Source organism: Cynocephalus volans, chromosome 1, assembly GCF_027409185.1.
Source record: "Cynocephalus volans isolate mCynVol1 chromosome 1, mCynVol1.pri, whole genome shotgun sequence".
NCBI lineage: Eukaryota > Metazoa > Chordata > Mammalia > Dermoptera > Cynocephalidae > Cynocephalus > Cynocephalus volans.
The window spans coordinates 70,214,027-70,286,115 of record NC_084460.1 but is presented as its reverse complement, the minus strand read 5'-3'; positions in this window follow the sequence as shown (position 1 = coordinate 70,286,115).

Here is a 72,089-nt window from a genome sequence, read left to right as displayed (position 1 = left end):
GATGGCCAAGCAGGGCGGAGCTGCCCGCACCTGGGAAAATGGAGGCAGCACCGTGGCAGTGAGTGGCCTGGTGGTGCAGGCGGGAGCCGCGTGGGCATCCACCCCCCGAACAGAGCTGTGCCAGGGATCACTCACAGTGCTGTGCCAGGTCGGGCGCTCGCTCTGTCTCTGGTTTGTTGCCTTCCGTGTTCTCGGCGCTGCCGCCTCGGGCTGTTCAGTCGCGGCGCCGCTCGGGCGCTCCCAGGAATCTTCTTTAATGCCAGCCTGAAACCTCGAATCCTGAATAGGGCAGCTGGCCGCCTTCAGTGCGGCCCCAGCCTCCGGGATCCTGGCTGCATCCACAGCAGCCCTGGCGCCGTGTTCCCTGTTTCAAGACTCACTTTTGCAGCTAAGAATCAGTTCTTTTCCTGCTCCACACTTCAAAGCTGTTGCCTGTAAATGAGGGAGCCTCTCCTGCCGGGGGCAAAGTGGCGTTGAGCCCCCACGACCGGCCAGCAGCAGCAGTCCTCCCTTAAGAGATGGCCAGAGGAAGGTCCACAGGTGTCCCGGCTGCCTGAGGCCCAGTGGCCACCTTTTCCACCTCAGCTACTCCGCGCCAGCCGCCGCAGCCGCCGCCATCTTGAAACCCTTGTGGGGTTTTTAAAGGCAAAAACTACATCCCGTTGGTACATGGGCTTGTCCAGGTGCTCACAAGCTAGGGAGCTAGGTTACAAAGGGCAAGAATGAGCCGTTTGAGCAGTCAAGCATACAAGTTTTCATTGTGTATGGTTCCTGTTCCCATGTAATATTTCACTGTGTATGGCTCCTGTTTCTATGCAATGGCTTTTGTATCTATGAGAAGGTCAACGGTTTCTCATGCAGAAGGGGGTGGGGGTAGTTTGCAGGTCAGACGGGGGCAAAATGGAGTTACTTAGGTTAAGCAAGTAATTCTACAGGAGCATAAAGCATATGTTATGAGGGTGTAGGGAACTCTATTTCACTTTTTATTCCTCCCACCTTATTTTCTTCCCCCTTTCCTCCTCCACCTCCCCCCAACTGCTCCTCAACATCTTAGAATGTAAGAAATAATAATATTAATAAATAATTTTTTTAAAAAATATTTGTATTCTCATATTCCTATCATTATATTCTTTCAAAGATATCATCCATCTATGTGGACATTGAGGGACAATGATTTTAATTCATTTGCCATGAGTCACTCACATGGTAAGTTTGTCTGGGCCTCAAAATATGGTTCCATTTTATCGCTGGCACTTTTTCTATCAAATAAAAGCTCTGTTTTCTCTTTTTGTTCCCATATTTCAAGACAAATAATTTATCTATGTCAATGAAATCCCAAAGTTTGTTAGACAGGAAAAATTAATTTTCAGTTATATAAAAATTAAAAATGTGTTTACTGTATATAAATATTATTAAACAGAGAGTAATGCCTTATTAAATTCCTTAAGGCTGTGAAGCATATTGATGATCAAGTTATTTTTTATGAGAATTAATACATTTAAAAACATATAGCAATACAAAAAATCCTTCTGAATTCCAATCAGTCAGCCAATCAATCAATAAGTATTTATTAGAACATATGCTATGGGCTCTCAACGTTGGGTCTTGCTAGGGACTTAAAAGAGGTGTTAGAATTGATTCCTTCCTTGAGACTGTTATTTTTTACATTCTGTTTGTGCTTAGAAAATGCTCATTCTGCCTCAAGAAAAAATAATTTAAAAAAAAATTTTAAGGATATGTAACTATTGATCCACTTAGAATTTATTACAAGATATTCTATTATAATCCGTATGATTTAAGATTGTAATTTAATACAATTGCTTAAACTTGTATTCACAAATGTGTAAAATAGTTTGTAAATTTCATATAAAACTACACATACATCCACCCAAGTTGTTTACTTAAAGGGTGTGATGTTCATGAAAAATCTCACACAAGAAAGTTCATAGTAGCACTGTTCACAAAGGCCAAAAACTGTAAACAACCTAAATGTCCATCATCAGGAGAATTTGATAGAAAAACTGTGGTCAATTTATACTATGGAATACTAGTCAAAAAAAAAAAAAAAAAAAGAACCAACTGCTGATACACACAACAGCATGAGCGATACTCACAGAAAGTAAAAGAGGCCAAATCAAAAGAGGCCAAACACACAAAAATATGTATGTTCTGTCATCTTATTTATAAAAAGCAAAATAGGTAAAACCAAGCTATCATGATGCAAGTCAGAAAGGGTTGATCTGAGGAGTTTATATTAAATGTAAATTATATGTCAAAAATAATATAATATTGTCTGAATGATCAAATAGATGAATTAACTTAATGGAGTCAGATTTATCTATTATGGCTTATGCATGCTGAGTCCTGTGTAAGATCCGTTTTCCTACCTGCGCACCATAACACTATTATCTTCTACTCTCTTCTAATAGCTTTAAAAATGTATTCAGGAAAGAAAATTTCTTATATTTGTATTTTCTTAATATAAGGCTTTTGTTGTTATAATCGCAGGATGGCAGCTGTACTTTTTACTGGTCATCATATCACCGTCGGATGGCAGCTGTACTTTTTACTGGTCATCATATCACCGTCTCAGCACTGACAAATAGAATGCATGAAAACTTTATCCTGGTGATGATTTGTCTTTTTATTTGTAAAGGGAGGATACTTCTAGGCACTTTAGTCTAAATCTCTGGTTAAAACTATGTGACATGGCTAGTCCTACAAGAGAGGTGACTAGTGAGACTGGGAGATGAAGTATTCATAGATAGATACATGGATGGCTTGAAAAAGTTGAGGTTCTGAAAGAAAGAGAAAAGAGGAACTAGATATTCAGTGAGCAACTTGCAGATGATCAGTCACGTTTCGATATTCAAAGCAAATATATTAATTAACTATTTTCAACTGAAATGATGATTTTTAAATTTCTACATTTATATAACTAATATATAATAGCATATTATATGATATATTACACAAATGTATATAATATTTATTTTTGACCCCCTGAAATGACTGATCATATGTTGTTGCTGTTTTCTTTCTCAGTTCTAACTTTCTAAATTGTTGGAATCCTGAGTATATTGTAATATTGGGTGAGATGAGTATACAACTTACCACCTTTTATCATTGATTCATGCACTGTTTATTTTCCAGATAAAACTTGGAATCATTCTGTTAAGATGTAATCCCCCATACTTCTTATTTTTTTGTCTATCCATTTACATATCCATCCGTTCATGCATTGACATGTTTAAATATATATGTTTGAATTACATTTTAATAAGAATTATAAGAATCTTCACATTTATACTACATTGTTAGCTGTATAAAGAACTAATTATTATTTGCATTATTAAAATATAATTTAGTAACTGTCGATAAAACCTTGAATATTTTCATATGTACAGTTTTAATATGTTTTCTTAATGTTATTAGAGTTTTTATATTCTTCTCACTACTATTCTAAGAGAGAATAAAAAAGTAGATCCTCATAACAACATATTATTGCTAGTGTATAATAAAGTTAATGATTATTACATCTTTACTTTTTATTGCATACTATTAATAAATTAACTTATTTTAAGTTCTTCATCAATATCCTTGTTTTGTAAGTTAATAAATATCATATTTAAATTATGATAAATTTATCTCTAATTTTTCTCTTTTAATTTGTCAATATAGAATGTAGTTGATTTTTGTGTCCCTTTACCAATTCCTCCTTTGCCTCCCTCCGTTTCCCTCTCCCCCCATAAACATCATATCTGTTCACTTGTCTTAACAAGTTCAAGGTATTCCTGTCATTGTTGTGTCTTCCCCACCCATTAATTTGTTTGTATGTTTATTTATTTTTATTAGCTCCCAGAAATAAGTGAGAACATGCAGTATTTCTCTTTCTGTGCATGGCTTATTTCACTCAATATAATTTTCTCTATGTACATCCATGTTGCTGTGAATGGGAGTATTTAATGTTTTTTATATAGCACAATAGTATTCCATTGTGTAGATATACCACATTTTCCTTATCCACTCATCTGATGATGGGCATTTAGGCTAGTTCCAACACTTGGCTATTGTAAATAGAGCTGCAGTAAAAATGGGAGTACAGTTATACCTACAGTGTGATGATTTCCATTCCTCTGGGTATATACCCAGCAGTGGAATAGCTAGGTTGTATGGTAGATCTTTATTAATTACTTGAGGAACCTCCTTACCATTTTCCATAAAGGGTGTACCATTTTGCAGTCCTACCAACAGTGTAAGAGTGTTCCTTTTTCTCCACAACCTTGTCAGCATTTATCATTCTCAGTCTTTTGGATATTAGCCATCCTAACTGGAGTGAAATAGTACCTCAAAGTGGTTTTGATTTGTATTTCCCAAATGCTGAGTAATGCTGAGTATTTTTTCATGAGTCTGATGGCCATTCATATATCTTCCTTTTAGAAATGCCTATTCAGCTCCTTTGTCCATTTTATAATTGGGTTACTTGTTTTTTGGTTTTGTTTGTTTGTTTGTTTTGTTTTTCTGTTTGTGATCCTTGTATATTCTGGATATTTATCTTTTGTCAGATGTATATTTTGGAAATATTTTCACCCACTCTGTTGGTAGTCTTCTCTCTCTATTAATTGTTTCTTTTACTGTGCAGAAGCTTTTTAGTAAGATATAAACCCATTTGTTTATTTTTCCTTTGGTTGCCTGTGCTTTTGGGATCCTATTCATAAAGTCTGTGCCTAATCCTACTTCCTGAAGTGTTTTCCCTATGTTTTCTTTAAGGTATTTTATTGTTTCAGAATATATATTTAATTCTTTAACCCATTTTGAGTTGATTTTGTATATGGCAAGAGGTATGTGCCTAGTTTCATTCTCCTATACATGAATGTCCAATTTTCCCAGCACCATTTACTGAAGAGACAGTCTCTTCCCCAGTGTGTAGTCTTGGTGGGTGGCTTTGTCAAAGATAAGATTGCTGTAGGTGTATGGGTTGATTTCTGGATTCTCTACTCTGTCCCATTTCGTCTGTGTGTCTGTTTTTATGCCAGTACCATGCTGTTTTGGTTACTATGGCTTTGTAGCATACTTTAAAATCAGGTAGTGTTATGCCTCCAGCTTTATTTTTTTTGCTCAGGATTGCTTTGGCTGTTCATGGTCTTTTGTTATTCCATATGAATGTTACAGTAGTTTTTACCATTTCTGAAAAAATGTCATTGAAATTTCTATGGGGATTGAATTGAATCTGTAGATCACTTTAGGAAGTATGAACATTTTCACAATTTTTTTTCTTCCAATCCAAGAGTATGGGATATATTTTTATCTTCTTGGGTCCTCTTTAATTGCTCTCAACAGTGGTTTGTGTTTCTCATTGTAGAGATTTTTCACATCCTTAGTTAACTATATACCTAGGTATTTTATTCTTTTGGTGACTATTGTAAATGGGCTAGCTTTCTTCATTTCCTTTTCTACTAGTTCATTGCTGGAGTATAGAAATGCTACTGACTTTCTCATGTTGATTTTGTATCCCGCAACTTTGCTGAAATCATTTATCAACTCTAAAAATTTTTTTGTAGAGCCTTTAGGCTGTTCTATATATAGGATCATATCATCTGCAAACAAGGAAAGTTTGACTTCATCTTTTCCAATCTGGATGCCCTTTATTTTATTTTCTTCCCTGATTGCCATGGCTAGTACTTCCAACACTGTGTTGAATAGGAGTGGTGACAGTGGCCATCCTTGTCTTGTTCTTGTTTTTAAAGAAAAAGCCTTCGGCTTTTCCCCATTCAGGATGATATTGGTGGTCAATTTGTCATACATGGCTTTAACTGTGTTAAGATACTTTCCTTTTATACACAATTTATAGAGTCTTTATCATGGACTAGTGTTGAATTTTGTCAAATGCTTTTTCAGTGTCTATACACATGATCATATGCTTTTTGTCTTTGATTTTGTTGATGTGGTGTATCATATTTATTGGTTTGTGTATGTTGAACCAACCTTGCCTCCCTGGGATGAGTCGCACTTGATCATGTTGTATAATTTCATGTATGTGTTGCTGTTTTCTATTTCCTCATATTTTATTGAGAATTTTTGCACCTATGTTCATCAAAAATATTGGCCTGTAGTTTTCTTTTTTTGTTGTATCTTTGTCTTGTTTTGGTATTAGGGTGCTGTTTGCCTCATAGAATGTTTGGGATAATGGCCTCTGTTTCAGTTTTGGGGAATATTTTGTAGAGAATTGGTATTAGTTCGTCTTTAAATTTTTGGTAGGATTCTGCAGTGAAGCCATCCAGTCCTGGTCTTTTCTTTGCTGGGAGAGTGCTGAGTACAGCTTTTATCTCTTTCCTTGTTATTCATCTGTTCAAAGTTTCTATGTCTTCTTGGCTCAGTCTTTGTAGTTTGTGGGTGTCCAGAAATTTATCCATTTTTCCAGATATTCAAATTTTTTGATATATAGTTTATAGTGTTCTCTGATGATTCCTTGTATTTCTGAAATATCAGTTGTAATATAACATTTTTCATTTCTGATTTCTTTTATTTGTGTCTCCTCTCTACTTTTTAAATTAGCCTTGCTAATGACTTGTCAATTTTGTTTATCTTATCAAAAAACTAACTTTTTGTTTCATTGATCTTTTGTATCATTTGGGGGGGTTCTATTTCATTTAGTTCTACTCTCATCTTAATTACTTATTTCTATCTATTATCTTTGAGTTTGGATCATTCTCATTTTTCTAGTTCTTTAAGGTAAAGTGTAAGGTTGTTTACTTGCCACCTTTCCTTTCTTCTGAAGGAAACATTTATTTATTTATTTATTTATTTATTTTTGTCGTTTTTTTTTCGTGATGGACACTCAGCCAGTGAGTGCACCAGTCATTCCTATATAGGATCCGAACCTGCGGCGGGAGCGTCGCCGCGCTCCCAGCGCCACACTCTACTGAGTGCGCCATGGGCTCGGCCCTGAAGGAAGCATTTATTGTGAAAAATTTCCCCCTTACTACTGCTTTTGTGGTACCCCACTGGTTTTGGTATGATGTGTCACTATTTTCATTAGCTTCAATAAATTTTTTGATTTCCTGTTTCTTTTGGACCCATATGTCATTAAGTAGAATGTGGTTTAATTTCCATTTATTTGTATAGTTTCCAGAGTTTCATTTGTTATTGATTTATAGTTTTAATCCATTGTGGTCTGAAAAAATACATGGAATCATCCAATTTTTTCAAATTTGTTGAAACTTGATTTGTAACCTAATATGTGGTCTATCCTGGCCTTCTATTGATTTTTGTTTGGATATTTTAAATACCTTTTGTTCCTTTCTTTCTGATTTACTGTTTGTCTTCTGTGTTTGTTGGTTTCTTGGGATGGTAGATAAACTATTTTTCTCTTTATTTCTATTTTTTTTCTATTTCTAAGCTTATTTCCTTAGCTAATAATTTAAAACAATCCATGTTATAGTGGGAATTGTCATAATTATTTATTCTTAACTTCAGTGAAAATACTTCTTTATTTTACATTGAATTTAGCTTCAAAAATAAGATGTTTTTCAGGTTAAGTGAAATATCTTCCTATATCTAATATATGCTATAGTATTTAAAAATTAGAAACCATAATTACATAAACTATGGAGGCCTTTAAAAATTATTCAGAATTTTTTGATAGGTGTTATAATAGCAATTTTCTAATGAGAAATCTTTGTAGAAATAGAGCCTGTCTGATTGGGTGAATATGAGTTTTAGAGTTAGATAAAAAGAAATTTAAATAAAATAATAGCTAAATGTTTAGTTGAAACACTTTTTTTTCATTTTACTTAGGCAACATTTTCTAAATATTTTGATATCATGATTTTATGACTAATTAAAATGAACTATTGTTAATATTTTCTTGTCTTGGAGCAGATTATACATTATGTGAATTAGCTGTTCCTTTAACATTCAAGAGTAGTTATTAGCAAAACCATTGGACATGGATTAGAAGGCTTTGGGAGAAAATTTAAAGTAGGAAGACAATATGTTAAGTGAAATAAGCAAAGCACAGAAGGAAAATGCCACATAATCTCACTTATATGTGGAATCTAAAAATGTTAAATTCATAGAAGCAGAGAGTAGAATGGTGGTTACCAGTGCTGACCAAAATTAAGACTATCAAGCAGAATTAATTTTTTAAAGTTTATTGGGAGTGTTGAGAATACAAATTGTGTCATATTTTTACTAGTTTTTGTTTGTTTTATAGCAGAAATATATTTAGTTAGCTAGAGACATGGAGGAACTTTGATCAAAGGACTTAACATCACAGACCCGACAGCCTGAGTGAGAAAGCCCACTTACATGATGGGTCTTAACCCATTACACCCTTTTGAGATATCAACATCTGGTCTCGGAGGGAGCATCTGCGAGGCCATGACAAGGAGATAATCAGTCCATGCCAGACCTCAAAGTATGAAGAAACATAGACAAAAGCCCCAAATTTCTGCATCTGTCAGATGTGGCAGGTTGCTGGCCAGCCGCTCAGATCGTTGGTCCAGTGGACAGAATGGATGGGAACTGACACTTCTTGGTGTGCTAGTCTCACACAGAGGTGGAAGCCAGTCTTGTTGAAACCCACAGGACCTTCAGCCCAAAAGGGTAAAGACTTTTGAGGGCTTCCTCTGATGCAACGAGAAGGGACCCAGGTATATGCTGCTCCCAATCCACATTCTCAAGGATCATCAATTACCCACCATGAGATGTATCCAGTTCCTGGTGGATGTGAGTCAGGAAAGGACCTCATGTGGTAGACATAAGATCCCTGACCTGTTCCTAACAGGATAAAATATATGAGTTGCGTGCAGTGTGCCCTGAAGGGATTATTTAGTTTAAGTTAGAAGTAGGCTAGGACATAAAGTAATTAAAAGTGGAAGTGTGTAATGTGTGATATGTGTGATCAGTAAACCATGCGATTTGAACATCTAACTAACATCTTGGTCTCGAGTGGTCCTTACCTACCAATAAGGGTCTGTGCATGGTAGGGAGCCAAATGTGAGGATCAACCGGGTAACACGATCCAACAAAGAGTCAGAAGTTCTCTGAAGTCTGTTGCAAATTAGGAAGGTGTTGTAGATAGAAAAGGTTGAAGACAGCAGAAACTCAGAACAAGAAGTGGACTGGTCATTTCATAGTGACTTTCCTTTTAAGGTGGAGACAGGGAGACAGACAATAGGAAAATAACTCATCAGTTGACTTCATGTTACTTCAGGCTGTCTCTTTTGTGTAAGGATTAAAGCAGAGGGAACTTCATTATCATGCCTATTGAAGATTTAAACTGGCCTGTTGGGGAATTTGGCTGTTATCTCTCATTCCTGATTTCTCAGAAAGTCAGACCTCAAATTAGTTTAGGACTGGTGACTTGAAACTTAGCAAGGGTGACTCCATTTTGATTTGTAGTCTGGTCTTTTGGAGCCTAGTACAGGAGCTTAGTCCAAAACAATGGCCTCCTATAATTTTTATTTAATACCAGGTACAAGTGGGTTGTTACAAAACCCATGTCCAGTTGCTTGCTCCAAACAAAAACCGTTGGTCAGCTTGCCAAAATCTGTTATCAAACTGAAGTCTGGCTCCCTGCCCAAACAAAAACAAATGACCTGAAAGTCAAATGTTGGTGGAAGAGGAAGTCAGCTTTTATTCAAGAATACTGGTGACCTGAGGAGAGATGTTAGGCTAACCCATCTCTCCAGTAAACCTGAAGGAGAATGGCCAGACTAAACCCATCTCAAAGACTTAGATTTACTGAGGGGGTTGTAAAGAGGGTGAGTTGTGGGAATGGCATGTGGAAAATGGAAAGCAGGAGGGAGGGGACATGTAAGAAGCCATGTGCAAATTCTCCCCAAGGTTCTTTCTGGCTTCTGTTCTCATCTTTGATGTTAGGGTTCTGCAGGATACTGATTTGCTTCAGGGTGGAATCAGCATATCTTCATTGATGCTTTCCTTGGTTTCTCAGGGTCTGGATAGTATGTGTCTTGTGGCAAGTTTTCAGCTCTAGGCTGACTGGAGAACAACTTTATATTTATGTAAATAATGTCATCTTGCCCAGTAACCAAGTTTCAAAATATCAAATAACCACAGGAAAAGAGGGAACTCAGAGAAATGCATGCCAAGAAAAAAACTGTGCCCTTTTTTTATTTTCCTGAAGTCCATACAGTTTAGGTCCCATCAAAGCTTCAGTTCTGCTCACTCCACTAGAGTGGGGAGGTAGAGACTGGGGATATATTGGTCAAAGGCTACAAAATTTGCTAGACAGTAGGAGTATAAAATGGTGACTACAGTTAATTACAATGTATTGTATACTTGAAAATTGGTAAGGGTGTCTCACCACAAAAAAATGGTTAATATGTACAGTGATGCATATGTTAATTAGCTCGATCTAGCCATTCATCAATGTGTGTGTGTGTGTGTGTATGTATGTATATATATATATCACAACATCGTGTTGTACACCAAAAACACGTACAATTTTTATTTATGAATGTAAAATAATAAATGAATAAAAAAGTTCCAAAGAAATAATGTACACCATGGGTTTTTGTCTATTTAAATAAATAAAATACTAAAAAATAAATGGAATAAGTATGCAATCAAGAGTAATAAGGTATAAACTTTACAACAAGTTGGAGGAGGTTAGACCTACAGAAGAGAAGAGGAGTAGTGACTAAAAAAGGAAAAATATAAGGATGCTGGGCCGTCAAAATGAAGGCAAGAGATGTTGCGGGCAATGGTCAGCTGTTCTGAGTGCTGGTAAGAAGTGAAATGCAATGAGATTTAAGAGAAAAATTGACCCAGGGCTATGATTATTCATCTGTAATGATGTTCTTCACAGCACTGTGTGTAATAGCAAGAAAGAAAAAAAGTGTGTTTTCTACAGTATGATCTTGATTACGTGAGTTATATTATACCTTGTGGTATATATACACAATGAAATAGTACTCAGCTATTAAAAAGTATGAAATTCTACCATTTGCATCAACGTGGATGAGCCTGGAGAGAATTACTCTAAATGGAACAAACCAGGTACAGAAAGAGAAATACCACATGTTCTCACTCACAACCAGGAGCCGAATCCATAAAGAAACAAGTGAGCAATAAGGAGAAATGCAGAGAAAGACAGAAAGGAACAACAATCACAGTAATACGTTGAACTTTTAGAAAACTAGAGGTGGAAAAGGGGAGGGGGATAAGGAGGGGGGCTAGAGGAATTGGTCAACAGACACAAAGAATGATTGTGTATTGTAATGATGAATAAGCTAACTATCCTGATCTAACAACCACACGCATACACAATTATTGAAAATCAATGTTGGACACCACATGTATGTATAATAAAAAAAATACACTGATATTAAAAATTACATTGTAGCCAAATACTTAGTAATAGGAAAAGAAGTCCACAAAACATTTTTAGGTGAACATAATAAGATTACCTAAAGAATGTATTCAGAATTATGAGAGATTTCTAATTTTGTCACTTTGCTTGTATGTCTAAAGTATCTATGATGATCACATTTAACTTGAGCAACAGAAAAAACACAATGCAGTTCTTGTCATAGAGAAGGGGCCTCATGACTGTAATGAATGCCATCTTCCTGGAGTAGTGACAGCAGGCGAGGAGGAAAGAGAAGGAAAAAGAAAGGCAGTGAGAGCCACGGTGATGCTGGGGCTCTGCCATGGAAGCGAGAAAGTGACCAGAGGGAGACGCAAAGTTGAGGAAGGATTTTCTTGCTTAAATAAAAGTGTCTTGACTGGTTTATAAAACAATGGAAAGTTTCGAGGTGACAGATAAAGGTTGAATATAACAATGTGAAGGAATGAACTCTACCATATTCTATGAGGACTCCCCAGGGAAACAGAGCAGATAGAATCTGTCTGTCGGTTTAATCCATCTGTAGAGAGATACATATTCATCATAGGAATTGGCTCAGAGGCTGAGAAGGCCCACAATCTACCCTCCGCAACCTGGAGGCTCAGGAAAGCCAGTGGTGTAAGTCCCAGTCCAAGTCCGAAGGCCCAGCCAGGAGCGCCAGTGTCCAAGGGCAGGAGGTGAATGTCCCAGCTGAAGAAGACAGAGAGCATTTGCCCTCACTCTACTTTTTTGATCTAATCAGGCCCTCAAGAGATTGCCTGATGCCCTCCCACATTGCTGAGGGTGGGTCTGCTTTGCTCAGTCTCCTGATTTATATGCTCATATCCAGAAACTCCCTCGCACAAGCACCCAATAATGTTTTACTAGCTATCTGAGCATTCCGTAGCCCAGTAAAGCTGATATACAAGATTAACCGTCACACATATTATTCCCAATAGTGAGCTGGACTTCAAAATACAGCTGCAAATTAGTCTTAAGGAAAAATTCATTTTTCTATTGCAGTAGGAGAGGATACAGGTAGATGAAGGAAATACACATGTTATTAGGAAGAAAGGTTGTTCTATCTAATGGATTCTATCCTTTCTTTTAAGTAAAAGGTCAACGTCATCTTCTAAGGGTGAGTGGAGGTCAGGTGGTCAGAGGTATGGGGAGAAGAGACCATTTGGAATAGGATTTTTGAGGAATAGGAGAATGTGTTGACCTGAGAAGCAGAGTGGGATTGCATTGTTTTGGTGCTGAGGGTCCTTGGGCTGGTGATCAAAAAGTTATAATGAAACAATCTGCCTGATAGGTTAGTCTTCTATGTCAGTGATCTGCTGCTAGGACCCAGGCTCCAAAGAAAGAGAATAATTGGGTTCAGGTGTTACATTTTTAGATGGGATCCTCTAATACCATGCAGAGTTGCTGTTCAATCGATAGAAAGTTTCGGTTACATACTATGTGTGATTAGCTTCTAGAGATATGTAGTATAGCACTGTGCCTATAGTTACCAATATTGTACTCTGAACTTAAAAAAATTAAGAGAGTAGGTTTCATGTTAAGTGTTCTTACCACAATAGTAAAAAAAGAAATTTAAATGAGATAATGCTTACTGAATGCTTATATCACTGCCAGGCATCTCAATAATACATGAGTTAACAGTTCAGGAATGATTTTTATTCCTGAACCAGGGTTCACACACCCATACATGTACACATATCCCCTAGAAATAAATGTTTTTATACTAATAAAATAATATTTCTATATGCTTATATTTATAAAGTATCAATTCTAATGATATTTTCAAACTTAGCATCTGACCGAGCTTAGTATCCATTATTCCAAATCCCTATTTCTCCTGTTATAAAATTTGTTTATTGTTATTTTGTGTATTTTCACTTTGTCCACATTTTCTTAATCCTATTTTTAGAAATGTATACATCATTAGTTTTTCCAATAATTTTAATTGTTCGATTTAGCTGATAATTTTCTCCTGCTTTCAAAAATTTATTTATTTTGACTTCAGTCTTGTTTTTTCCATCTTGTTTTATTTTTGTTTGTTGGTTTTAACTTAAGTTCTTGTAATGGATCCTTTTGAATAAATCCTTACTTTAATTTTTGATATTTTATCTATTGATATGTTTCTTCATTTAATGATTGAAATTATTTAAGTATGTGGTATTATGTCTGAGTTCTTTTTGATACTATCTCCTAAGACTAGATACCCACTATTAATAAAGATTTTTATTTGTATCATTCATTTCTTAATTGACAATGTTTGTTTCTGGGAGTATTATGTTAAAAAGTTGTATACATGCATGCCCATCGTGTCCAATAGAAACAAGTACATGCATTAGAACTATGTAACTCTCAAGACTTAACCAAAGATAATTTCTTTTTTTTTTAATTCAATGAAGGTCATTTCTACTTATACTTTTGGTTATGTCTTTGTATGCTTTTAAGCACCTCATGAATTGATGGAGACAGAAGCCAGATGACACCAAGTTACAGAGTAAGTTTATAGTTCTATTTCAATTTTTTTGTGTGTGTGTGTGTATCTAAATAGACATTATAATGAAAATCATATAGTATATATCAGGAAAATCTACACAAAATTAATGCTATCTAGAAGTTTGCAATGCTGGTCTTTAAATTAAGGGTTAACTCAAATAGTAACTCAACATAGTTATTTTTTCCACCATGTTCCTGAAGGTGGCTATTTCTACTTCCTAGTTGTAAATTAAGTTTCACATAAAACCCATTCAGACAAGTTGGTTGCACTGGACCTCTCCCTCCCCACTCCCACCCCTTCAACAATTTTGTGATCAAGCAATTTTTAGGCTCTATTATTACCTTGATTTTGACACATTATTAAATTTAGAATGAGAAGAAACCAACTAGCATCAGAGAATAACACTTCTTTTGCAATTTTTTTTCTGAATAATTGCTTTTGGAGGCTATACTTGTAAAAGTTGGTTGACTCTACATCTTACACATCAAATACTAAACTATGGTATAATTTTACAACTTTTTTTAATTAACAGGTTTTAATGTTACCCTTCAACACCTCTTCTTTATTTTTTATAATTTACCATCTATTAGAATTGCATGCAGGGGCCTGTATATGATGAGAGTGTTAGCTTTTGCATGTGGCATTCCATTTGTGGGTGCGTTAATGAAATGTGGGCAGTTCAAGTTTAAAAGAAAACTGATTCTGTTTTTATGTTTAGATTCCAATAACGATATTAAAGTGAAATGTCAGAAACATTTTCTGAAAGATGTTGATTATTGTTACTTTCTAAAATTCTTTCCATTTCTTAGTTTTAAAAAATTAAGTGGGAGTGGAGTAGTGTGGAATGTGGGATAATAGTCCAACAACATAGTTTTAAATTAGAAGATTTAAGTTTGCAAGATCGGTTAATTCCTTGCTTTAAAACAAAACAAAGTATTTTGTGATAATAAATTTGGCTTAGTATTGAAATAAAACCAAATGTTAAAAAGCAAAGCAAATTCATCTTAGACAAGTATTGGTAATGGTCTGATTAAAAGTTATTCAAGTAAGGTATTTTCCTGTGAACAAATAATGAGATGTATTTAATTCCAACATCAATCCTGTGAAACCACAAATTTCACCTCCTTTGAGACTAAGTGATTTCTGCTACCTATTTGTATTTTTGCTGATACGGCAAATCCATGCTACTAAGTACCCCTTATGATTTGGGGAATGGTTTTGATGACTTTGTTATAGAGCTCCTTGTCCTATTTATAACAGAGACCCTTCTAAATTGTACCTTGACTAAACTAAATTAGCTACTTAAAATTCTCTAAAAAGACCTTCTCGCCAGTAAGACTGCATTGCTATATGTCACAGAAATGAAATGAGCCAATTCAAATAAAAATGCTGGCCACAGCAAGCAGGTGCAGTGATGTGCTGCCCACAGAGTCAGCATAACAGAGAGACAACCTCCAGAATCTGTTCAGAACAACTTGGATGTACTGTACCTGCAGAAACAAGGATGCAAGGGCAGATTCTTCAAGAAAAAGAAACACTGCAAGCCTGTACCACCCAGGTTGAAATTCAATGCAACTCAGAAAGTATCACAATAATATTGTTCATATTTTATAAAATTAGGTGGTTTAGAATTTTAATATCTCAGTAAAACCTTAAGAGTATATTATATCCAAAAAGATAAAATAAATTATGCATGTTAATAAAGTGCTTAAAATAGTACTTATGAAACTCATGATAACGTGGCTCTTGCCAAAATCAAGGAGGCCATGTGAACATGAAAGATTCAACGTTGCAGTGAAGCAATAGCTATACATTTTCTAATTCTAAATGGTGTGTATGACGGTGTACATAGTGTCATAATTGTAAGGGTGTGGTGAAAAATGCAGTGGAAAGTGTATTCGTCCAATTCTGATGCTTATAACAAAATACCTGGAACTGGTAATTTGCAAGAAAACAAAGTTTTTATTTCCAATTTCAGAGGCTGGGAAGTCCAAAGTCCAGGGAATCCATCTGGTGAAGGCCTTGTTGGTGGTGACAGTGGCCCAAGGGTCTTACATGGCAGATAATTGTGGAGCATAGAGAGAGAGAGAGCTCCTCATGTGTTCTCCTTTTAAAACCCTCAGAACCACACCCATGATCACCATTAATCCATTCACAATGGCAGGGTCCTCATGATCTAATCACCTCTTCAAGGCCCCACCTTTCAATTACTATAACAGGATTTCCCACTCTCAACAACTACAATGCAGATTAAGCTTCAGTGACTTTGGAGGGAGTCAGTCAATCCACTGCAGAAAGTATTTATCTACCATTACCCATCAGTATACAAGGCATGCCTGATCTCAGAATACCTCACATGAAGATAGATTTTCTCTTAAATCAACATTTCTGAGTGCTTATTTTGTGATAGGAGTTGTGGTAAGTATTTTACAGGTATAAAGCTCATTAGTCCTCATGAAAATCTTGCAAAGTAGTTATTATAATCCATTTTTCACAGATGAGAAAAAAATGAGTTCCAGAGTGGTTAGTTGAACACATAAAAACAGCCACACAGCTTGTAAATGGAGAAGCTAGAAATATGTGTATATATTACATACAATATATATGTACACATATAATATATATCATATGTAATAACATAAACAATATGTATATATTACATATAACATGTGTACATTATGTATATTATCATATACATATAATTATATACATATTATATATGTACACATAAAATATATAATATATACACATATTACTAGCTTCTCCATTTACTATATATATGCATATATATTCCTAGCTTTATATATATAAATATATATTTTATATTTTATATATATGTAAATATATATATATTTTGCTTCTAGAATCTAAATTCCTTAGCACTTGTCTATAATACCACCATAATAGATTTCCCATGCTCTTCTCAGAGAAAATTAGAACCTGCAAAGAGAGTGTCACAGGGGCCAGTTTTCGTGTTAGTCCATTTCAGAGGAAAATACAAACACACACACATCATGCTCCTTTGGAGAAAAACAAATTTAACAAAATTAGACATCTAATGAAATAAGATACTATAAAAACCAGTTATGTTCACTGAACAGGGTGGGTTTGATGCCCAACAAGAAATGAGTGTGTTAGGATTCTTAGTTACAAAAAAACATGACCCACTCTAACTAAATTAAACAGAAGAGAAATATATGAAAGCACAATAAAAACCTGCAAGAGAATTGCAGGACACATTGATAAGCAAAAAAACCCCAAAATCTGCAGGAGGGTAAGAACTAGGCTTGGGCAGGCCACATGGACAGGAGGAACAAGCATAATTCATGCTCCTGAGGTATATACTACAGTACTCACTTGACCTTGATATCTCTAGTGCTGGGCACAGTCGATGCAAAATTTGAGCAGTGGAATATACTTCTGGGAACTCTGTCACTACCATTTTGAAAAACTAAAAGACTCTTTACTTGATTTACCCCCTCATCAAAGGATATCATTTGTAGTATCTCTTCTCTTATGTCACTCCCTTCCAGGCAAAAATCTCGTGCGGGTGCATCTACATTCTGAGCCTTATTACATAACTGTGTTTTAGCTTTAAGCAACTTTCTTGCTTCTACTTTGGCAAAGCAGAATGTATAAAGTGGGATACTGCCCAGATAAATTCTACCAATGATGATATCACTATAGCACATCACTCTTAAAAGATATTCTGATATGTTATATTCCAATAAGGTTCTCTAAAGCCAGTCATTACAATAGATTGGCTAGCATTTTTAACCAGCCATTTTGTAGAAAGATATTTTGTCAGCTATCACATCAGAGCCACTGGGTAAGGAGAAATATTTTTCTTACTTGTTCCAATTTCTGATATAGAATTGCTTGATTTTTCTACCTTCAACACCCAAATTAATAGCTTCATAAATATTACTATTTTTTTCTAGTTAAATACAAGTGACTGTGCTTTTTTAAATGGCTGTGAAATTAAGTAGACATGCAAATTCTTTCAAGGATAAAATAATCAAAAAATGCATTTTAAAAAACAACTGTCTATAGACAAGGTAGAGGATCAAAATGCAGAAGAAATCATAGGAAATTATAATCTCCTAAAACATCCACAACTAAAGGAATAAGAATTGTGAGTTTCAGCTCCCCTGACTATGACTGTAATGAATGGCAGTTGGACAATGCGGCCTTGCTGGCTCAAGTTTCCAGAAACCAGTGTTTAGGGAGAGAAAGGCCTCTATAATCAAATGACAACTAGATTATGCTTGCAGAGGGAAGACCCCAGAAGTTTTAAAACAGAGAACAAAATCTTAAAGATCTATAACAGACAATATAAGTTTTTTGATTTTAAGTGGACTTTACTTCCAATCCTTGTGCACTTTGTACAATATGCTTGAAGTGTTAGAGGACAGACTATAAAGCTGTCAGAAAGAGAGGCTAACTTCCTCTCTGCCCAAGTTCTTAGCTGCAAATCACACAAAGCTGAAACTTCCAAATGTCTTAAACAAACAAAAACAGCTGTAAAGCCACATATAAAGAGAAGAGATATTAGCAGCTGCATATCACAGGGTAAAAAGTTTGCAGTATCACTCTAGACAGGTGAACTACCCACTAAAATAACAACAACAAAAGTGTTAGAAGAAAACATAGAATGTAGAATATGTAATATATTATTGACAATGTACACTGCTGGGTTTCAACCATTACTAAACATTCAAGAAAATAGGAAAGTGTGACCCATATTCAGGAAAAGAGAGCCACCAGTGAAAACTGACTCTAAGGAGATTATGATCTAGGATTTAGAAAATAAAACTCAAAGACAAAAATTATACACACATGCATGCACGCACGCATGCACACACACACACACACACATTTAAAGGAAAATATGTCCAAAAAGTTAAAGGAAAATATTGTATTAATAAATAAACAAGACATAGTTCTCAACAGAGGTATGGAGATAAAAACTACTATAACTGATATGAAAACTAAATGGATGAGATCAGTAGTAAATCAGAAATAAAAGAAAACGTAATTACCAAACTTGAAGATATATCAGTAGAAATTACCCAATGCATTAAAAAGAGAAAAAAAATGCGTATGTGTATATGTGTGTGTGTGTGTAGTGGATTGAATTATATTCCCTTAAAACTCACTGAAGCTTTAATTGTGTCCCCCAAGTTTTATGTCTTAGAAAATGTCTTGGCCCCACTGTGACTGTTAAGAGGGTGGGAAATTCTGTTATGGTAATTGAAAGGTGGAGCCTTGAAGAGGTGATTAGATTGTGGGACCATGCAGTAGTGAATGGATTAAAAATGGTGGTCATGGGGCGTGGTTCTGAGGGCTTTAAAAGATAGGAGAGTCTGTCTTGCTCTCTCTTTCTATGCTCTCTCTGTTTCCACCATCTTGCAATGTGAGACCCTTGGGTCATTGTCACCACTACCTGATATGTTGCTTGGACTTTGGACTTCCCAGCCTCGGAAACGGTGAGCAATAAATTTTATTTTCTTTGTTAAATACCCAGTTCTGTGTATTTTGTTATAAGCAACAGAAACAGACTAATACAATGTGTGTGCATGTGTGGTGTATATTTATGTGTGTGTTGGGGGTGTGTACTATTAAAGAACCTTAGAGATGTTTGGAACAGTATTTAAAAGTCTCACCTATGTACTGGAAATTCCAGAAGGAAATAAAAATTAATAGAAAGAGCCAGAGAAAATCTTAGAAGAATAATAGCTAAAACTTCCTAAATTGTATGAAAAGTATTAATTTATAATTCAAGAAATTTATTAAAACCAAACCCAGAAATACTCAAAGAAATTACTCCTAGGCACATCAAAGTCAAACGTAAAAAGAAAATCTTCAAAGCAGCTAGAGAAAAATAACATGTTACACAGAAGATGGCAATGATAATAATGACTGACATTTCACCAGAAGCTCTGGAAGCCAATAACTCATTCAAAGGGCTAAAGAAAAAGAACAACAGCAAAAAACTCTCCAAGAGAAATTTTATATCCAGTTAAATTTTGCTTTCAAAATAGTCCATTTTTACATGAAGAAAAACTGAGAAAAATTCTGTTAAACAGACCTGTAAAATAATAACTACTAAGGGAAATTTTCTAAGTTGAAGAGAAATGACTTCTTGAAGAAATATGAAGAGCATTGAAAATGTTAAAAATATTAGTCAGTAGATAATACTCTGTCTCCCTCATTCTTTTCTTCTCTTTCTATATGTGTATATACATCATACACAGATACAATGTACATATTATATACTATATATAATATATACATATAAACATATGCATGTATACACACAATATACACGCATACATGCATATATGTATTCTTTCTCTCTTAATTTCTTTGAAAGCTATATGAATGTTTAAAACAAAAATGTATAACACTGTATTGATGATGTTACAAATGTAAAGGCAAATAATGTAGATATACTGTATATCACAATAGTGTTAAAGATGGGAGAAAATAAAAATTATGGTGTTGCAAATTTTCTATAGTTTATCTAATGTAATTGCACATTATATTAAAAATATTTTATATGCATATATATATATACACACACATCTCTTAATTTCTACAAGAAACACGAAATATGGCAGTGATATATAATTTGAAAGGTGATCAAATGATTAAAACAAAGTGCTAACATAACAGGATAGGAGAACCAAACAAACAGAAACGGGTAGAGGAATATTCAACAAATAGTAAAATGGAAGAATCTAAATGAAACCATATCGATAATTGTATTAAATAAAAATTGAGTAAACCCTCTGATCAAAAGTCAGGGATTGTCAGACTGAATAAAAAAAGCAAGCGACAGTTTTATGCTGTCCAAAATAAATGAACTTTAAATACAACACAAATAAATTTAAAGTAAAACAGGAAGTAAATGAAAGTTGTGTGAATATCAGACAATATAGACTTCAAGACAAATGTTGTTAGAGAAAAAAACAAAAGTTCATAGTGATAAATTAGCTAATACATCAGGAAGATAACTGTAAATGTACATATGACTAATAATAGATATTCATATTATTTTGATTATAAGATGGAAAAAAGTAAAAAATTATCTAGATATTATAAAAAATATAAAACAGATATTTGATGTGAATTAAAAAAAAATCAGGAAACGTAGTCTAACCAACAAGTGAATCTGGAAAAACTGGAACAATTTGAAATGCATATGGAAAAAATAAACATCAACCCCTGTCTCGTACATATTCCAAAATTAACTTAAATGGGTTACAGACTCTATTAGTTTTCTACGGTTGCCATAACAAATTACTACAAATTGGGTGGTTTACAACAGAAATTTATTCTCACAGTTCAAGAGGACACAAGTCCAAAATCAAGGTGTCAAGAGGTCTGGCTCTATCTGATGGTTCTGAGGAAGAACCATCCAATTCCTGTCTCATAGCTCCTGGTGGTTGCCTGCAGTCCTTGGCATCCCTTGGCTTGTTAATGCAGTACGACAAATTTTGCCTCCATCTTCAGGTTGTCTTCTCTGTGTCTATGTGCCCTTTTCTATCTCTTATAGGAACACCGATTGAATTTAGGGCCCGTCCTTATTCAATAAGATCTTATATTGATCTTTACCTTAATTGTATCTGCAAAAACTCTCTTTCCCAGGTAGGCCACATTCTGAAGTTCTAGGCATACATGAAGTTTAAGGGAACACTATATAAATATCAGACTCAAATCTATGAAACTTGTAAAATAAGAGATGGAATAAAATCTTTTTGACCCTGGGGTAGGCAGAGTTCTCTTAGAGATATACAAGGTAACAGCCATAAAAGTAAAAACAGAGAAACTGAAAATTATGAAAATTAAACACTATTGATCTTTGCAACATAGTATTAAAAAAAAAAAAAAAAAAGAAAGGCAAGCCACAACAGGAAGAAAATAGTAACAATATACATTTCTAAAATGTACTTGAATCCGGAATATGTTAAGAATTCTTCCAACTCAATAATAAGAGGGCAAACATCCCAATTTTAATGAAGGGCAAAAAAATTTGAACAGACATTTTACAAAAAAAGATATGCAATTGGAGTATGGATACATATAAAGTTCTTCAATTTTCTTAATTATCAGAAAAATGCAAATTATAATCACAACATAATGCTATACCAAAGTGGCTAAAATTAGAAAGCCTGAAAATAGCAAATGTTGCTGAGGATGTGGAGGAACTGGGCCTATAATACTCTTTGGATAAGAATCTAAAATAGTGCAAACAATGTGTAATATTATCTGAGAGTTTCTTAAAGTGTTAAATTTATATCTACTCTATGACCCAGCCATTCTATTTCTAGATATTTAGCAGTGATAAATTGAATAACATTGAATAGGTAAGTGGATAAACAATGTGAGGTATATCCCAGTGGAATACCACTCAGCAACAAAATGAACCAAGTAATTTGCAACAACACAGATAACTTCAGATTCATTTTACTTTGTAAAAAAAGCCAGATCATACTTCTATACGATTCTGTTCATACCACATTCTAGAAGATGAAATCTAATCTACAGTGCCACAAAGCAGGTCAATGGTTTCCCAGGGCTGTGGCTGTAGGAATGGACTGCAGAGATGCACTAGGGAACTTCGGAGGGTAAGGGAAAAGTTCTGTGTCTTAATTCTGTTGGTGATTTCACAGCTTTGGATTTTACAGGTTAAACTGAAGCATTTTACAGCATGGTATTATACCTAAAAATATAGTTAGCTAAATGAATGTGTTTTATTTATACCAGGGGATATGTGATTCTACAAGAATCTTTTTCTTACTTTTAATTTCTAATACTTGTATGCAAAGGTAAACATTCCAGAGTAAATAAATGAGCACTTGTATTGAATTCCCGCTTTTTTCCTTACCATTTTGTATTTATACTAAAATCAACAATGAGCTATTATGAATTCTAATCATTTTTTATTATGATCTTTAGAGTCAGGAATGTGTCCTGTGTTCAGCAATAGTTTCTGACATATATAAATGGCTTCCTACTAAATATTTAGAAGTAAGAAAATAGATTTTTTTTAATCTTCAAAATATATGCACCACATAGTAATTTGGAATTTGGCTTGTTGTTTGTCAGATTATATGTTTTAAGCTGAATGTAAAAATTTGCCTTGTTTGTATGTACTTTTTTCTTTTTCTTTTTGTACCATCTTTCTTTATTTTTCCTCTTACACAAAGAAAATGTTATTTTTTTCTCCTGTGTTAATATGATGTCTCTTCAAAGACTGAAATGGATGTCAGTGGCTTAGTACAAATAAGGCTGAAAATATAATGTACATTTATTTATTCTTTGTTTTAATATAAAAAAGCAATACTTTCATTTCATAGAATATTTACTATTATATTTTAGGTTGCATAATCAGCTGGTAGTAACCAATTATATGCTATTTGCTCGTAGTGAATCTTTGTACTTTTCATGATAAAATAATCAAGTTGCATTTACATTTGCCTTATTGCAGAAACATTGAAGCCCTGAATTAGATATATTTTTTAAAACTATCAAGGATGGGACTTTGTATCTGTTGTAACATTGTAGACTCATGGATTTTTTTGTTTGTTTGTTTGAGATAATGAATTAGAAATTGGAATATGTCATCTCTAAATAACCAGGGCCCTTCCAAGGCTAAATAACACCATAGGAGCAGGCTTCTCTCGAGGAGGCAGTGGCAGGAAGTCACTGTTAACCTAACATTTTTTGGAGGCAGTAAGAAGGTTGATCTTAAGTGTTCACATACACACATATGCAAAAAATTAGCTTGATTGTGGTAATCGTTTCACAGTGTTTATTTATATTAAAACATCGACTTATACACCTTAAATGTATACAATTTACTTGTCAAACCTCAATAAAAATGAAAAAACAAATAACGCTGAGGGACAAAAAAAAAAAAAACACGGGAAAAAAAGCGTCACACTTTTTTAATGCAGTTAATGAAACCTGGTTTACCGTTCTTGCACCAGGTGATCGAGTTCTTTCTGTCAAACTCTAACAACTCACAGGTGAGGAAACTAAGGTCTGGTGACTTTAAATAACCTATGAAAGGATACATTGACAGGGTCCAGGGAAGACTCAAAATTTCATGAGGTTCATTTTAGTGGTGGTTCTTTGTAATACAAAACATAATTTGTTGTTTCTAAATTTTTCTTTAATTTTCATTAAAAAGAAAAAACACGGTGGTACTGGGGCTTGGTCTAAGACCTGGAGGGAAGCACCCACAGACCAGCAGCCACCAAGGTGAGCTGAGACCCACGTGGCACTGGGGCTCAGTCTAAGGCCCCAGGGGGAGGGGAAGTACCCACAGCCCAGCAGCCATCAGAGTGAGCCAAGACCTGCATGGCACCAGGGCTCAGTCTAAGTGGCAAAGGGAAGTGCACACAGCCCAGCAGCCACCGAGGTGAGCTGAGACCTGCATGGCACCACCAGGTCGCAGTCTAAGGCCCTGGGGGAAAGGGAAGTGCACAAAGCCCAGCAGCTGCTGAGGTGAGCCCAGACAAGCACAGCACCAGGGGCTCTGTCTACAACTGAGGAAAGCTGGAACAGGAGCCAAGGTGGTGTAACACAGTCACCGCCACTCCTTCTGTCACCACAAGTTCAGTTCACCACCACAGTGGCAGCCAAAGCCACTCTAAATGCAACTTGCCACTCACTTGACTACATTGATATAAGAAGTCACCAGTAGAGCCTGCAAACACAGGAGGAAATCTTAATCCTCATAGCCAACCCCAGAGTAACAGAAGAAGCAAGTCCTCTACCAGATGACCAAACATCAACGAAAAAATACTGGAACTAAAAATGAACAAGAAGGCATGACACCACCAAAGGAATACAGTAATGCTCAAATTCCAGATACCATAGAACAGGGAATCTTTGAAATGTCTGAAAAGGAATTCCAAGCAATGGTCTTAAGAAAGCAGGAAGACATAAAAAAAAAGACTCAATTAGATAACACAGGAAGCAAGAAAAAATATCCAGAATATGAAGGAGGAAATTTGCAAAGAGATTAATCCCTTAAAAAAGAGTGTAGCAGAACTCCTAGAAATGAAAGATTCACTCAATGAAATCAAAAACACAGCAGAGAGTTTGAGCAGCAGACTACAGGAAGCAGAAGAAAGAATTTCAGATCTTGAAGATGGTCTTTTCAAAACGACCTAGGCAGACAAAAAGAGGAAAAAAAGAATTTAAAATAATGAAGAAAATCTAAGAGAGATAGCAAACAACCTCAAGTGCTCTAACATCCGGATTGTGGGTATTCCAGAAGAGGAGAAGAAAGGAAAAGGTATTGAAAACTTATTCAAGGAAATAGTAACAGAAAACTTCTCAGGTATAGGGAGAGATGCAGACATTCAGATGTAGGAAGCTCAAAGTCCTCAAACAGATTCAATCCAAAAATATCCTCTCTAAGACACATTATAGACAAATTTGCAAAGCTCAAAGACAAAGAGAGAATTCTAAAAGCAGCAAGAGAAAAGCATCAAGACACATACAAGGTAACCCCCATCAGAATAACAGCAGATTTCTCAACTGAAACTATATTTACCAGAAGAAAGTGAAATGATATATTCAAAACACTAAAAGAAAAAAATTGCCAGCCATGAATTCTTTACCCAGCAAGGCGCTCCTTCAGAAATAAGGGAGAAATAGTGTATTTCCCAGACAAACAAAAATTGTGGGAGTTCACCACCACACAACCATCCCTGCAAGAGATTTTCATTGCAGTCCTACATCTGGAATCTGAATGATGATGACCTCTATCACAGATACCCAAGAAAGAGCAAAACCTGCCATTAAAACAAAAACGCCACTGAGAAAGAGTAATAAGCTAAATCATGCCACCTCAAATTTCCAACTGTCACTGAAGAAGAATGATAAAAGGGGAAGTAATGATCAAAAGATATTTAAGACATCTAAACAAAAAGCAGTTAAATGACAGGAATTAAACAATATGTGTCAATAACTATGCTAAATGTGAATGGATTAAATTCCCCATTCAGAAAGCACAGATTGACTTATTGGATTTAAAAGCTAGACCCAACTATATGCTGTCTTCAAGAGACTAATCTCACCTCTAAAGACACACACAGACTAAAAGTGAAGGGATGGAAAAAGATATACCATGCAAATCAAAACCCAAAACAAGCAGGAGTAGCTATTCTTATGTAGGATAAAATAGACTTTAAACCAAAAATCATAAAAGGAGACAAAGAAGGCCACTATATAAGGATAACAGGATCTATCCAAGACATAACAATCATTAACATGTATGCACATAATACTTGAGCACCAAGATATATAAAGCAAACACTCAGACCTAAAGAAATAAATAAGCCCTGATACATAACAGTGGGTGACCTGAACACCCATCCCTCAGTATGGGACAGATCTTCCAGGCAACAAATCAACAAATAGACACAGGATTTCATCTACACCTTAGACCAACTGGACCTGGCAGATATATATAGGACATTTCACCCAACAACTAAAGAATATATTTTCTTCTCATCAACACATGGAACATTCTCCATGATAGACCACATATTAAGTCACAATCTAGTCTTAGCAAATTTTTAAAAATTCAAATCATTCCAAGCACCTTTTCAGACCACAATGTACTAACACTAAAAATCAATAACAAGCCAAAACCCTGGAAACTATACAAATACATTGAAACTAAACAATAGGCTCCCAAATGACCTATGGGTCCAAGAAGGAATTAAACAGGAAATAAAAACATTTCTTGAAACCAAAGAAAATAAAGATACATCATAAAAAAACCTGTGAGATACTGCAAAAGCAATACTAATGAGAACATTATTGCAACAAGTACTTACATCAAAAGAATGGAAAGACTTCAAATAAACGACCTAACACTATACCTCAAATAACTTGAAAAACAACAACAATCAATCCTAAAGGTAGTAAATGTAAAGAAATAATTAATACCAGAGCAAAACTAAATGTAATAGGGACCCAAGAAATGAAAGAAACATCAAAGAACAAAAAGTTCATTTTTTGAGAAGGTAAATAAAAAAATAAAATAGATAAACCATTAGCTAGGTTAACAAAAAAAAAAGAAGAAGAAGAAGAAGAGAGAAGACCCAAATAACAAAAAATCAAAAAAGAAAGGAAGACATTACAACTGATACCACAGAAATACAAAGAATCATTAGAGAGTATTATAAACAAATGTATAACAACAATATGAAAACCTGGAAGGTATGGATAAGTTTCTGGACACATACAAACTACCCAGACTGGACCAAGAAGAAATAAAAACCTGAACATACCAATAACAAGAAATGAGATTGAAGCAGTAATCAGCAATCTTCCAACAATGAAAAGCCCAGGTTTGGATGGCTTTACAGCTGAATCCTACCAAATCTTTTAAGAGGAATTAATGACAATTCTCCTCAAACTATTCCAAAAAATGGAAACGGAAGCCATTCTTCCAATCTCACTCTATGAGTCCAACATAACTCTGCTACCAAAACCAGATAAAGACACAACAAAAAAAGAAAATTACAGGCCGATATCCTTGATGAACATAGATGCAAAAATCCTCAGCCCAATATTAGCAATCAGAATACAGCAACACATCAAAAAATTATACACCATGATCAAGCAGGATTCATCCCAGGGATGCAAGGATGGTTTAATATATGAAAGTCAATAAATGTGATACATCACATCAATAAACTCAAGGTCAAAAGAATATGATTATCTCAATAGACACTGAAAAAGCATTTGACAAAATTCAACATCCCTTCATGATAAAGACTCAACAAATTAGGTATAGAGGGAAAGTATTTCAACACAATAAAAGCCATCTATGACAAGCCCACCACCAGTATCATTCTGACTAGGGAAAAACTGAAGGATTTTCCCTTAAGAACAGGAAGAAAAGGATGCCCACTCTCACCACTTCTATTTAACATAGTACTGGAGCCAGAGCAATCAGGTAAGAGCAATCAGGTAAGAGAAAGAAATAAAGGGCATCCAGATTGGAAAAGATGAAGTCAAACTGTCCCTATTTGCAGATGACATGATATTATATAGAGAAAAACCTCAAGACTCTATGAAAAAACTCCTAGAGCTGGTTAATAATTTCAGTAATGTTGCTGGATACAAAGTAAATGTCCCCAAACAGTTGCATTTATATTCTGTAATGAGCTAATAGAAAGAGAAATCAAGAAAGTAAACCCATTTACAACAGTCACAAAAAAATATTAAAATGCCTAGGAATCAATTTAACCAAAGTGAAATATCTCTACAGTGAGAACTACAAACCACTATTGAAAGAAATTAAAGAAGACAGAAAAAGATGGAAAGACATTCCATGCTCTTGGATTGGAAGAACTAACATTGTGAAAATGTCTATACTACCCAAAGTGATCTACAGATTCAATGCAATCCCCATCAAAATACCAGTGAAATTCTGCACAGAAATGGAAAAAAACCATCTCAACATTCATATGGAACAACAACAGACCCTGAATAGCCAAAGCAATCCTGAGTAAAATAATAAAGCCAGAGGCATAATACTACCTGACTTCACATTATATTACAAAGCTATAGTAACCAAAACAGCATGGTATTGTCATAAAAAATAGACACTTTGATCAGTGGAGCAGAATAAAGAACCCAGAAATCACCCTTCAGGCTTTCAGCCTTCTGATATTTGACAAAGGCAACAAAAATATACATTGGGGAAAAGACCACCTATTCAATAAGTGGAGCTGGGAAAATTGGATATCCATATGCAGAACAATGAAACTAGACATGCACCTCTCACCATATCCTAATATCAGCTCAAAATGTATTTAAAATTTAAGTATAAGACATGAAACTGTAAATTTACTAAGGGAAAATATAGGTGAAACATTTCAGGAACTAGTTCTGGGCACAGACTTTCTGTACATGAGCCCAAAAGCACAAGCAACAAAAGAAAAAATAAACAGATGGGACTATATCAAACTAAAAAGCTTCCGTACAGCAAAGACAACAATCAACAGAGTGAAATGACAACCTACACGGTGGTAGTAAATGGATCTGAGAAGGGATTAATATCCATTATATACAAGGAACTGAAACAATTACACAGTAAAAAAACAAACAAACAAAAAAACCCCAAAACCCAATTAAACAATGGGCAAAGGAACTGAATAGACATTTTTCAAGGGAAGACATACAAATGGCCAACAGGTACATGAAAAAATGCTCAACATCACTAGTCATCAGGGAAATGCAAATTAAAACCACATTGAGATACCAGCTCACCCTTTTTAGACTGACTATAATCAAAAAATTAGAGAATAACAAAATGCTGGTGAGGATGTGGAGAGAAGGGAACACTCCTACACTGTTGGTGGGACTGTAAATTAATACAACTGCTAGGGAAAACGGTATGGAGGTTTCTCAAACAACTACAGATAGATCTTCCATACAATCCAGCCATCCCACTTTGGGGCATATACCCAAAGGAATGGAAATGATTATATCGAAGGTGGATACCTGCACTCCCATGTTCATCAAAGCTCTGTTCACAGTAGGCAAGGTATGGAACCCACCTAAATGTCCATTGAAGGACGGTTGGATAGGGAAACTGTGGTATATATACACCATGAAATACTACTGTGCCATAAAAAAGAATAAAATACTCCCATCTGCAACAACATGGATTAGCTTGGAGAAACTTATGTTGAGTGAAATAAGCAAAGGACAGAGGGATAAATACCATATGTGCTCACTCATAAGTGGGAGCTAAGAGAGAAAGAAGAAAGAAAAGACCACAGTGGTGTGTTGGACTTGCAGAGGGTGAGAACATACCTAGGGATACAAAGTGGAGTGGGGAAAGTGGGATGGAGAGGGAGGTCAGGGATAATTGGGGGGATAATTGTGTGGGGGATGCAGTGTATAATCACAATTTGTGGTAATGGGCATGCTACCAGTATGGATCTAGCCATCACATCTTGGGCACGAGTGGTGACGATTTGCTTTTTATGCCATGAATATACATAACCAGTAAAAATAAATAAATATATAATGAATAAATAAATGAATAAAAGTAAAAAAATTAATAAATGAATTTATAAAAAATGATAGGTTCCATATAGACCACATTCTCTGGCCACAACTCAATTGAGTAAAAGATAATAAGAAAAACTTGAATTCTCCATATATTTATAACTTAAAAACATGCTTGTAAGTGATTCATGAGGCAAAGAAATCATAATGGACATTTTTAAAAGAATGATAATGAAAGCACTATATATCAAACTTGTGAGATCCAGCCAGACGTAAGACTTAGCAACTCACTCCTAGGTAAACACCAAAATGGAAGTATTGCACATGTGCACCAGGATGCATGTAAGAATGTTTATTGCAATACTGTTAAAACATAGCAAAAACCTAGGAACACCCTAAATGTCCAATGTCAGGAGAATGTATAAACAAACTGGTATCTTTCAAACAGTAGAATATTATACAGCATTCACAATGAATGACCTTGAACTTCACACCACAATATGAATGAATATTAGCAATATAGGGACTTTGTAAATAAATAAATGATAGATATAGCTAACTAGATAGATAGTTAAAAATAATTTCCCAAAGAATATCTTCAGTATGACATCATTTTATAAAGTTTGAAAAAATAAAACTAAATGCTATACTTCTAGGACTACATAGATATGGAATAAAACTACATAAATAAAACATGAAGGAAATTATCAGTATGAAAAAGGACAGTGGTTACCTTGGATGGGGACAGATCGGGAGAAACACTGCCCTTAGATCCAGGCAAGACGGCCTCTGACCTCTTGCTCTCCTGGCACAAATCTGGCCCTCCTCTGAGTATGCCTCCCTCACCATAAGGAAGGCGTCTGTAGCGCTAAGGAGATGTTCTCACCCAAAGCCTATAGCCTCCTCTTCTAGACTGTGCTCTGATACCCAAACGCCAGGACTTCACTGTCCAAACAGTGCAGAGCCACTCCCAGTGAATTTGCCAAGTGTCCATGTGTGCTCAAGGGAGGGTGCCTAGGACTCTCTCTCCTCACACCACTGCTACACTCCAGTGTAGCTGAAGAACCTGAGAATTCAAAATTCAAGGCTGGCCTTACAGCTTGGTGTGAATATTAGCATTAGTGATGGGAGGATAGAACATATATATTATTTAACAGTCTATTAGTGTGATAACTTTTAGATATTTAGACATATAGTAAATAGGCCCTTTTCCCTAGGCCCAGCAGAGGTTACATGCCTAGCAGGGGTATAGAATTTGGGAGTATCAGATAGGCTTACTTTCAATATTCTGGTGTATGTGAATTTAACAAAGATACCATCTTGGATGGATCAGATACATATGTTATTCATAGTAATCACTGGTTGGATTATATGTGTTGGGGGCAATGGCAAGGGACAAGCTGCATCAGGAAACAAAGACCAGATCATAAAGGGTCTTGTAAGCTGTGCTTTTGGGTTTTCCAGAGAGTAAGAGGGACATACCAAAGGGTTTTAAGTGTGAGGCTGACATGATCAAACTAGCATTTTAGAAAGATTAATCTACCTGAAAAGTGAATTTAGTGTAAGGGGTAAGTCTGGTATAAGGAGAACAAGTAATGAATCTGTTTCAGTCATCTAGATACGAGATGAAGATGTTTTGGACTAGAGTGGAGGGGGTGAGAGTAAGGTCTACAGGACCTAGTTAAAAAGAAGAAATCAGAATGAAGAATGATTCCTAGGTATTTGGCCTGTGAAGTTAGGTAGATGGTGATGTCATTCAATGGAATAAAGTATTGAAGTGGAAGTTTGAGGACTATATAGGGAAAGATAATGTATTTAATTTGGATATGTTATGCCTGAGAGCCTGTAGGCACATAGTAAGCTTTTGACACAACTTGGCGCATAGTAATTGTATGATATAAGTAAAAATGAACAAACAAAGTGGTCAAACTTGTTTAAAAAAAAAAAAAAGAAAAAAACATAAAATTTACAATCTTCAGCATTTTTAAGTGTATAGTTCAGTACTGTTAACTATATTCACATTGTTCCACGAAAGATCACTAGAACTTTATTTTACAAAATGAAACTGTACCCATTGAACAACTCCTCATTTCCCCCTCCTCTCAGTCTGGGGAACCTACCCTTCTACTTTTTGTCTCTGTATGTTTGACTACTTTAGATACCTCTTTTGGAGTGACTGGTTCAAGCCCTAACAATTTATGCAAAAGTTTCTTTGCTTTTAACTTAACATCATCAGAGATAAATTATGCTTCTTTATAGCCTCCATGCTTATATTGTGAGGATTTCCTTAAAACATCAATGAGTCAAAACTTACAAATTTGGAAATGTCAGCCAATATCACAGAATTTAGTTTCTAGGTTTTAATTCATTGAAAGCACATATTCAAAGCACTACTCTGTTTTGCCCAGCACTGTGCTAGGTGCTGTGGAGGCCACAGCAATGAAATACCTTATTGAAATGGCTCACCATGTTGTTGATAAAATGATTGAAGTGAGACTATCATACTAGAGACACATAGGACTGAATTGCAAGGAAGGAGAGAGACACTGTTGGAAGATGACAGAAGAGTTGCAACTAGCTCGACCTAAAGATTTCTAAACCCAGTGACTTTGTAAGCCAGGGTTCTCCAGACAGACAGAATCAATGGGATATGTTGTAAATATATGAAAGGGGATTTATTAAGGTATATCATGCAGTTGTGAGGAGAAGTCCCATGATAGGACATCTGCAAAATGGATGCTGGTAGCATGGCTAATTCCATGTCCGAAGGCCGATTGTGGGAACCCTGACTAATACAGATTTTGGTACTAGGAGTGGTTCTAGAGAATCAGAATATTAAATATAAATTTCTTCAATTGGTTTCAGGGCTTTAGACCTAATAATGCTAAACAGCTCAAATTCTAATAATACAGAGAGCACGGATAGTCCATGGCATGAACTGTTTAAAGAGAAAGACAAAATAAATCCATTTGATACTCCTGATTCATCACTTGTAAGCAGCAAGGGATTTGGTGACTCTATACTTAATACCTTTGAGTGTTTGTGGAAATCGAAGGATTATGATGACGTTGGCTGGTTGCTCCTCACATCACTGACAAAATGAGGAAAGAGAAGGAAGAGCTCAGGGATGCAAATTCTTGGCTCAAGCACCACATAGATGACCTAAAAGTTTCTAAGGGTGCCCTAGGCCAGAATCTTCTCTCCAGTACCCACAGGGCTGAAATTGCCAAAAATCAAACATAGGACCTCATCATACAATTGGCTGAGCTATAGAGGCTATTGAATTATCAGCCTCACAGGGTGTCTACTGCTAAAGTGAGGGTATTGGTTGGGAAAGAATGGGATCCTGCAAATTGGAATGGGGACTTGTTGGAAGACCCTGATAAGGCTGGGGACATGGAACCCCTAAATTGCATTGAGTCTTGTTTGCCAGAAATGAACTCCCAATTCTCATCTCCAGTGACAGTAGCTTTTCCACCTCTGCCTTAACTCTGCATTGCCTAAGGACACAGTAATGCCTTCCCCTGAGGCAGTGACTGAGAAGGACAATGCTGATTCTCATCAGGACCCCCCACCCTCACTCATCTTTGATTCTAGACCTATAACTAGACTTAAGGCCCGGCAGGTCCCCACAGGTGAGGTACAAAGTGTGACCCATGCGTAGGTGCGTTACACCCTAAAAGAACTAAATGAATTTTCTACTTCAAGCAAGCAGAAACCAGGAGATTATGTTTGGGAAAGGATATTAAAGGTATGGGATGATAGTGGGAGTAACATAAAATTGGATCAGGCTGAATTTATTGACATGGGCCCACTAAGCAGAGATTCTGCATTTATTTTGCAGCTCAGGAACTTAAGAAAGGTACTAACAGTTTGGTTGGTTGGCTGAAATATAGATCAAAAGATGGCCCACTGTGAGTGAGTTAGAGATGCCTGATCTCCCTTGTTGAACTGTAGGGGAAGGGATTCAAAGGCTTAGGGAGATTGGAATGCTGGAATGGATTTGTCATATAAAACCTACTTACCCACACTGTGAGGCTCCAGAGACATACCTTTTACTGATACCTTGAGAAATAGATATGTGAGGGGAGCTCCAGCATCCCTGAAGAGCCCAGTTATTGCTCTTCTCTGTGGACCAGACCTTATAGTGGGAACCACAGTTAGGCGGTTGGAAGATTAAATGTGATGGGACTAATTGGATCCCAGGGTTGTAGGGGTCAAGTGGCAGCACTCAACTGACAAAGGCAAGGAGGGCGTGGTTACCATAATAGACAGCAGAGGTAAAGCAACAATCAGAACAGTCTGACTCATGCTGGTCTATGGCATTTGTTAGTTACTCATGGTGTTCCTGTAAGTCAAATAAATAGGAAGCCTACTAAATTAATTGATCAGTATAAACAGAAACTTCTAGGTCAAGTGGACAAAAGTCTAACTCAAATCATAAAAACAGAGAGTCATGGCCCCTCAATCAGTTCTCAGACTTGAGCCAGTTTACAGACCCAGAACCCTTTGAATGAAGGGGTGGTTGGGTCCCCTTGAGGGGACCCTGGTGTACTACCAAAAGTTTAGTCTATTAATCTTTCTCCCATCCTTCCTCAAGGGAACTTGTGGTCTTTTACCAGAGTAATTGTGCACTGTGGAAAGGGAAATAATCAGTCCTTTTGGGGACTACTGGACACTGGATCTGAACTAGCCTTTGTTCCAGGAGACCCAAAATGTCACAGTGGCCCTCCAGTTAGAATAAGGGATTATGGGGAACAGGTTATTAATGGAATTTTAGCCCAGATCTGACTCACTGTGGGTCCAGTGTGTCCCCGAACTCATCCTGTGGTTATTTCCCCAGTTCCAAAATGCATAATTGGAATAAACATACTTAGCAGCTGGCAGAATCCCCACATTGGTGCCCTGACCTGTGGAGTGAGGACTATTATAGTGGAAAAGGCCAAATGGAAGCCATTAGAGCTTCCTCTACCAAGGAAAATAGTAAATCAAAAATAATACTGCATCCCTGGAGGGATTGCAGAAATTAGTGCTACTATCAAGGACTTGAAAAAGGCAGGGGTGGTGATTCCCACCTCATCCTCATTCAACTCTCCTATTTAACATATGAAGAAGTAGATGGATCCTGGAGAATGACAGTGGATTATTGTAAGTTTAACCAAGTGGTGACTCCAATTGCAGCTGCTATAGCAGATGTGGTTTCATTTCTTGAGTAAATTAACACATGCCTGGGTACATGGTAAGCAGTTATTGATCTGGTAAATGCCCTTTTCTCCATTCCTGTCCATAAGGCCCACCAGAAGGTGTTTGCTTTCAGCTGGCAAGGACAGCAATATACCTTTACTGTCCTACCTTGGGCTGTATAAACTCTCCAGCCCTATGTCACTATGTAGTCCTCAGGAATCTTGATCACCTTTCCCTTCCACAAGATATTACACTGGTCCATTGCATTGATGACATTATGCTGACTGGACCTAGTGATCATGAAGTAGCAACTGCTCTGGACTTATTGGTAAGAAATTAGCATGTCAGAGGATGTGAAATAAATCTGACTAAAATTCAGGGGCCTTCTGCCTCAGTTAAATTTCTAGGGGCTCAATGGAGTGGGGCATGTCAAGATATCCCTTCTAAGGTGAAGGATGAGTTGTTACATCTGGCCCCTTCTACAATCAAGAAAGAGGCACAATGCCTAGTGGGCCCTATTTGAATTTTGGAGGCAATGCTTTCCTCATTTGAGTGGTTTACTCTGACCCATCTACTGAGTGACCCAAAAGGCTATTAGTTTTGAGTGGGGCCCAGAACAGGAAAAGGCTCTACAACAGGTAGGTCCAGGCTGCTGTGCAAGCTGCTCTGCCCCTTGAGCCAAATGATACAGCAGAACCAATTGTCATTGAAGTGTCACTTGCAGACAGGGATGCAGTATAGAGCCTTTGGCAGGCCCCTATAGATGAATCACAGTGAAGAACCTTAGGATTTTGGAGCGAGGCCCTGCCATCATCTGCAGATAAATACTCTCCTTTTGAGAAACAATTCTTGGCCTGCTACTGGGTCTTAGTAGAAACTGAATGCTTGACTGTGGGCCACCAAGTTAAAATGCAACCTGAGCTGCTGTTATGAACTTCATGTTACTGACCCAGCAGTCCTTAAGGTTGAGTGTGCAAAGCAGCATCCAATCATCAAATGGAAATGGATCGGGCCTGAGCAGGTCCTGAAGGCACAGGTAAGTTACATGAAGAAGTGGCCCAAATGCCCATGGTTCCTAGTCCTACTACACTGCCTTTTCTTCCTCAGCCTGCACCTATGCCCTCATGGGGAGTTCCCTAAGATCAGTTGACAGAGGAAGACAATGCTACAGCCTGGTTTACAGATGGTTCTGCACGATATGCAGGCATTACTTGAAAGTGGACAGCTGTGGTAATGCGGCTCCTTTCCAGGACATCTCTGCAGGACAGTGGTGAGGGGAAATCTTCTCAATGGGCAGAACTTCAGGCTGTGCACCTGGCTGTGCACTTTTCTTAGAAGAAATGTCCAGACGTACGAGTATATACTGATTCATGAGATGCTGCCAATGGTTTGGCCAGATGGTCAGAGATTTGGAAGGAACATGATTGGAAAATTGGTGAGAAGGAAATTTGGAGAAGAGGTATATGGACAGACCTCTCTGAGTGGGCAAAGGATGTGAAGACATTTGTTTTCCATGTGAATACCCATCAAAGGGTGACCTCAACAGAGGGGGACTTTAATATCAGGTGGATGGGATGACCTGTTCTGTGGATACTAGTCAACCTCTTTCTTCAGCCACCACTGTCATTGCCTAGTGGGCTCATGAGCAAAGTGGCCATAGTCACACAGATGGAGGTTACGCATGGGCTCAGCAACATGGACTTCTGCTCACCAAGGCTGATCTGGCCACAGCTACCACTGATTGCCTAATCTGCCAGCAGCAGAAACCAACACTGAGCCCCCCAATATGGCACCATTCCCCGGGATGGTCAGCCAGCCCCTGGTGGCAGGTTGATTACATCATGGAAGGGGCAGCATTTTGTCCCTACTAGAATAGACACTTACTCTGGTAATGGATTTGCCTTTCCAGCACAAATTGCTTCAGCCAAAACTACTGTCCGTGGACTCACATAGTTCCTTATTCACTGTCATGGTATTCCACACAGCATGGATTCTGGCCAAGGAAATCACTTCACAGATAAAAAAAGTGCAGCAATGGGCTCATGCTTATGGAATTCACTGGTCTTACCATGTTCCCCATCCTCATGAAGTAGCTAGTCTGATAGAATGGTGGAATGGCCTTTTGAAGTCACAGTTACAGCAGCAGCTTGGAGCCAATACCCTGCAGGTCTGGGGCAATATTCTCCAGAAGGCTGTATATGCTCTAAATCAGTACACAATATATGATACTGTTTCTCCCATAGCCAGGATTCATGGGTCCAGCAATCAAGGGGTGGAAATGGAAGTGGCACCACTTACCATTACCCCTAGGGACCCACTAGCAAAATTTTTGCTCCTATCCATGCAACTTTATGCTGTGTTGGTTTAGAGGTCTTGGTTCCAGAGGGAGAAATGCTTCCATCAGGAGACACAAAAATGATCCCATTGAACTAGAAGTTAAGACTGCCACCTGGCCACTTTGGGCTCCTCATGCCTCTGAGTTAACAAAAGAAGTTATGGTGTTGTCTGGGGTGATTGACCCAGACTACCAAGGGGAAGTTGGACTACTACTTCATGGTGGAGGTAAGGAAGATTATATCTGGAATATAGGAGATCCCTTAGGATGTCCTTTATTACTACTATGTCCTGTAATTAAGGTCAATGGAAAATTACAACAACCAAATCCAGGCAAGACTATGAATGGCCCAGACTCTTTAGGGATAAAGATTTGGGTCACTCTACCAGTTAAAGAACCATGACCAGCTGAGGTGTTTGCTGAAGGCATAGGGAATACAGAATGAGTAGTAGAAGAAGGGAGTTATAAATACCAGCTTCGACCACATGACCAGTTACAGAAACAAGGATCGTAACTGTTTTCCCTATTGTTTTAAGAATATGTCTCTATGTATATATGCTGGGCACATAGTAAGCAATTATCTTTATTTTTGTTCCTCTTATTCTTTATCATGGACTGTGAGACTTACTAACTTTATATCAGAATTTAAATATTATTAGCTTTACATCATAGTATTTCCATTTAAGTCATGGGATATCGGGAGAAGGGTAAATATCATCTAAGACTTTACTTCCTCTTCTGGGAAAGAGATTAATGCATTTTTGGTTGTACACAGGATAGTTGCATCATGTTAGGCAAAACTACTATGTTATTGCCCCTTTGAAGATTAAGTATGATTTAAAGAGATAAGTGTGGGCACCAGGTTGACAAGTGGTGGATTTGTGAAGGATCATTCTAGGTGTCAACTTGATTAGATTAAGTAATGCCAAGAAATCTGGTGTATTAGTCCATTTTTGTGTTACTATGACAGAGTACCTAAGACTGGATAATTTATAAAGAAAAGAGGTTTTTGGTTCATGATTCTGGGACCACTGCATCTGGCATGGGCCTCAGCCTGCTTCTATTCATGGTGGAAAGTGGCAGGCAGCCAGTGGGTTCAAGCAGATCTCATGGCAAGAGGAAGCAAGACAGAGAGAGAGGAGGTGCCAGGGTCTTTTAAACAACCAGCTCTCACGGGAACTAATAGAGCAAGAACTCACTCAGGACCCCCAACCCCCACTGAGAGCATTAATCCATTCATAAGAGATCTTCCCCCACAACCCAAACCACTCCCAACATTGCCAAGTTGGTGGTCAGATTTCCACATGAGGTTTGGGGGGACGATAACATCCAAACTCTATCACCTGGTAAAGCTATCTTTTTAGGTGTGTCTAGGAGGGTGTATCTAAAAGAGATTAGTATGTGTACTACTCCTTTTCTGTTGTTTATAATAAAAGCCTGCAACTGAGTGATTTGTAAGAAAGCAGAATTTATTGCTTACAGTTTCAGAGGCTGGGACGTCCAAAGTCCAGAGAACACATCTGGTGAAGGTTTTCTTTGGTGGCGGCTTTTCAGCAATGAGTGGTCTCACATGGCTGAAAATGGCAGAGCAGAGAGAAAGAGAGAACTTTTCATGTGCTCTTCTTCTAAAGCTCTCAGAACCACGTCCATGATGACCATTAAACCATCAATTTAATCACCACTTCAAGGCCCCACCTTTCAATGACCACAATAGCATTTCCCACCCCATTAACACTGTCACAGTGGGGACCAAGCCTCCAACATATTAAGCTTCAGGGGAACACAATTCAACCCACTGCAGTGACAAAAACTGTTTCAACCCTTGAGCCCTTTGAGTTTTGTCCTCAGAAAACCAAATTGTGTTCTGGAATCTACCAGTGACACGACTCCATTGACAAATACTCTCTTGGGCAAGTGTGATGCTCATAATATTTATTCACATTTTACTGGACAAAAATAAGTCAAATGGCCAAATCTGACAATGTATCAACTTCCTTTATGGATGGGGCATTAGATATTTGTTAAAAATAGTTATAGCTACTCATATATGTAATAAGATTTGGTCAGCTTGTCTGTGCTTTGATTTGTTTTTTAAATAGAAATAATATTAGTTAAGACGTAGCATGCCTTTTGCATGTGAGAAGAAAACTTATTCTATGCATGAGATCAAGAAAATAGTAGCTCCAAAAGATAAAGTATTTAATATCTACTCTTTGAGTGGAAAATTCACATGTCAAGAGTTTGGAGAATCAAATCTAGTGGATTCCATATGCTGATTTTCAAGGTGAGAATGTGGGAGAAATGACAGCTCAGAAACTCTACAATTAATAGATAACTACAAATAATATTTCCATTTGTTTCTAGATTACTTTAAATAATCATAGTGCGAACTTGCGTTAGAAAGCCCTTTAGCCCTTTCATACCTGAAAAAGAAAGTCATGAGAACCAGACACCTGGAATTGATGGCTTTGATGTGGCAATATCAGGAGAGCATATGGCAATTCATTGATTTTACTGGTGGGGAGGAGATATAGTCATCTCAGCAAATAGTTCAATTCCAGTTTGGACTAATTTTCAGCCTTCTTCATTGGGATAGAAAGAAGATGTGCAAAAGATCCACTAATGGATAATTCAAAGCTAAGTAACTACAGACCTCTGACCAAATAAATAAATATGCTCTTTCATCAGCTCCAAAGACATTACCTTTCAGGTACTCACAGACATCAGCAGTTTTTGAAAATAAATCATCATGTGTTCCTAAGCCATCAGAAAATAATTAGGCATGTACTAGTTAAGTGGTATGAAAAGCTGAAAATAGAAGAAATCAATAAATAATGAGAGGCAGTTAAGCTAGCTCTGCTGCAGAGTAAATTCATGTCTCTTCCCCAAATGAACAGAGAGCCCACTGGATTTATTAGTTGTCTACTCATCAGCATCCTCTCAGGGTAAGTTCACCATTATCATGCAGTTCATTATTCACAGGAATTGAATGCACATCAAAAGTCATTTTGCATTTAAAAGTGGTTGCAATTCTTATATTTTTCTTCTGTTTTTTCTTTGTTTTGCTTTTGACTCCTTTTTCAATAATGCACAGAACACCAGCAACATAAGGCTTTGGCAATTTAAGGCTTTCAGATTGTTCAGTTCATTGTTTGGTCCTCAGGTAATAATTATGTTATTATAATTGTCATATAGAAGTTTTCGGGTCACTGCTAAACTATGAACCCTAAACACAGAAGTGGTGAGTTTTGTTGACATTATTGGTCCCATTCACCTATGAAATACTATGACTCTACATTCTTACAAGAAAATGTGTTCCTTAGTTGGGCATATAGATTAATTTCTATTAATTAATTAACTAGTTTCTATTAATTTCCCTGTCTTTCTCTCCCTTATCTATGTTTTAATCCTTTCACATTTAACAAGGGATTTGAGGTGTTTTTCATTAACATGTACATAAATGAAGGAACCAAAAAGAAACAGTCAATACTAAATCATTCTCTTTGCAAATTAATCAACAATATGGCTCAGGAAAAACCCAGAACATCATTCATTGGTTTAACAGTGAATGAACAGCAGTGGGTCCCTGCAGGTGGATTTGGGAGACCAGTACAATATCTGGTATCCCGAGGAGGGTTGGGAAAGGTATGCCCTTATTGTGACTGATCTATCCTGAAAAAACAATAATTTACTCAAATCACTATTGTGGGGCTGTTTGTGATTTTTTTTCTTATATGTACACAGTTAATAAGGAGTTGACCTCAAGTAGGTGTAAGAATTAGAAAAAAATACAGATATAATAGAACATAAAAGTGGTAGAGAAATCAAGAATGTAGTGTCAACCGTATCCTTTAAATTTGGTTCAGAACTTTTCTTAGTCCCTTTGGGTTGTTCTAACAAAATACCATAAACGGGGTAGCTTATAAACAACAGAAATTTATTTCTCAAGTTCTGGAGTTTAGAAGTACAAGATCAGGGTGACTTGGTCAGGTCCTGGTGAGGGCCCTCTTCCCAGCTGCAGACTGCCAACCTCTTTTGTCCTCACAGGTTGGAAAGAGGGCAAGAGAGCTCTCCGGGGTCTCTTTTATAAGGGGATTAATCCCTTTCACGAGGGCTCCACCCTCAAGACCTAATCACCTCCCAAAGGCCCCACCCCCTAACATCATCACATTGGGGGTCAGGATTTCAACATATAAATTTGGGGGGAGGACACAAACATTCAGCCATAACAGAACTCCTAAGGACCAAACAGTGAAAGGAGGGTTACTCTGTTTTACGATTTGTATTGATAAGAAATTCATACACCTAGTTCCTCGGTGAAAACCTAGCTGCACCTGCTACTCAGGTCTAAAAGAGGCTTCTCACACAGACCTTTGCAGAGGGCACTGAGCAGTGTCTTCGAATTGGAGTATAACAACACGTGGGGTACACGGAGACTTTCTAAAGAATACCAACCTAGGATGTTTTAAAGAGAATCGCGTTTGTGAAACTCAAATTTCATAGATCCTCATTGCTAAACACAATCTGGCTGAAAAATTCCCCGTAATTTAATCCAGACTTTTTTATTTTAATTTTAAAACTTTAAGGACACATCAGATATAAAATTGATTTTTATAAGAGTGGGATGCGGTGACCAATAAAGGTTTTAAGCAATAAAATATATTTTATTAGGATAAAATTATTTGGAGTAAGTGGAAGAGAACTATAAATTCAATGAAAAAGTAGCAACTATAATCTTTGCTTTAAAGAAGAGTTGTTCCTATTTGTAAATGGAAAAGGGTGGGTTTCAAATTGGTATGATGTTTAGATTTTACTGATATGTTTAAAAATGATATAACCTTTTTATTTTTAAATGTTAATATTTACAATATCAGGAATTATGTATCCTTTATAATTATTTCAATTTACTACAAACACTTTGGATTCAAATTAAGAAGTGTGAGTGAATATGTCATTTTTCAAATTTTGTTTACAGGATATAAGAGCAAAAAAGTTTTGATTACTATTGCTAGCAGCTTGAGACTGCTATCTCCAGCATATCCAATAATAAATGTAGTGTCTTGTTTCATGTGAATGTTTTTAAAGTGTTGCTCAGCACTGTGAAAACAGTGTGTTGTGAGAGAATGTATGAATGTCTGTATGTGAGATAGAAAGAGAGACAGAGAGACAGAGACAGAGACAGACAGATACCAAAACATAGAGTGGGGGGAGGCATCAGCTGAAATGAGATAGTCTGAGTAAATACTTCTCCATGGCATGTGAAGTTAAAACCTAGATTCTGTAGAGCTTCTCCACCCAATAACCACATGTGGATATTTATTATTAACTAATATCAAGTAAAATTAAAAATTCAGTTCTTCTGTCACATTAGTCAATTTCAAAGGTTCAATTGCCACTTGCACCTAGTGGCTACACTACCTGACAGCACAGGGATAGAATATTTTCATCACTACAGTTTTATTGGACAGTACTAATCTTGAGAAATGGGTGGATTACATAAGTATGACTTTCTTCTTTCTTCAAATGGACTTGACTTCAGATTTAGGCAGCAGCAAGCATCTATTTTTCTCTGACAAGGCTGTGTATAGTACAATGTAAGTATGTATTCCGTGTTACACACCTGGGGATGATTCATAAACTCCACATAATGAGAGCCTGTGGTGGGTCGACAAGCTTTAAGGAGAATGCAAGTTATGGACATTTGAGCAGATTTGGAAGAAGATACTTTAGCCACAATGTTCAAAATTGAATTTTACCTTAGGCCTTATCTTTATAGGATGGGATATTTCTGAAAATATCACTTTTTTTCTTAGCACTAGAAAATCCTAAGCATTAAACTTCAGCACTTATTCTATATTGCATTATATTATTCATTATTTGCAGTAAAAAAAAAAAGCTATAATGGCCATTGAAGATCAGGCATTAAGTTCCCTCATCTAAATGAATAATTCTTTGGTTTGTCATTGAATAGTATTTTGATCAAGTTTTGTCTTAGGTTAAAAACGGTACAATGCATTCCAAATTGACACAAGTTGTACTCATCTATTCTTAATGAAATTTTTTAAACTTTCCACTTGCTATTATGAAAATTAGTTATTTCTTTTATGAAAATTAGTATTTAGCAATGAAAGCCTCATGTTGAAAGGTAAAAATAAATTTAATTAATTTGTTCAGTGTATTAACAGTTATTAGAATAAAAAGCTTTTACTAGTCAGAAGAATGTAAATCCAAAATGTTTTACATTAATAAATATGAATAATTAGAAATATTATTGTGATTATAAAATATAGGAAATAATACAGAAAAAGCATTTGATGCACTCTACAGAGAAACTACTATTGACTTGTGGTAAGATAAATACCTAGTTGCATTTATCTCAAGGGGGAATATTGATCGAGGTTATTAAGGTCAATATTTATCTCAAGTGAAAAATAAATCTTTATTTTTTTTATTGAGTCAAAATGCCAATACATGTTTTGTTACAGAGACACTAAAAATGAACTGTAGTCATATTTTGAAATTTTCTGTTAACGTAATGATTTTCAGGAGGACCAATATTTCTCTTAGTGTAGCTTTGAAAGAAATAGAATACCAAGATAATGGGGCAAGGAATTTATCTTGGCCCATTTGGAAAAACCATTCTTTGTTCTTCCTTTTGCTTTTTTGTTTTGTTTTCTTTTCTTTTTTTATGTCTGTTCTTAGAAAAGGCATCTTTGCCCACACCTCTATCTGAACTCTTTATTTTTAGTATGGAAGAAGCAGCAGTTAATTTTGTAAAAAGGAAAAACAATTTCCACTGGTGATAAAATAGCCTCCAGGTGTTCCAAATTGCCCGCTGATGTGAGGAAGGATGCTTCCAGGAAGAGCTGTGGAGGTGTCAGTTGATTCTCTGGTTTGATGAAAGAGCAGAATAGGTCTGTGATTTTAAATTGTGCAGGACATGAGCCACATCTAGGACTTGATTGTCATTCCTCAGGTGAAAAAAGTTGCTGTGGACAAGTTGTCATAGGCCACTAAGGGTGCACCTCAGTGTGTGTGTATTCATGCATGTACACACATGTGCATGTGTGTGTTGCTGACAGCGAGAGGTATGGGGAAAAACTAAAAATTCCACCTTCTTTGGTCTCCTTGCTTCTTGCTTGCTTATTTTTCTTTTGGGGAGAGCTGGAGCAAGACTGGCATGGCTCATAGACAGAGTCGTATTTTCTGCAGTGTGCTTGTCAGCCCTCCCTGCTGTGTATGTCTGCCTTTATGTACTTACCATTAGAGATGCTTCGGAGCAACAGACTTTCCAGAGTGTCTGGTTACTTTACAAAAAACCAGATGTGAGCCTTTGGCCAAGTCTCTGAGGACACTGGTATTCTCTGTGAATTGGGCAGCATTACATGAGTGGGGATCATGCACGTGGTACAGGGCTGGAGCAGGTGTGAGAGGCTTTACTGAACAGGTGTGTCTTCCACACACTTCCCTGCCTGTTCCTGCCTCCATGGCCCTCCTTTAACACACCCCTTATGGCTTCATGGGATATGCAATTCCTTAATCCAGTTCAATGTACAGGGAAATAAAGTAAGTCTGGTATCAGATAACTTGGCACAGTCTGCTACATCTGCTGAAAGTAGATTGTTATGTTGTTATAAATCTATTCAGATGTAACATTGAAGACAGGAAAAAAGGGAAACCATCTCCCTGGCAGAATTATGAGCTATGGTTATCATTGTGCAGCTTCAAAAAATGCCCTGTGGAACACGTCTACACCAACACATGGACAATGGTTGAAACCATGGCCCTTTGCTCAAAGTCTTGGAAGAGGCAGGATTACAAGATTAACAGGGAAGTTGGGAGCAGAAGGGTGCAAATGAACTTCAGAATGAGGCAAGAGAGTGGGGTACCCCGCCTGTCAGATTTTCCTGACACTTCCCCTCCTTTAGTACTGAAAATTCTGCCTCTTTGGGAAATCCCACAGTCCCAGGCACATTTGGATAGCTGGTCACCCTACCAGAGGATGAGAGCATTTTCTCACATGACTACTCATTAAAAGGCTGCCCTCAGAGAGGATGCCGTCCCAGGAGACAGTACACCCCTGTCAGCCCAGTGACAGCCATCCTGCTCTACTCCAAAACCAGTATTGCTCAATGGCCTTATGAGCAAAGCAGCCTGGTGACAGGGCTGGGGGTCGAGTTCAGTAACAAGACTCCACAGGTGGCCAGGCTGCTGACACTACAGAGAGCCTTGTTTACTAATGGGGGAGCCAGCATCCAGGGACCAAGGCAGCACCGTGCTCCAGGGGGCCACATGTGTACTGGCCATTGGCGACAATAGGCTACTTCTAGGACAAGAGCTCTGGTTGTCTCTCACTGTAATAAGCACTGATTCTGAATTTGGATTTGCTTTCTCTTTCTGCCAGCACCAGTCCCAGTGCGTTTACTGAATTTCTTAATACTGTCATGGTAACCTGAATGCTATGGCACCTTTTCAGAGAAAAACAGCATTACTCAGCACAGCCATAGCCTATAGGAGATGCAGGTATAGCGTCTTCCAGCAGCTTACACCTGTTCACTCAGGATGCTGCCTTGCAGATCTGGTATCTGGGGCTCTTCTTTACATATCCTGAATGTAGGTCAAAACCAAATGAGACCAGCAGAGATTACTTGGTTGCCCCAGGAATGAGTGGAAGTGAGCAAGGGTGCCACTCAGCTCTAAGTAGCTGGGTCAGTGTGTGCTGGTAGTGTCATGTCATTCAAGACATGGCACACAAAGGAGATACTCCTTCTGAGGCAGGAACTGATGGGCTTTGCCTCCATGGGTCATGGCTCAAGACCGGTTCTCCAGACTTACTAATCCTTAATACCCTCACAGAATATTTCTCTTCTGCTTAATTTAGCCAAAGTCAATTTGTTTTGTTTGAGTATCAATACTGGCTGTACAGAAGGCAGTGTCTGCTTTCAGCTTTCAGAACCCATACCACTTACATAGAACTGGGCCCTTTCCACAGCTCTTTAACAAGTGGATATTCAACCCAGCCTTAAAGGAGACCCGGCCATTGTCCCGCTACTGTGTATTCTATGGCTGTGCTTCTTTATAAAGGAGAAATAGTCATCTGTCCACAACTTCTGAGTGCTCTTATTTATAATTTTGAAATGGTGCTTTGATTATATGAGTTTATTGTGAAAAACAACTAAAGGGGAATGTACTAGTCCATTTCTGTTGCTTGTAACAAAATATTTGAAACTGGGTGATTTATACGAAAACAAAATTTATTGCTTACAGTTTCTGAGGCTGGGAAGCCCAAAGTCCATCTGGTGGTGGTGAAAGTGACTCAGGGGTTTCACATTGCAAGAAGGTGGAAGCAGAGAGAGAGAGAGAGAGAGAGAGAGAGAGAGAGAGAGAAAGACAGACTCTCCTCTTCTTTTAAAGCCCTCAGAACCAGGCCCTTTACCACCATTTTTAATCCATTCACTACAGCATGGTCCTACAACCCAATCACCTCTTCAATGCTCCACCTTTCAATTACCAAAATAAGATTTCCCACCCTCTTAACAGCCACAGTGGGGGCTAAGTTTCTTTTTTTTTTTTGTCTTTTTCATGACCGGCACTCAGCCAGTGAGTGCACCGGCCATTCCTATATAGGATCCGAACCAGCGGCGGGAGTGTCACAGCTCTCCCAGCGCCGCACTCTCCCGAGTGTGCCACGGGCTCGGCCCCTAAGTTTCTAATACATAAAACTTGGGGGACACAATTCAAAATCCAGTTAGTTTGGGGGGGACATAACTCAATCCACTACAGGGAACTTCTACAGCTACAGTGTTCCCCGATCCTAAGGGGTTCCTGACTTAAAGCCAGATACAGAGCCAGCAGCTCCTCTAAAAATTTCCTGTTCTGCCTGATACCTAAAGCAGATCCTTTACTTGGCACCACACACTTATTGTCACTGTCACGGTGTTTCTAAAATGTGCTATGCAAGGTGTTAGTGTGTTTCCTAACAGGAAAATGGACTTGAGTGAGAAGATCTTAGTTTGAGTTGCAGCTTATTAAATGTGGATCATGACAAGTGACATTGAAGTGGTAACGGTGTTCGGAAATTCAAATGCACAGTCAGTGTAGGTTTTTGGATGAACCCCACTTCCCTGATTTCAAGTCTCAAGTGTTGATGGGTTTCAAGTGATTTGAAACTGCGTACTTTACGCTTTAATCACTGCTCTGCCTGACAATCATCCCCCTATTATGCATTTTCCACTATTTCCTACTGGAAATATTTCCAGTATTTCTGACTAGAAAGGGAAGCTGGAAACATTCTACAGATACCACTATCACAAATGGGTTATTTATGGACGAAGTTCACAGAAATCGTTCGTTACAGACGTGCTTAATAGCGTTGCTCAGCACAGTCATCAATGAAGCTACATTTTTCTCCCTATAGTTGGTACATTATTCGTTCTGAAGTTTGTTTTGTAAAAAAAAAAAAAAAAAAAAATTCAATATGCAAGAGTTTTATGTTTAATGCATAGGTATAAAAATATAAACAAACTATTTGGCTCAGTGAGGCCCATCAATCTTGGTGCACTCTTTTCTCATGATGATGTCTAATTGTTTCTTGGATATGCCTTAATATTGTTTTTAAGTGCCCCTTTGGCTTTGTGAAATGTTTATTGTTTTGTTTATAAAAAACTGCTTTCTTATTTCTGATGTGAGTTTTTTTGTTCACTTTTATTTAAACTCTGTAGCACTATCATCTATCAACATCTAGTAGGGATTATCTCAGAAAATTTGCTGGTTCACACTTCCTATGTTTTGTCTGAATTGCTATGGCATTTCCATGCTGTTTTTCCCTTGCTAGCAGTGTGCTGCAGCTCACTGTTTTTCCCTGGGGACAAAGAAAGCTATCGTTACATACTGAGAAATTTATTCTAGCTTATCGAGTATGTTTTGGATGGCATCAGAAACTACTACTGCCTATCTCTATATTAATTTTCCTTCCTTTCCCCTTCCCTAATTTTAGTTTAGTGCACAGCTGCACAGAGTTAAGTCCTCATTTTTCCAGCTTCTCTTGCAGTTAGGGAGTGATATGGCGACTCACAGCCAATACCTGCAAATATTGAACTGCAACATTAAAAAATTCTCAAGGTAGTTGATACACACTTTCCCCCCTCCTCATTGTTTCTCCACTGGCCTGTCTGGAGTGAGTGTAAAAGGTGTAGGGCTGGGGATTCAGGTGTAAGTGCTGACACACTAGCAGCCAACCTTGACTATGAGAACAAGAGTCATGTCCTAAGGATGACAGGACGGTAAGCTGAAAAGCTCTGAATCCTAAATGTCTTAATGAAGTTTCCCCTAATCCACAGGAAACTTATATTCACACTCTATTTACATGAGTGAGCAAAAAACTTGTATGTTATATTCATGTCACTTTTATTGTGGGTTTTCTGTCATATGCAGCTAAATTCTAGATCATGAATAGATACATTTGTTATTTTTTTCTTGGATCCATGAAACAATAAAAAGACCGGATATTATCTTGTCTAATACCACATCCAATATTTCACCCTTCCTGTATCATCGGCTACAAGATGAACACCTTCTGCTGTGTGGGTGCTTCATCTCCCTGGGTCAACAGATCGGTCTGAACAACTCCTTTGAGATAAAAGAGCATTCACGTTATCCATCTGATACAAAGCAGACATTTGAGAATCAAAGACATTGATATGGTTCTGCAAGCTAAACATTTACAAGAATTTTATTTCTCTTAATTTTCTCTACTAGAAATAGTAGATAGTAGATAGTAGATACCACTATCTAGGCATCTCACAGTTGTCAGCATCTCTTTCAATATCTGATGGCCACAGCTGAAAACCATGTTCCAGGTCTAGTCTGATGGGAGCCAAATGAAAAAGGTAGTTGCTTTTTCTCTCATGATCATACTGGCATCTTATTGGATCACCAAGCCCCTCCGACTTCCTGAAGTAGGTGTTTGTGACAAACGTGAATGAATGGTGACACATCCAGATATTCTCTCTGTGCACAGCTTCTTGTGGTTGCAGACAGCCCTTGCTTGTCATGGCTATGGGGCTGTGCAGTTCCAAACCTGACTGTCAGCTATCCTTCTCTGCTGCCTCTCACCAGTGTCCTCTTACCTCTCTCTTTCATGGTTAGTTTTCTGACTGAGCTCCCAAAACTGTCATACTGATTAAAAGGCACATTGGATTATATTTTGGTGTCCGAAAGAACTTATTTTTTATGGGTCACAATTTACCTTCTTCTCTATGTTGCAGCCATTCTGGGGAATAGTGTGTCTGTCAAAATGACAGTTTCCTTTGGGAGCACCTATGTTGAATGGGCTTGTTAAATCAGTCACAGGTAGTCGTAGATAGTCATAGATAATCGTGAAATATTAGATGTATACAGTTAGATTAGAAGGGAGGTCATGTGGCACAACACTCGTAGTTGACAAACAACTAAGTTCCAAGAGGTGAAGTGATGATGATCGTGTGTTGTTTTAGAGAGAGATTCAAGCTAGACCAAAGAGGGCCAGTCTCATGTTCTTTCTCCTATATAACCTCCTGTGAGGTTCATTCCACATTGATCCAGAGGATAGTTTAAGAAGGTGGCACTGGACCAACAAGTGGTTTCTCCCACCTAATTCTTCAGTCAACTGGACTATTTTTTTTTTTAAAAATCAATTTTATGTTCTGAGACTGACTTTACAGATTTATTTGAAAATTAAAAATAAGAGTTTTACTGGGAAAAAAATCCCCACTTATTTGATGATATAAAAATTCAGGCAAAATCCCTCGCAAAATAACTTTGCATATGTATAATAGCGTTGTGGAACATGAAAGGAAAATCTAGTTTTCCAACCACTAAAATTAACCAGAAGACTTTTTGTGACTGTCAAGAAGGAAAATGTATTAGCACATATTTGGGGGTGGGGGTGGGGGCGAGGGGAGTGCACCAAATAGAAAGAAAGGGCTGGGATTGGGCTGTTACCAATTACCGTGAAGCAGATGTGCAAGGACAATGGCAGGCAGGGTGCGACTGGAGTCAATGGATGTTTCTGCCCTGGAAGTCTCCAGCCTGTATCTTCATTAACTGGTCTCTTTCTGTTTCCTCATAGTTGATCCTCCTGGGCAAAAGTTAGGCAGCTCTACCTACACTCAGCCTCTTAAATGATACAGTAACATCTATCAGTAAAAAATCTTACTGATTCTCTCCAATAGAACACATGATTATGCAGACCCCACTTACCGGGACAATTGAGACTTTGTCTTAATGCTTTGAAGTAAAAGAACCATGGTCTTCATATAACAGCTATGCAACTTTGTACTTTCACACTTAAAAAATAAAATGTTATGTATGGAGTGTATGTAACAAGTGGAAGTCAGTATGTTTCAAGCAGAAAGCAACTTTACCATTCCTCAGGACTGTCTCTATGAGCATTCTCTACACTCCCTACAAAACTCTTCGACCATAACTGGCTGAAAACTAAGCGAGGCTAAGTCAGTATATCAGTCACTTTCAGATAATAAAACACTCAAGTCATGTCTAATATCAAAACTTTCTCATCCAATTAAAATGTCTACCCACATCATGTATCTCAAACCTGGTTCAAATAGGAAACCCACAATGAAAAGTGATCTTAGGCAGCTTTTTTTTTTTTTTTTTTTTTTTTTTTTTTTTTTTAATCTTATACTCTGTCTCCTTTTCCACTCACTGGATCTTCTTTTTGGGGCATTAGGTTGGGCAGATAGAAAAAAGGGACAGTAATGTGAAGAAAAGTCCTCATATTTCTGATAAAGGTTTAATCTTGCAGAATGTGTGGGGATATGGCAAGCAGACATTTTTTCACATGGGATATCTTTATGGGTTGCTCAGATACTCCCCCACCTGACCTTGCTGAGATTTCCAAATAAAGTTGCCCAGTGAGGGAGATGTCTCATCCACCTGGTGCCTTGGCATCTCCCCTACTTTTACTTATGTACTTAACAGACTTTGCACCTCCAGACTGTCCCTATGTTCTCCCCATCGCTTGAAGCCCTTTTCTATGGATATATTTCCAAACAGCTTATAGTTAATTTCTTTCTAAGGTTTCCATATCTGGCTCATGGAGAATGTATGTACATTCTTGGATGTCAGCTCATGGCCAACATAAAATTCTTTCTTCGTCTTCAAAGCCGGCAATGTAGCCTCTGCAAATCCTTCTCTCTCTCTGTATCTCTCTCTCTCTCTCTGTCGCTCTCATCACTTCTCTTTCTCTGACTCTCCTGTTTATCTTTTTCCCTTAACAAGGACCCTTGGGATTACATTGGGCCTACTAGGAAAATCCAGAAAAATCTTTCTACCTCAAGATCCTTAAATTAATAACATTTACAAAGTCCCACTTGCTGTGTAAGGTAAAGTCACAGTTTTTTGGGCTGAGAATACAGATATCATTGCAAGGGGCTTTATTCTGTCTATCATGGAACCCATCCACTACTGGGAATAAGTAAAACACAGCTCACTGACAATTCCATGTACACTAGTTCTGAACATCAGTTCTTCTACTACATGAACCTGTAACCCTTCTTGATTTCAAGAAGGGTAAGGCCAAAAATTTGAAAAAAAAAACAAAAAAAACTTTGTTTTAAGTTTTGGAATGAAAACTGAAACTGGGACATAAAGAATCTCATGTATAATAGAATATTGAAATAAACTCTCCAATTCTAATGTTGGCTGAATACAACTTATGCAAATGTAGGATGTGAGACCATCATACATTATTTACATAAAAGGTCAAAGAGACCTGGTTTACCCTAAGATCTTCACATAACTCCAGTCTATAAAAGAATTTTGAGAAGCCAGGAAAAGCACTGATGTAAATTAGAAGAATTTTGGAGTTAGTTGTTGGTAAGCTGTAAGCTTCACCACCACCCTCCAATTAGAAATCAATAATGAATATTTCTCCCTTCCACCCACAGTCACGTGATGTACTCGGAGCACTTAAACTTGTACTCTGCAGTTCTGGGGTCACAGTCTGCTGAGTGAATGATTGCTTGGTTAGATTCTCTGACTGGAGTAAGCAGGAAATGCTAATGCACTGAGGTTGTCTTGCATATTCAGTATGTGTTTGGGTAGAGTGTAGAATTATTTTCTACGGAATAAAAATGAGATCTTGTCCAAGAGGGCGGTCTTGACATGTACCAGATGTGGTCACCAGATTCTTGGAGACTGAGCTGCAAACTTCCAGCTGAAGGAGAACATATCTTTAGCTTCAAATGAGCTGTCAACAAGAAGTTTCTGCTGGGAGAGTAGGGGATCTCTAAAGAACTCATGGAAATACTCACATATTTATTATTTTATTATAAGCGGAGACTGTTTTGTAAATGCATCTAGCCAGGGAACTGTTTTTCACCAGTAAAGTCATGTAGCTTGCCAAAATTTATTCAGAGACAGGAGAAGTTCACAATAATTCTTATGTTCATACATGCATACGCATATGAAATTTGCCTTTAAAGGTAAATTACATTCTGTGAAATCTCGAAGGCTCTTTTTAGATCCAAATTCCTGGTTCTTCTCTCCTCTGTTATGAATTTCAATTTTCTTTATACAGAATTTTGAAAAAGGTAGTCTACTTTTATCACAGAGTCTGTTACGGGTGTATATTTGGCATAACTGTGTAATGTTTAAATGTGGAAACTTTTATTAATGTACTTTTAAGTGCAATTTAAGGTTAAATTGTTACTTAATTTTTAAAAATTTGTGACAGAATGGGTGAACCTGGAGCACGTTGTGTTAAGTGAAATAAGCCAGACACCGAAAAACAAATACTGCATGCTGCATCATAGTCTCACTTATATGTTGAAACTTAAAAAAAAAAAATTTAAAAAAAGAGAGAGAGAGAAGAAAAAAACCCGAACTTATAATAACAGAGAGTGGTGGTTACTAGGAGCTGGGAGGTGTGGAAAAAGGAGTGATGTCTGTCAAAAGATACAAACTTTCAGTTCTAAGTTGAATATGTTCTGGAGATCTAATGTACAGCCTGGTTACTATAGTTAATAACAATGTATATTATACTTGAAATTTACTAAGAGACTAGATCTTAAATGTTCTTACCACACGCACCCGGGCGTGCACACACACAAACAAATGGTAACTAGGTGAGATGATGGATATGTTCATTAACTTGGTTGTGGTAACTGTTTCACAATGTATCCGTATACAAAACATCACTTGTATACCTTGATTATATACATTTTTTATCTGTCAATCATACATCAATCAAGCTGGGGAAAATAGTTAATTATTTTTTTTTCCTGAAAATGATGTTAGGATTAAAAAACTACACAGACTTGTAATAGTGCTGTTATAATTAATCTTGATTAAAAATAACTTTAGCCCACTTTTTTGTACTAACACTCATATTTACAAAACAAATAACATTTACAGAAATAAAACTTATCTAGAAAGGAAACAAAACAATATTTAGACAAGCTACAGGATTTATATAAAACAGTTGGTTGTCTCTTTATGTTCCTGTGTTTCTCAGAATGCAGAACTTTGAACTTTGAAGATGAAGCCAAGAACCCTTTAAAACCTCAGGTTAAGGAAAGTGGACAGTCAACCACTCGATGAAATTACATTGCCAAAATAAATACGTGTTGCGATGCAAACTAATTTGTAATTTGCTCATAGCCAGACTATGATTTATATTATGGACTATCAATTGTGTTTCTATTAATTTTTAGTCTCGTATAAAGACAACTGAAATTTAACCTTTATGATCAAGGTAAGGCAAGCATCAAGCTCAGAAGAAAAGATCAGAAAGAAAGACTACTACAAAGCCTACTACCCTCTTACACCATAACCTTTGATTTCTGTCTCTAGCACAAAGGGAAAAAAAAGACAGAAAGAGAGAGCAGGCTGATTGAAAACAGGAAAACTGCCTTGGCAGTTGCTATGCGTTTACCATGTTCTTTATTTTCAACACAAAATCTGACAAATGTTAGGAGGTAGATCTTGAAACCCATTGAATCAATATTGCACTTTTCCTTTAGTGAGTTTCATAGAGCTCAGATACTTTCAAACCTGTTTATGATTATTTGCTTTAGTTATGAGCACACTTGAATTCATTCCTATTACAAAACTCTTAGAATAAATCACTCTTTTTTCCATATATTTACTTGTATTTGTATTTCTTTTATTTTTTTACTTATGCTCTGAAATATGAAAGATGTAGTAAAAGACATTGTGTACTCATTTTTAATGTAGAGCTCAGTAAATATTTACATTTGTATTCCTGTATCACCCCCACTCAAATCAAAAAATATGATGTCACTACTTAACATATAATGTATAATATATCAAATATAACTACGTAACATATAATGATGCTATATAACATTAATGGATTTATTATTGCTATTTGAAAATAAATGAATTTTTAACATTTTTCTCTGTTTAATTTTTAACACAAAATAGCAACACAAATACACACAAAAAATCTTTTTCTTTACGTTTTTTTATTGAAACATAGTTGATTGTACATATTTGTGGGGTACAGAGTTGAATATCATTACCTCTGTGCAATATATGATGTCCATATCATGATAATCAGTATATTCAACATTATACAGTGTTTTCATTTTTCTTGTTCTTTAACACTTCCCCCCTTACCTCCCTCCCTTTTCCACCTCTGGTAACCTCAGTTCTGTTCTCTCCTTTTGAAAGTTCAACATATTGTTTTGCTGTTGTTTCTTTCTTTCCTTCTTTCTTTCTCTTTCTATTTTTTAAAATGTATTTGTTTATTTTTAACTCCCACTTATGAGTGAGGACATGCAATATTTCTCTTCTTATGCCTGGCTTATTTCACTTAACATAATTTTCTCTAAGTTCATACATGTTACTGTGAATGACAGGACTGCATTCTTTTTATGGCTGAATGATATTCCATTGTGTAACTATAACACATTTTCTTACCCAGTCATCTGATAATGGGCATTTAAGTTGGCTCCAACTCTTAGCTATAGTAAATAGAGCTGCTATAAGCACGGGAGGGCAAGTATCCCTTTGACATGATCATTTCCATTCTGTTGGGTATACCCAGAAGTGGGATTGCTGGATCATATGGCAGTTGTTTGAGGAACCTCCATACTGTTTTCCATACTGGCTGCACCAATTTACTGTCCTGCCAACAGTGTAAGAGGGTTCCCCTTTTTCTCAATTGTGGCCAGCATTTATTATTCTCTGTCTTTTTGATAGTGGTCAGTCTAACTGGGGTAAGATGATATCTCAATGAGGTTTTAATTTGCATTTTCCTGATGCTGAGTGATGGTGAGCATTTTTTCATGTGTCTGTTGGCCATTTGTATATCTTCCTTTGAAAAATTCCTATTGAGCTCCTTTGTCCATTTTTAAAACCTGGTTATTTATTTTTTCACTGTTAAGTTGTTTGAGTTCCTTGTATTTTCTGGATATTAATGTTTTCTTGCATGCATAGTTTGCAAATATTTTCTCCCACTCTGTGGGTCATTTTTTCACTCTGTTTATTGTTTTGTTTGCTGTGCAGAAGCTGTTTAGTTTGCTATAATCCCATTTGTTAATCTTTCCTTTTTTTCCCCCTATGCTTTTGGGGTAATATTCATAGTCTTTTCCCATTGCTACTTCCTGAAGTGTTTCCCCTATGTTTTCTTTTAGGAGATTTATAGTTTCATGTCTTACATTTAAGTCTTATCTGTTTTTGGTTGATTTTGGTATATGGTGAGAAGTATAGGTCTAGTTTCATTCTTCTTTATATGGATGTCCAGTGTTCAACATCATTTATTGAAGAAGCCGTCCCTTCCCTGATGTATCCTTCTGTTGCCCTTGTGAAATATCTGTTGGCTGTAATTGCATGGGTTGATTTCTGGGTTCTGTATTCTGTTCCATTGGTCCGAATGTCTGTTTTTATACCAGTACCATGCTATTTTGGTTAATATATCTTTGCAGTATAATTTAAAGTCAGGTAGTGTGATGCCTCCAGCTTTTTTGTTGCTTTTGTTTTTGCTTAGGATTGCTTTGGCTATACAGGGTCTTTTGTTTGTTGATGGTGTATAAGAATGCTACTGATTTTTGTATTTTGATTTTGTATCCTGCCACTTTGCTGAATTTGTTTATGAGCTCTAGGAGTTTTTTGGTAGAGGTTATCAGTTTTTCTATATATATAGGATCATGTCATCTGCAAACAGGGACAATTTGACTTCAGCTTTTCCAATTATGATGCCCTTTATTTCTTTTGCCTGATTGCTCTGGATAATACTTCCCATGGTATATCGAATAGGAGTGGTGAGAGTGGGCATCCTTGTCTTCTTCCTGTTCTTAAAGGAAACTCTTTCAGCTTTTACCCATTCAGGATGATATTGGTAGTGGTTTTGTCATATATGGCTTTTATTGTGTTGAGATACTTTCCTACTATACGTAATTTGCAGAGAATCTTTATCATGAAAGGACGTCATATTTTGTCAAATGCTTTTTCTGCATCTATTGAGATAATTATATGGTTTTCGTCCTTGCTGTTGCTGATGTGGTGCATCACACTTATTGATTTCCGTATGTTGAACCATCCTTTCATCCCTGGGATGAATTCTATTTAACCATGGGGTCTTTTGTTCTTCCATCTGAATGTTAGGATTGTTTTTTCTATTTCTGTGAAGAATGTCACTGATATTTTAATGAAGATTGCATTGAATCTGTAGATCACTTTGTATAGTATGAACATTTTCACAATATTAATTCTTCCAATCCAAGAGCATGGAACGTCTTTCCATCTTTTTTTGTGTTCTCTTAAGTTTCTTTCAATAGTGATTTTTAGTTCTTGTTGTGGAGATCTTTCACCTCCTTGTTTAAATTGATTCTTAGGTATCATTTTTTTTTTGATGTTTAATCTTTTGGATATGCTGTTGTTTTCTGTTTGCTAATATTTTGTTGAAGATTTTTATGTCTATGTTCATCAAAGATATTGTCCTACAGTTTTCTTTTTTTGTTGTATCTTTGTCTGGTTTTGATATCAGGGTGATGCTGACTTCAGAGAATGAGTTTGGGAGAATGGCCGCTGTTTCAATTTTTTGGAATACTTTGAAGAGAATTCATATTAATTCCTCTTTAAAGGTTTGGTAGAATTCACCAGTAAAGCCATCTGGTCCAGGGCCTTTCTTCATTGAAGATTGTTGCTAGTTATTGGTCTGTTCAGGTTTTTATCTCTTCTTGGTTCAGTCTGGGTAGTTTGTATGTGGCCAGAAATTTACACATTTCTTTCAGGTTTTGAAATTTGTTGGTGTGTAGTTGTTTGTAATAGTTTCTAATGATATTTTTTTCTGTGGTAATGTCAGTTGTAATGTCTCCTTTTTCATTTCTATCCATCTATTATTTGGGTCTTCTTTCTTCTTTTTTTAGTTAGCCTAGCTAATGGTTGGCCTATTTTGTTTATCTTCTCAAAAAAAAAAAAAAAAAAAAACCTGCACACACACACACACACACACACACACACAACTTTGTTTCATTTATCTTTTGTATCATTTGGGGGGTTTCTAATTCATTTAGTTCTGCTCTGATCTTAGTTATTTCTTTCCATATAGTAATTTGGGGATATGATTGTTCTTGGCTATCTAGTTCTTTGAAGTGTAGCATAAGGTGTTTATTTGAAATCTTTCTATTCTTCTGATGTAAGCATTTATTGCAATAATTTTACAATTTAGTACTGCTTTTGCAGTATCCCACAGGTTTTGGTATGATGTGTCTTTACTTTCATTAGATTCAAGAATTTTTTTGATTTCCTCGTTAATTTCTTCTTGGGCCCATATGTCACTCAGGAGCATACTGGTTAATTTCCATGTGTTTGTATAGTTTGTACAAGTCTCCAACTGTTATTGTATTTGTTTCTATCTCCTTCATTAGTTCTAATAGTGTTTTCTTTATATATCTGGATGCTCTGATGTTGGGTACATATATATTTATAATTGTTATGTCTTCTTGCTGGATAGATCCCTTTATGACTATATGGTGGCCTACTTTTTCTCTTTTTATGGTTTTTGGTTTAAAGTCTACTTTATTTGATATAAGAATAGGTACTCCTGCTAATTTTTTGTTTCCATTTATGTGGTATTTCTTTTTCCTTTCCTTCATGCTTATTCTGCGTGTCTTTACTGTTGAGGTGAGTGTATTGAAGACAGCAAATTGTTGTGTCTAGCTTTTTAATCCATTCTACCAGTTCGTGTCTTTTGAACGGGGAATTTAATCCATATATATTTAGGGTTGTTACTGAAAGGTATTGATTTACTCCTGGCATATTATCAATTTTCATTTGGATGTTTTAAATATCTCTTTCTTTCTTCCCTTTTATTGTTTGTTTTTGGTGTTTGTTGGTTTTTGGAGGTGGAAGATTAGTTTCTTTTTCTTTCTTATTCACATTTTTGTTCTACCAGTAATTTTTCTTTCTTGTGTATTTGTAGCAGTGGTTATCATTTTTTGGATTCCGGATGCAGGACTTCCTTGAGGATTTCTTGTAAAGCTGATGTTGTGGTGGTGAACCCCCGTAGTTTTTGTTTGTCTGGGAAATACACTATTTCTCCTTCGTTTTTGAAGGATAGCCTTGCTGGGTATAATATTCTTGACTGACAGTTTTTTTCTTTACTGTTTTGGATATATCATCCCATTCTCTTCTAGCCTGTAGAGTTTCATTTGAGAAGTCTGCTGTTAGCCTGATGTGGACTCCCTCTTAGGTGACTTGACACGTCTCCTGCTGTTTTTAAGATTCTCTCTTTCTTTGAGTTTTTCCAGTTTGACTGTAATGTGTCTCAGAGAGGAACTTTTTGGATTGAATATGTTTGGATTCTTTGAGGCTCCTGAATCTGAGCATCTGCGTCTCTCCCATTACCTGGGAAATTTTCCACTATGATTTCCTTGAATATGTTCTTTTCTTTTTCCTTTCTCCTCCCCTTCAGGAGCTCCCATGATTTGGTTGTTTGTGTGCTTAAGGCTGTCTGTTATCTCTCTTAGATTCTTCACTTCTTAAAGTTCTTTTCTTTTTCTTTTTTCTTTTTTGGTTCACTTGCGTTATTTCAAAGAGACTGTCTTTAAGATCAGAAATTCTGCTTGCTCTAGCCTGGTGCTTAAGCTCTCAGTTGTGTTTTTTATTTCATTGAATGATTTCTTCAGTTCCTTGAGTTCTGCTACATTATTTTTTAAAGTATTAATCTCTTTTTAAATTTCCTCCTTTATATGCTGGATAGTTTTACTCAGTTCATTAGGTTATTTAACTGTGTCTTCTTATATTTCATTGAAATTCCATAAGATTTTTACTCAGGATTTCTTTTTAGTCATTTCAAGGGTTTCCTGCTTTATGGGGGTCTGGTCCTTGAGAGTTATTGTATTCCTTTGGTGGTCTCACATTTTTTTTTTTCTGGTATCTCTATGTTGATCTCTGGTCATCTGGTAGAACCACTGCTTCTTCTATTACTCTCCTTTCCTGGACTCCACTAGTAACCCTCCTGTGTCAATGCACTTGAGTGGTCAGAGGGCTGCCTGCACAACAGCAATAGCTGCTACAGCTGCTTCTGTGATAGCAGGTCACCCATGCAGTGGCAGTGGTTGTGGTGATGGCTTTGGTGGGCTGCTCACATGGCAGCAGTGGCTCTAGATTGGCTGCTCACATGATGATGATGGCTGCCTGGCGGCACCTGTGGTGGCAGTGACTGCAGCAGTAGCAATTGTAGCAGTTTCCTGCTTGGCTGTGGTGTTCACAGTGGCATCCCAAACATCTATGGTGTCTGAAGTGGCAGTGAGTTTACCTCATAGTGGTGGCAGCAATGGCAGCAGCTGCAACTGCCTCCCTAGCATTTGTGGTGTCCTTGGTGGCAGCAGGGTTATCTCATGGAGGTAGTAGCAGCACCAGCAGCTGAAGCAACCTCCTCACATCTGCAGTGTCCTTGTTGGCAGTGGAGTTAACTCATTGCAGCAGCAATGGTGGCAATTTTTGCAGCCACCTCCCTCATGTCTGCAGAGTCTGCAGCTGCAGCAATGGGCCACCTGAATATCTGCTGTTCTTCACAGAGCTTGGGTGATGGTTTTGGTGACACAGCAGCAGTGGTAGTGGACCCATTTCAATCTTATTCTGAGAGAGGAACATGCCCTGGGCACCTCTAGTCTGTCATCTTTCAACAAAACATCTTTAGGGTCTCTTAATTTATAAGAGTGTAAAGTTTCCTGAGACCAAAAAATTGAGAACCAGTAACTTACCCTATAACCAAATGATTTCATTTCTGGCTATGTAATGTTACATAAATAAGCAGAAGGCCATTAACCTGAGATTGTCTATCTTTGAGTTCCTGCCTAAGGAACTGCAAACTAACTTATTGTGTAAACAACCTAAAACCTAACATAGGAGAATAAAAAAGAGCTGAGTTTCAGCCAATAAGAAAGCTGAGTTTCAGGCAATTGATCACATTATGCTCAAATAAGCAGACACAGAGCTGTAGCCAATAAAGTGATTTCTCTTTGCTTCCATTCTTGGCCTATGAAAGCTGCCTGATGACACTGCAGGTGGAGCTTTCTAAACCTCTTCTGCTCCTGAGTGCTGAATTTTACATGAGCTATTTTTTGCTCAAATAAGCTCTGCTAAACTTAATTTATCTAAAGTTTTCTTTAAACAGTAAGAGAAACGAGGGCATATGTACACCAAAACACATGTTTGAAAATTCTGCTAAGCACGTCTTGAAAAGTTTTTTTGTAATAGCCCACAAGTAGAAATAACTCAAGTATCCACTGACAGGAAAATAGACAAATAAATTGTGTTATTTTTATAAAGCGAATATTATAGACCAATTACAAAAAATAAAAACTACTTCTACATGAAACAATAAGGATGAATATCACAGAAAATATCTTGACCAAAAGAAGCAAGACACATAAAATGATTACTGATGTATTCCACTCATAGGAAGTCTAATAGACAAAACTAATAAGTAGTGATGGAAATGAAAATAGTACTCAACTCAGGAGGACAGATGAGGCCAGCCATGGCCTGGACAGGAACACAACATAAATTTCTGGAAGTGGTCTTTGCCATCCACTACCACTGGAAGACTCCTTAAGATGTCTCACCAAAATTTTATACACTATCCTTAAATGGAAGTGGCAATAAAAGTTAAGTAATAACAGTAAACATATCAGGAATACAATACACAAGAATACAAATGAGCAACACAGAATAACAGAACAGAAGAGCATTAGGAACTGAGGACTGATGGGTACCATTACAAAATCGTTTTACAGGAAATGAGATGGTTTGAGGCTAAAAAAAAAAAAGAAAGAAAGAAAAAATTTCCTACTATGTTTTCATATTTTCACACTGTTCACACTGTTCACACTGTTCACACTGTTTTCCTTGACTGGCCAGTCTTTCCTCTTCTACTGAAATGGCAAACTCACTATCCTATGTGGATTCATAAGTAGGAAGCATTCATAAATATTGTTCAAGCACATGTCACGTTGCTGTGATTTACTGACCCCTGGCTTTCTTCCTGCCAGGCTCTGGACCCCTGGATGTATAGACCACACTCAGTAATCATTGTATCCCAGTGTCTAGCTCAGCCCTACACATAGCAGGCACTAACACATTATGTTTTATTTCTTAATTAATTAAATTCACTAATTATGCAATTATACATTTGTTAATTAAACTTTATCATTAATTAACTAATTCATTAAATTGTTCAACACAGGGAAAATAATGAGTCTTATGAAATAAGAACATAGGAAGAATGTGAGTTGGAGGGTTAGAATAAAGCTGGGAATAAAGGTTAGAATAAAGCTAAGGCCTGACCATGCCCCAAAAGCATATGGGTGGCCACTGAGAGATTCACCCACTGCTGAAATGCCCTGGATATGAGTTAGGGTGGCTGGGAGCCTCCTACCAGCTGGTCACTGCCAATGGACCCAGCGGCACCCACCTCTGTACACCTCACTGAGATGCACTGGAGTGCACCCAACTGTCCTGCACCCATGCCCAGCCCCTGCCCAGGCTGGGGATGGAAGAAGTCAAGAGGCACTCAAGGTTGCAGTGGGTGGGAAGCTTGGAGCCCTTTCAGAAGAGGGATGTGGTTGTGGTTGAGGTGGGACCTCATAAGAACTGAGACCCCAAGTCCCCATGCATGCTCCATTGTCTCATTAGATTTCATTTACAAGATACAAATTCAAAGATAAAAGTATCAAGGATTTCAAGACTGCAACCACAGAGCACCAAATCCTAAGTGCTGGGCCATTCAGAGTGTGGGACACTCCAAACTGCTTGGCTTACACCACTATGAAGCAGGCCATGGGTGTGGGCCTGGTAAGACTTCTGATAAGACTGGCCTTGGTGAGCCCTCAAAGACTGCACGCCCTAACCAACATGTCTGAGAACTTTGTGAGGGACCACAGTGATTAATCTTACCAGTGGCACAAACTGCAATGAGAAGCAACCCAGTGCTGCTCACTGGAAGCAGCAAAGCCTGAGAGAAAGGGAAACACCAACACTTAATCTTAGCCCAAGGGGCATAGCAGAGTAACCAAGAGAGTGACTCCTTCCTTGTTCTCCAGGAATCACATGCATCCTGGGCTTCTTTTATGATCTGACTGAAAAAATCCAGACGGTGACTGAGGCAGAAATTCCATTTAAAATTGGCACTTATGACAGATAAAATTAAGTTAGAACAATAGAGAAAGAGAAACAAGACATTCCCTGAAGTTAAGTTTTGTCAAGCAGATTCATGTCAGTTATTGTTGAGAGTCTACCTGCCTCTAAAGTTTGTCACACTCTCAGAGGCAGAGTCTTAAGGGCTTCATCTCCAGACTCTTGTCCATCCTTAGATGCTGCTGGCAAAGCACACCATAACATATATAATCTAGTTACAATTTTAAATTTCCTCTGGCCCCAGACAGACTGGGGACACACCCAAATCCATACATAAATTTTGGCTAGTGTGGATATTGTCATAATGTCAGCGAAGGAGACTGCAGAGATAAATAAATATCTCCAGTATTAAATAGCTTTAAATTTTTTTAATTGAATTTTTTTAAACAAGAAAAGGACAAACAAAATCTATACACAATTAAATTACCCAGTAAAAGTAAAGTTTAACACAGTTAAAACACAGGGTTATGAAATTATCAAGGATGTCATTCATATGTCAAATTCCACTCTTCATAATGACTTATCTTTATGGTTCAGGTATTTCCGTATACTCTAGAACTTTTTATTGCTTAAATTTTATATTATAAGTTTACCTTAAAAAACTAATGCCAAGGATTAGAAAGTTTAAAAGAAGAGTAATTTTGTTTTTTTTTTTTTACATTTTAAAGAAACTATACTAAATGTTATATTAAAATTTTTGTATGTATTAAAATAAATAAGTAGATAAAATACAAAGGCTATCTCAGAAATAGGTGAAAGGATTTATGTTCCTGAGATAAATTTGCTGAGTCCTGCTCTTTAAGATGAGCTTCAGTTAGTCCCAGAAACACCTGCTTTTCTCCGGCTCTTCCCTGACTCCTCTCACTTTCTCTTCGCTCCCACGCCCTTACCATCCCACCCTGCACACTGTTCTTCTTAGGGGTTTTGAACTAATCTCTTAATATATTTAAATTTGCACCTTGCCCTCTCCTTTTATCACTCTCCTCTTTTCCCCCACAGTACAGCTTTCTAGTGTTTTTGTGAGGGCAAAGGATATATTGACCTGTTCTGTCATTGATCTCTGTCTACCTATGGATTTGGTGTAAACTATAAAAAAGATGTAAGGAGTACATTTTGGAAAGTCTTGCGGGATTCAGTGAAGCTCTTGAGGAAGGCAAAGTGTAGCTGAGGAGGTAGAGGCAGGTAAACTAATTAAATAATGGAATACATATTGCATATTTGTCTGGCTAAACCATTCTTGTCCATTTGCAAATCTGAGCCAGGTTAAGTTGTCTTCTTTTTCTATCAGACCTAACTAGTAGGTAAATCAAGTGGATGAAATAAATCAACAATTTAAATTCTTATATAATACTACTTCAAAAAGTTCATGGGAAGATTCATATTAACTTTTAATTATATTTTTCCATGAACTTTGAAAAACACCCTCGTATATTTCCAACTCTTATTTCTCTCTCTCTATCTTTTACACACACACACACACACACACACACACACACACACACACAGCACACTCTGTAAACAAAGGTAGCCAACAAATACTCATTTAATTATATGGAGATATTAGGTTTCGCTTTCTCTTTTCTGTTATTCATTTTCTATTATTCATTTCCTTAATGTCCAGAAGGCATGAATGCAATAAATTATTATCTTATTTGACTAACATTGCCTGGAAGTTAGGTGGTTTATCTAAATGCATTTTCTGGAAAAGAAAATGTTATCCTCGTTGGAAAGTTTATTTTATGTTGCCCATTATGAATTTCTGTCCACGATCACAGAGCCCCCTTCATTCTATAAAAGTGTGCACTAAACACAAGTCCCCTTTCTCTCTGCCTCCATGTTACCTTTACGGTTCATAATTATTGAACTGAGCTGCAGGTACGGATCACTTCAGGAGCTATTAAAGTGTCTGGGATGATTTATCTCTTTGTGGAATGGACTGAAAATGGTGACTTTTTAAAAAAACATCTTTGTTTACTTTTTATATTTGGGCTCCTATGCTGTCATACCTCATTTCTTTTTGTTCTCCATTATCTCTATAATCCTTATGCTCCAAAATGTTAACATGTCTCTTCCAGTTTTCTATAGGCTCAGAAATAAAGTAACCCAGAAGTTTGGAATTCCATTAGTAATAGGCTTTAGTGTTATCTCTTAAGGACAAAGTGTGGCAGCACATGGACTTCAGGGTGAGACTCCTTTACTGCTCATTTTTCTTTTTGGGGCAACTCTTTCTGTTCTGTCTTCTTGGTGAGGGGGTCAGACTGTAGAACTATGAATCGATAGTACTGCTTGGAATCGAGCATGTCAATTTATTTTTAAGTGTTTGTTTCCTCATTGCTAAACTGAATAGATCTTATAGAATGATTCCAAAAATTTTTGACATATGTGAAAAGTCTATAACTCTAAATGAAATGTAACTCTGCATATGAATAAGAGTTAAATGATGATTATATAAAATATCCTAATGAAAAGTTAAATATAAACTTTAAAAATAAATATAATTAATTACAACTAAATTATGAAAATAAGGACAATTTTAGAGAGTATGAATTACACAAATATTGTCTATTATTAATATACTGAGTCGCATTTATTGTTCATAGAACACATGATTCTACCAGAAAGATACTTAAAATTATACAATTTATTTTATTTTTGAGCTAGTGTACTTTAAATACATTATAATTTTATTTTAAATGTTTTGTTGTGTTTATTAACTAAATGGTGGCTGGTGTATCTTAGATTTTTCTGGAGAGTATGCCAATGGGGGCATTTAAAATATTTTGATTAATTTAATATATGTTAGATCTTATGGGCTTTTTGATGTGTTATCAGCAACATTATTTTTGGTAGTGTAATATATCAAAGAAAGCACAGGTTGTCTGTCAGTGCCAGATAGTAAAATTATATTTATTGAAACAGTTTATCTGCACTATTTATGATGGCAGAATTCTAGCTACACTCTCTGTGATAGGAAATATTTCTTTAACCACAAACCTAAGTCACCTATATAAGAAACACATTCCACTCTTCATGAGTTCCGCTGACTATGGGAATACCTTTAAGAATTTTATTTTCAAAAATGTGAGGGGGTATTGGTTTAGAACCTAATGTCATCATGTGAGTGTGTTTCCACTGAAACAAAGAATCTGAAATCTTCCAGTGATGCTGATCTTCCATTTTGGCCCAAATTCCAAAGGGAATGTGACACAAGCAAGCATTGAGAAAATGTAAGAAATATAACTGGCACTAATATTGTGAACTGATGTTGTTGCAGATAAATGACTGCTACATCAGACTAGAAGAAACATTAGAATATATAGATTTTCTGCTTGGTAGATTCCAGCAAGAATCGTAGCATAGTTGGCACCAACTGACAATGACCCAACAAGAGGTAGTAAAAAAAAAATAGCTACTAAACTAAATTATGTTTTCCAGTTGGCTTGTCTTGCTCTCTATGCTGTAGTTTTTACTTGAACTTGACAGCTAATCATTGAGGCATATGTTCCTTGTGAGTCCATCTTATAGCAATAAGGCTTGGAGCCAAATTGACAGTGATTGCATTTTGAGTATCTATCAGCACAAGGATTCAGAAATATCCAAATAGTTTTTGCAGAGAAATAACCATATGAAACCAAAGTACTTTAAATGATAACTGCCTTCAAACTCAGATTTATTGAATGTCTATAATGGAGCCAGAACCCAAAGTTTGCCAAGTGCTATGTGCTATGAAAAAAATTCAGTTGAGAAATAAAAATATCTTGCTTTATTTTCTGTCACGCAATAGTTGAAATAACACATATAACTATACAGCAACACATATGTGGTGAGCACAATACAAGTTTTGAAAACAGAGCACTGAACTAATTTGGATGAGAAAGAAATCAGCTCTAGCTAGAAATAAAAGGACATGACCTATAAAAGAGGTGACATCTGAACTGGGTATAAAAACATCTCAACTGGGTATCAGCTGCAGATAAAATTAAGAGAATGATGTTATGAACAGCATACATGGAGACAGGAAATATAGGGTAATTATTTTTAAATGTTTACAGGAGTTAAACTTGAATGAAAAGCAGACAAATAAAGGACAGAAATGCTGGTATAGTTAATGACAACTACAAATCATTGTTGTAAGAAATTAAAAAGGACACAAAAAGATGGAAAGGCATTCCATGCTCTTGGATTAGAAGAATTAACATTGTGAAAATGTCCATGCTACCGAATTGATCTACAGATTCAATGCAATACCTATCAAAATACCAATGACATTCTTCATAGAAATAGAAAAAGCAATCCAAACATTCATAGGGAACAACAGACCCCAAATAGCCAAAGCAATCCTGAGGGGAAAAAAAAAAAAAAAAGAGCAGGAGGCATAACACTACCTGATTTCAAATTACACTAAAAAGCTGTAGTAACTACAATAGCATGGCACTGGCATAAAAACAGACACTCAGAAAAATGGAAAAGAATAGAGCACTGAGAAATCAATCCATGTACTTATAGCCAACTGATCTTTGATAAAGGCACCAAGAAGATACATTGAGGAAAAGATTGCTTCTTCAATGAATGGTGCTGGGAAAACTGGACATCCATACATGGAAGGATGAAACTAGACCCATATCTCTCACCACATACCAAAATCAATTCAAAATGAATTAAAGACTTAAATATAAGACCTGAAAGTATTAAACTCCTAAAAGAAAACATAGAGGAAACACTTCAGGAAGGAGGACTGCACAAAGTGGATATAACCGCCAAATTACAGGTAACAAAAAGAAAAATAAACAAATAAGATTATACCAAACTAAAAAGCTTCTGCACAACAAAGAAACAATAAGAGTGAAAAGACAACCTACAGAATTGGAGAATGTATTTGCAAGCTATGCATCCAACATAGAATTAATATCCAGAATGTACGAGGAACTGAAATAACTTTAAAAAAGCAAATAACCTGATTAAAAATAGGGCAAAGGAGCTCAATAGGTATTTCTCAAAGGAAGATGTACAAAAGACCAACAGGCACATGAAAAAGTGTTCAACATCACTAACCATGAGAGAAATGCAAATCAAAACCACTTTGAAATATCATCTTACCCCAGTTAAACTGGCTATCATCAAAAAGACAGAGAATAAGAAATGTTGATGAGGATGGAGAGAAAGGGAACCCTCCAACATTTGTTAGTGGGATTGTAAATTGTGCAGCCATTATGCAAAACAGTATGAAGTTTCCTCAAACAACTACAGATGGAACTGCCATAAGATCCAGCAATCCTGATGCTGGGTATATACCCAAAGCAATGGCGATCATCATGTTGAAGGGATACCTGCACTTCCATGTTCATCACAGCTCTACTTACAATAGCTAAGATATGGAAGCAACCTAAATGTCCATCAGTGGATGACTGCATAAGGAAAATGTGCTATATTTACCCAATGGACTACTACTCAGCCATAAAGAAGTATGAAATCCTGTCTTTCTCGGCAACATGATGAACTTAGACAAAATTATGTTAAGTGAAATAAGGCAGACACAAAAAGAGAAATATCACATATCCTTACTCAGAAATGGGAGCTAAAAAAGTAAAATAATAAAAAAAGAAAGAAGGAAAGAAAGATACGACCATCACATCACAATAACATGTTGAACTTTCAAAAGGAAAGAATGGAATTGAGGTGGGAAAGGGGGAGGGGGGTGGGTAAAGGAGGAATTGGTAAAGGGCCTTAAAAAATGATTACATTGTATATCATTGAATATACTAATTATCCTGATTTGAGCATCATATATTGCACACAGATATTGATATTCAACTCTACCTTACAGATATGTACAATCAATTATGTTTCATTTTTTTTAAAAAGAGAGACATTAGAAAAGAGAAATGCTGATATAGTTAAGAGACTTAAAAGATATTATAAAGAAGTGTGTATTTTCAAATAGTGAGACACATCAATTGAAGAAAGAAAGATATGTAGATAAATAGGGAGACACAACTATTTGTAGATTATTTTATTAGATAAATATATCTGGGGATTATTTTAATGTTTATATTTGGTTTACATGTGGTTTTATTGTAAATATCTGTGGATTATTTCATTTAATGTTTATTACAACCATTCACACTCACATGGATAAGGTAACTGAGGCTTAGGGAAGATAAAAACAAAACAAAACAAAAAACAAAAAACAAAAAACCAGCAAGGGTATCCAGCTGCTAGCCAGCAATGTTCAAAGTTCAAATGTCTCCATTCTTTTTTTAAATTTTTTTTTTGTCTTTTTGTATTTTTCAAATGTCTTCATTCTGATCCATAGCCTGGGCCCTTTAGATGGGCATTCTCCCTCCCAGTAATAGTATAACATTAATCATAAAGCACTGAAACTCTTAGTTATATCGACAGAGTTCCAAGAGAACTTAGAATTCTGATTCAATCATAGATTCAAAACAGACACTCCATGTACTCAAACATTTTTAGTATTGGGGATCTCCTTGGTCATTATAGGTAATGATTTTTGAAAATAAATCTTTAAATTTATGTAAATAAATTAAATAAAACTTTTAATTTAATTTATGTAATAATTGTAAAGATAATACAGAGGGGTCACATATATCTGTGGTGTAAAGCCCAAAATTAATATGAAGTGTTGCCTTGACATTTGAAGCCTGGGGGCCCTTGAATGGCCTAATGGCAAGTTCTCCTCCCCAGTCTGTTCCTGGGAATAAAGTTCCTAGCTAATAGAAATATTCAAACAAGGTGACTCCTTCCTCCTGTGAGAACCTTGGGGCATTCTACCCTCTTCAGTCTGCCTCTCCCAGGTCCGTGGTCGGTACAGCCTGGCACTGACACTTTATATTAGAATGCTATATTTGTTACAATTATTGAACAAATATTGATACATTAGTATTAACTAAAACCCATACTTTTTTCAGATTTTCTTTGTTTTTACCTAAGGTCTTTATTCTGTTCCAGAACACCACATTTACACCAATTTATCATATCTTCCTAGGTTCCTCTTGGCTTTGACAGTTTCTTAGACCTTCCTTGTTTTAGATGACCTTGACAGTTTTGAAGACAGTCAGGTGTTCTGTAGGATGTCTCTCTATTGAGATTTGTCTGAAGTTTTTCTTATGATGAGACAGGTTTATGTGTTTTTGTGTGTGTCTTTTTATTTATTTATTTATTTTTATTTTACAACCGAGACATAATTGATTATATATATTTATTTATGGGGTACAGAGTTGGTTATCAGTATTTATGCATGATATGTGATGATAAAGTCAGTATTACTAGCATGCTCATCATTACAAATCATAACTATTCTCTGAGTCTATTCAACAATTTCCCTATCCCTCCCCCCTCCCCACTTTCCCACCTCAAGTGACCATAGAGCTGTTCTCTCTTCCTGAAAGTTTAACATATTATTGTGGTCTTTCCTTCTCTCTCTCTCTCTCTCTCTCTCTCTCTCTCTGTCTCTCTCTCTCCCACTTATTAGTAAGAACATGTGGTATTTCTATTTCTAAGCCTGTCTTATTTCACTTAACATAATTTTCTCCAAGCTCATTCATGTTGCCATGAAAGGCAGAATTTCATTCTTTTTATGGCTAAGTAGTATTCCATTGTGTCTGTATACCACATTTTTCTTATCCAGGTATCTGTTGTTTGACATTTAGGTTGGTTCCATGTCTTAGCTATTGTAAATAGAGTTGTGATAAACATGGAAGTGCAGGTATCCATTCGACATGATGATTGCCATTCTTTTGGGTATATACCCAGCAGTGGGATTGCTGGATCTTATGGTGGATCTATCTGTAGTTGCTGAGGAACCTCTGTAATGTTTTCCATAACAGCTGAACTAATTTACAGTCCCACCAACAATGTAGAACCATTCTCCATTCACCACATCCTTACCAGTTTTTCTCAATCTCCATCTTTTTTGATAATAGCTGGTCTAACTGGGGTGAGAGGATATCTCAGTGTGGTTTTGGTTTGCATTTCCCTGATGATTAGTGACGCTGAGCATTTTTTCAGGTATCTGTTGGCCTTTTGTACATCTTCCTTTGAGAAATGCCTATTGAGCTCCTTTGCCCAATTTTTAATCAGGTTATTTGTTTTTTACTGTTAAGTTGTATGAGTTCCTCATATATTCTGGGTATTAATCCTATGTTGGATGCACCACTTACAAATACTTTCTCCCATTCTGTAGGTTGTCTTTTCACTCTGTTGATTGTTTTCTTTGCTATGCAGAAGCTTTTTAGTTTTATATAATGATATTTGTTTGTTTTTTCCTTTGTTGTTTGTTCTTATTCATAAAGTCTTCACCCAGTCTTACATATTGTGGTGTTTCTGCTATGTTTTCTTTTAGTAGATTTACACTTTGAGGTCTTATATTTAAGTCTTTAATCCATTTTCAGTTGATTTTGATGACAACAGGTATCAGTCCAGCTTCGTTCTTCTGCACATGGACATCCAGTTTTCCCAACACCATTTACTAAAGAGGCTGTCCTTTCCCCAATGTATGTTCCTGGTGACTTTGTTGATGATCAGTTGGCTGCATGTACATGGGTTGATTTCTGGGCTGTCTATCCTGTTCCATTCGTCTGAGTATCTGTTTTTACACCAATACCATGCTGTTTGATTACTATAGCTTTGTAGTGTAGTTTGAATTCAGATAGCGTAATTCTTTTGGTTTTTTTTGGTTTTTTTTGCTCAGGAATTCTTTGGCTATTTGGGGTCTTTGTTGTTCCATATGAATATTAAAATTGTATTTTCTATTTCTGTGAAGAATGTCATTGGTATTTTGATGGGGATTTAATTGAATCTTTATATCACTTTGGGTAATATGGACACTTTCATAACATTAATTCTTCCAATCCATGAAAATGGAATGCATTTCCATCTTTTTGTGTCCTCTTTTATTTCTTTTTTTCCCAACAAATATGTTTTTATTCAAGGTTTTCAGTATGTCAAGCATCAGA